General features: G+C 39.4%; 1 protein-coding gene across 2 annotated transcripts; it reads left to right on the top strand.

The window, feature by feature from the left end:
• Positions 1 to 31499: 31499 nt before the first annotated feature.
• Positions 31500 to 71645, top strand: triqk (triple QxxK/R motif containing). Of its 2 annotated transcripts, XM_079828513.1 has the most exons (5): positions 31500 to 31564; positions 34552 to 34608; positions 37672 to 37743; positions 51812 to 51897; positions 69137 to 71645. In XM_079828513.1, the coding sequence occupies exons 3-5, from the start codon at positions 37683 to 37685 to the stop codon at positions 69242 to 69244; spliced, it is 255 nt and encodes an 84-aa protein (XP_079684639.1). In that variant the 5' UTR covers positions 31500 to 31564; positions 34552 to 34608; positions 37672 to 37682; the 3' UTR covers positions 69245 to 71645. The 2 variants fall into 2 exon arrangements, with proteins under 2 accessions (XP_079684639.1, XP_079684638.1); XM_079828512.1 differs by lacking the exon at positions 34552 to 34608.
• The last annotated feature ends 444 nt before the right edge of the window (positions 71646 to 72089 follow it).

The following is a 72089-nucleotide window of genomic DNA, read 5'->3' as shown; positions in this document are numbered from 1 at the left end:
GTGGCGCGCACTGTCATCACCGGTCTCTGGGTGCTCAGAGACAGGAACATGAGTTCTTCCCAAGCGCTGCTAGCCCGGGGGCCAGCAGCGGAAGGATTTTCCCCCGGCCCTCCACCGGGGGAAGGAGAGGCCCTGCTACCATCCCCTGGGAAGAACTGGAACCCATCTCTGAGTTGTCCACCTCCATCCTGGCGTTTAACCAGTCTGGGGAGCGGACTGGGCGACATCCTCAACCACCTCCACGGCGCGGCCCAGGTTAAGGCTGCTGCTGGGGCCGGGCGGGAAGAGGGAGGGCGCCCTCGGCGGCGAGCGGACTGAGGCGACTGGGCCGGCGGCTGGTGCAGCAGCTGGCCGCCGGGGCAGTACGTGTTGCAGCCTCAGTCTGCTCTGGGGCGGCCGAGAACTGTTGGGCGCAGTTCTCAGCCGCGCCGCCGAAGAGGCCAGCCTGGGATATGGGTGAGTTGAGGAGGCGGGCCCGCTCAACGTCCTCCACATCACCAGGTAAGGCCTGGTGTTCTCCCGGACCACAGCTGTGGACATCGCCCGACCCAGGGAGCGTGTGGCCACCTTCACCGCCCGGGGGCGGGGTCAGTTGCGGCACGCAGCTCAATGAAGAGCCCTGGGTCGGCTCCACCCTTGTGCATGTGCAAAGGGGCGGCGGCCTGCCCGTAGCACTGCGGGACCACGCCACCGAAGTAGACGAGCCCACAGGCTTTGGGGGGGGTGCTTAGGACAGCCACACCACGCCACGTCAAAGCCCTCTGTGGACACCGTAGTGCGCAACAGAGAGTTCAACAGTGGGGGGGGGAGGGGGCCCCAGTGTACCCTAGGCCGCGGCCCCATCAAGGGCAGAGAAGGCGGAGGAGGCCACCAAACGGTCGCGAGAAGCACGGGGACTTCCGGGACCGCGTGATCTCCTCATGCACCCCGGGAGCGAAAGGCATTGGGGGCGGGGCCCAACAGCTGTCGGGTGCCGCCCCCAAAAACCAATCGCGCAACCACGAGCACCCGCGACTGGGCGGAGTTCCACACCAGCGCGAGACTCGCGGCTGCCCGAGATAACATGGCTGTCAACTTTAGGTCAGATCAGGCAGTGCTGACACACCCGGAGGCGGAGCACAACCTAATCGTCATCCCCAAAGGACTCCAGCCCACCTTGGGATGCGGCGATCGACATCTCACTGCTATCCGGAGCGTGAACTGAACGAACGGGGCGTCAGAGACGGGCCGTAGATTCAATCCAACACTCGCGGAAGCGATGTATAAGAGGGGGGTGTGGCCCGAGGAATGAACGTCGGGGTTCTTAATACCACAGCACCGCCCTCAGGTCACCCTGGCCACCAGCCAAAGTACCATCTCACTCGGGGACGGTAGATTGGGGTGTGGCAGAGGGGACTCTCTCTCCTCACGGAGATCATTGAGTCTCGACCGTGACATCGCGATGGTCACGCCCCCGTAATGGAAACGTGACACATCCGCAAACACTGCCCGTGCGCGCTGAAGCCCAAACACGCTCGAGCAGTGAATGCGTCCTCAGACAGCAGCGGAAAATCGATCGCACCCGGAAGTGCACGGGCGAGCCGTCTTGAAAAAGACGTGCCACGCGCAAGCTCTTTTTGTGAGAGGAAAACCTTGCAGTCGATGCCGAAGCGCCCAGGGAAACACACACCAGCCGTCAGGCGGACCACTGCACAGATCAGCAGGCAGGAAGTATGCGATCACTGGAACGCGCCGTCACACCAACACCGACTGGAAAGCTGCTCGTCTCGAAGAAGCTGACAGAGTCTCAGAAGGCTGTAGGAGTGAAGAGGTAGGTACTCTTGGCTCCGAAAGCAGAAACATAATGCGATATTGCCTCGTACTTCCTTATATACTCACGCAGTGAGGCGGAGCTACGTATGCAAATTCCGCATGCCCCATGGCATTGGCACGCCATTGGGCGTTTTCTCAAAACTCGAAGTTGATCGGCTTCTAAGCGAAACCCCCATTCGTTAGTCACTAACGTTACGTCGTAGTGACTGAACGAAAGGGAACTAGGCTTTTACAGAGCCTGTTCGAATGGGTGTAGGTAACTTTATGTTTGCTGAAGTAAGAACCACAATTGATTATTTACTATTTAATATAAATTAGTTTTATCACAATTTGTCATTATTACTCACTCTCATGTCGTTCCAAACACATAAGACACAAATGAAGATCTTTTTGATGAAATCTGAGAGCTTTCTGTCCCTCCATTGGCAGCTACACAACTTGCAGTTTGACGCTTAAAAAAGTTCATAAAGAGATCGTAAAACTAATCCAAATGAATTGTGCGGTTTAGTCCAAATTTTATGAAGAGTCTTGGACACTTTATATGATAAAGAGTTTGAATTTAGGCTTTTATTCACATATAAACATTGATCAGCAAACATAAACAGAAGCTCAACCGAAACTGCTTGATGCGCAAGAACAAACTTCTTGCAGAAGTTTGAATGTGCTGCGCAACACGAAAATGAACCTCATTGCTTCTTGTGGAAGCTCAAACGTGCTGCGTAACACACAAGAATGAAAGGGTTAGTTCACCCAAAAATGAAAATTCTGTCATTAATTACTCACCCTTATGTCATTCGAGACCCGTAAGACCTCCGTTCATATTCGGAACACAAATGAAGATATTTTAGTGTAAAGCTGATGGCTGAGAAAGGCTTCAGTTAGGCCTCCATTGGCATTCAGTACACTTATACTCCCAAGACCGATAAAAGGCACTTAAAATGTCATTACAAAGTCCATCTCACCACAGTGACTCTACAATAATCTTACGATGCGACGACAATAGTTTTTGTGCGCAAAAAAAAATCAAAATAACACCTTTATCCAGCTTGTTATTGCCTTCCGCGTGTGCCTCCACGACGCATGCGCGAGAATATGACGTAGCGCCGGGGCTCGGGATTCCATGAAATGCACACTCTAACCCCATTTTGAGCACTACGCTGAGACCTAAAGCACGATCAATGTAGAATCCAACAGCTGAGATACGCGCGTCTTCCTCTGATTGTAAACAAATCACTTCTGGGTCATCTGTCCGAATGCCGGATCTGCGTCATATTCTCGCGCATGCGTCGTGGAGGCACACACGGAAGGCAGTAACAAGTTGGAAAAAGGTGTTATTTTGATTTTTTTTGCGCACAAAAACTATTGTCGTCGCATCGTAAGATTATTGTAGAGTCACTGTGGTGAGATGGACTTTGTAACGATGTTTTGAGTGCCTTTTATCCGTCTTGGGAGTATAAGTGTACTGAATGCCAATGGAGGCCTTTCTCAGCCATCAGCTTTCAACAAAAATATCTTCATTTGTGTTCCGAATATGAACGGAGGTCTTACGGGTCTCGAACGACGTGAGGGTGAGTAATTAATGACAGAATTTTCATTTTTGGGTGAACTAACCCTTTAACCTCATTGGTTCTTGTGGTAGCTCAAACAGGCTGCGTAACACGAGAATGAACCTCATCGGTTCTTGTGGTAGCTCAAACAGGCTGCATAACACGAGAATGAACCTCATCGGTTCTTGTGGTAGCTCAAACAGGCTGCGTAACACGAGAATGAACCTCATCGGTTCTTGTGGAAGCTCAAACGTGCTGAGTAACACGAGAATGAACCTCATTGGTTTTTGTGGTAGCTCAAACGTGCTGCATAAGACGACAATGAACCTCATTGGTTCTTGCGGAATCTCAAATGTGCTGCTTAACAAACGAGAAGGAACCTCATTGGTTATGGAAGCTCAAATGTGCTGCATAACACACAAGAATGAACCTCATTGGTTCTTGTGGTAGCTCAAACGTGTTGCACAACAAGAAAATGAACTTCATTGGTTCTTGTGGAAGCTCAAACGTGTTGCGTAACATGAGAATGAACCTCATTGGTTCCTGCGGAATTTCAAATGTGCTGCTTAACACACGACAAGGAACCTCATTGGTTCTTGCAGAATCTCAAATGTGCTGCTTAACACACAACAAGGAACCTCATTGGTTCTTGCGGAAGCTCAAATGTGCTGCTTAACACACGACAAGGAACCTCATTGGTTGTGGAAGCTCAAATGTGCTGCTTAACACACGAGAAAGAACCTCATTGGTTCTTGTGGTAGCTCAAACGTGCTGCATAAGACGACAATGAACCTCATTGGTTCTTGCAGAATCTCAAATGTGCTGCTTAACAAACGAGAAGGAACCTCATTGGTTGTGGAAGCTCAAATGTGCTGCATAACACACAAGAATGAACCTCATTGGTTCTTGTGGAAGCTCAAACGTGTTGCGTAACATGAGAATGAACCTCATTGGTTCCTGCAGAATTTCAAATGTGCTGCTTAACACACGACAAGGAATCTCATTGGTTCTTGCGGAATCTCAAATGTGCTGCTTAACACACGACAAGGAACCTCATTGGTTCTTGCGGAATCTCAAATGTGCTGCTTAACACACGACAAGGAACCTCATTGGTTCTTGCGGAATCTCAAATGTGCTGCTTAACACACGACAAGGAACCTCATTGGTTCTTGCGGAATCTCAAACATGCTGCTTAACACACGAGAAAGAACCTCATTGGTTCTTGCGGAAGCTCAAACGTGTTGCGTAACACGAGAATGAACCTCATTGGTTCTTACGGGGGTCTTACGGGTCTCGAACGACGTGAGGGTGAGTAATTAATGACAGAATTTTCATTTTTGGGTGAACTAACCCTTTAACCTCATTGGTTCTTGTGGTAGCTCAAACAGGCTGCGTAACACGAGAATGAACCTCATCGGTTCTTGTGGTAGCTCAAACAGGCTGCGTAACACGAGAATGAACCTCATCGGTTCTTGTGGTAGCTCAAACAGGCTGCATAACACGAGAATGAACCTCATCGGTTCTTGTGGTAGCTCAAACAGGCTGCGTAACACGAGAATGAACCTCATCGGTTCTTGTGGAAGCTCAAACGTGCTGAGTAACACGAGAATGAACCTCATTGGTTTTTGTGGTAGCTCAAACGTGCTGCATAAGACGACAATGAACCTCATTGGTTCTTGCGGAATCTCAAATGTGCTGCTTAACAAACGAGAAGGAACCTCATTGGTTATGGAAGCTCAAATGTGCTGCATAACACACAAGAATGAACCTCATTGGTTCTTGCGGAAGCTCAAACGTGTTGCGTAACACGAGAATGAACCTCATTGGTTCTTACGGGGGTCTTACGGGTCTCGAACGACGTGAGGGTGAGTAATTAATGACAGAATTTTCATTTTTGGGTGAACTAACCCTTTAACCTCATTGGTTCTTGTGGTAGCTCAAACAGGCTGCGTAACACGAGAATGAACCTCATCGGTTCTTGTGGTAGCTCAAACAGGCTGCGTAACACGAGAATGAACCTCATCGGTTCTTGTGGTAGCTCAAACAGGCTGCATAACACGAGAATGAACCTCATCGGTTCTTGTGGTAGCTCAAACAGGCTGCGTAACACGAGAATGAACCTCATCGGTTCTTGTGGAAGCTCAAACGTGCTGAGTAACACGAGAATGAACCTCATTGGTTTTTGTGGTAGCTCAAACGTGCTGCATAAGACGACAATGAACCTCATTGGTTCTTGCGGAATCTCAAATGTGCTGCTTAACAAACGAGAAGGAACCTCATTGGTTATGGAAGCTCAAATGTGCTGCATAACACACAAGAATGAACCTCATTGGTTCTTGTGGTAGCTCAAACGTGTTGCACAACAAGAAAATGAACTTCATTGGTTCTTGTGGAAGCTCAAACGTGTTGCGTAACATGAGAATGAACCTCATTGGTTCCTGCGGAATTTCAAATGTGCTGCTTAACACACGACAAGGAACCTCATTGGTTCTTGCAGAATCTCAAATGTGCTGCTTAACACACGACAAGGAACCTCATTGGTTCTTGCAGAATCTCAAACATGCTGCTTAACACACGAGAAAGAACCTCATTGGTTCTTGCGGAAGCTCAAACGTGTTGCGTAAGACGACAATGAACCTCATTGGTTCTTGCAGAATCTCAAATGTGCTGCTTAACAAACGAGAAGGAACCTCATTGGTTGTGGAAGCTCAAATGTGCTGCATAACACACAAGAATGAACCTCATTGGTTCTTGTGGAAGCTCAAACGTGTTGCGTAACATGAGAATGAACCTCATTGGTTCCTGCAGAATTTCAAATGTGCTGCTTAACACACGACAAGGAATCTCATTGGTTCTTGCGGAATCTCAAATGTGCTGCTTAACACACGACAAGGAACCTCATTGGTTCTTGCGGAATCTCAAATGTGCTGCTTAACACACGACAAGGAACCTCATTGGTTCTTGCGGAATCTCAAATGTGCTGCTTAACACACGACAAGGAACCTCATTGGTTCTTGCGGAATCTCAAACATGCTGCTTAACACACGAGAAAGAACCTCATTGGTTCTTGCGGAAGCTCAAACGTGTTGCGTAACACGAGAATGAACCTCATTGGTTCTCGCTCGTCAAGCGAACATGCTTTAGCTTCCATTTACCACAACTGATTTGTGCATTGATTAATGTTTTTATTTGAATAAAAGCTTAAATTCAGCAGGTGTGACAGAACACTAGCCTGACAAGCCAGACCCACATCAAGATGTTGGGTCTGGGAACACACCATTGGTAGGGCTCAATCTGAGAGGCGGGATAAATGGTTGTCTTTCATATTCCCTCTGCACGCAATAGGATAGTGCTACAACCAACCTATCAGTGCGCTATCAGTGGTGACAACAATCACAAGCGGTCCCATGCGTTTTGACGCAGAGGTTCTTACTTCTAGACCAGCAATGTTTTGGTGCTACTTCAGAAGCACTTTTCCTGGTTCGGAGCTGGTGCTTTGGGTGTGGAAAGACAAAGAACCGATTTGAAATTAGGCTCTGGCTCCGAACCAGCACCAGCACTGCCTTGGTGGAAAAGGGGTATGAGTGAATATTTCTTAAAAGACCTAGATCAGTTCTGATTCAACCTGTTTCCTCTATAAAGAACCTTTAGTGCAATTTAAAGTTTCCATAGATGTTCAAGGTTCTTTGTGGAACTAGTGTATATGCCATTAAAGAACCTTTATTTTTATCAGTGCATTGACTTTCGTTATTTAGGAAAAAAAAAACAGTTCTTCAAAGTATCTTCTTTCATGTTCTAATGAAGAAAGAAAGTCACGTAGATTTGAAATGGCATGAGGTCGAGTAAATTATATAACAAAATATTTGTGCGTAATTCGTCTGCACATCACTTAATATTTTAGGTTTACATCTATTATAAATGAGATATATGTATGCTCAAAAATGACATAAATCATATAAATAAATCAGCAGTTAAAAACAAACTGACACTGATACTGCATTGCATAAATCTCTAAAAGCTGAATCACGTTCAGCATGAGGTACTTACTTCTCTTTACTCTTATTGCATTGTTCTGGCAGCCCTGAGCTATTTATAGGCAAAGCAAAAAGGAAAATTCCTGGTTTTATTTCCATGTCTTAATGAAACAGAAAATGTTATTTTAACGTCTTATGAGCAATACCTTTTGGCAATTTAGAAATTTATGGTTGTCAGTTGAACTTTGAAAAGTTTCACATAAGAAACCCATGTATTAATTCCATTCAGCCTTGTATATGTTAATGATAGTCATAAAGTTAAGAATTAATCCCTTTATCTTGGCACACCAATGGCGTATTTCATGATGAAACTTTCAACTTGAGCCTGTGCTGATGTTTGACAGGAACTTAATATGAAAGTGAAATGGTCAAAAGGGCTAATTGTACATTCGCCTGGTCCCCTACTGCTGGAATCAAAGAGCCTTAGTACCTCATCCCCCCACACACATCCTCACTCTCTGCTAAATTGCCTTCAGCCATTTGTGAGAGCAGTGTATTATGACCTTGCCAACACTTTGAAAGGGCTCTGTGCAAGAGGTAAAATGACATTGGAATATCTGATTTGTCACCGTGTGTCTGGCCCACTGAAACTATGTGCTTCTCTCTTCTGTTTTCTCTGTTCGGGAATCGACAGAGACAAATGAGGAACTTTGGGGTAAATTAGCAACTTAAAGCCTATTCACATGACTCGCATCTGGACTTTAACGTTAAAGCATTTAAAGCATTTCAGAAAGTGCCAAATACTGTAAGGGCAGTTTTAAAATGTTGTTAGGTAGCAGAAAGTACATATACAGGGTGCAAAATTAAATTTTCTTTTAATACAGAACCTTGCTGTCTTGAGCATTCCTGTGAATTTAAATTAGTTGTAGTCTCAAGATGGAAACAATAGCATTTTGAGTAATTCAAGATCTCTTCATTTTCTCTTCGTTTTTATGCTAAGAACCCCAAATATGATGATTCCCCTGTGAAATATAAAGGCAAATACTGTATTTTTTCCAGACCCATTAAATATATTCATTGACTCTGTAAACATTAGACTACCTTAAAGGGTTAAAATATTTTAAAAGTTCATTATTTTGATTATTGGGTGTAGAATATATGCTTTAAAGGTGCACTATGTAAATTTTTTTCAGTAAAATATCCAAAAACCACTAGGCCAGTTTTAAATATTTTGTTCAGTTGAGTACTTACAATATCCCAAATGTTTCCAGCTATTTGTAAATTGTGAGAAAATTGCTATTTTAACCAAGGAACCAGGACGTTTGAGGAAGTCGCCTGTCAATTGCGTCATATCTGCGTTACCCTCGTTTTCTGGTTTTATTTTGCAGAAACGCTTTACTCTAACTGCAGTGTGCAACAAGTGTCATAGCAGCCGCCAAGCGAATGCACAGAGTAACGTCATAACATTTTTCAACACACTCAGATGTATCTGATATGGTAAACAGAGCTGCGTTACCTCATACTAATGACCGGAAAAGCGTCAGTGGCGCGGGACAGTCCCACTGCTCGCGAGGCGTGTGTTCCTCTCTTCTTATTAACAGTCGTTCCAGCGGCATTGCTCAGCTCCCACAACACTCGGTCCTGCTCTGCTTCACACTACAGTAACGTTAATAATCGCATCCATTAACATGATTTCTGCCCGAGTCCTATCCCGATTCTTTTCCACCGGCTGTGAGGTGAAGACCACATGTCCCAAGATTCTGCGCTCAAACATGGCGTCATCAAACTACGACCACTAGGCGACCTCTAGTGGACTGAAAAGTTACATTGTGCAGCTTTAATGTTCAAAAAGCACATTATTTTTCACATACTGCATTATTGCAGCTCCTCTATTCCCAGTCTGTCTGAAATGCGCTGATTTACAAAGCCCCTCCTTCTGAAAAGCTCAGAGTGCTCTGATTGGCCTGCTGACCCAGTGCGTTGTGATTGGCTAAACAATTTAACGTCCCATACCATAATCGCAAGCCTCACATTTAGGCTTAAAGCAATTGTAAACAAATATAATAAAGTCGCCTGTTTTACCATATCAGTTCGATCGGAACCAACTTTGCAAGCACAACTTGAGCAGAACGTTTCACAGTGGTAAGCTGTCTTTGTATATAGCTTGCGTTGTACTCTGCCAGGTCTAGGAAGCTGTCCTCAATAAAATGCGCTGTGCACAGGTAAACTTTTGGGTTGTACTGCTCAAGAACAGCTTTATAAATAAATCTTAACCTCTGAAAGCAAAAGCATCTCCGCTTGTACAAAAAATGATTATGTATTCCTCAAAATTAATAAAATCAGGGAAATTCAAAATCAGAATACGCAAACCTCAAATAATGAAATAGGTGAAAGGGTTCGTTCATCCCAAAAAACGAAAATTAGTCCATGATATACTCACCCTCAAGTTGTCCTAGGTGTATATGACTTTCTTCTTTCAGATGAATACAATCGGCGTTAAATAAAAAAATGTCCTGGCTCTCCCATGCTTTATAATGGCAGTGAATGGCTGTTTCTGTTTTAAAGTCCATAAAAGTGCATCTAAAGTGCATCTATCAATCATAAAAGTGCTCCAAACGCCAGTCTCTCGTAAACGCATGTATGACAGTTAGCGAAAGTTAGAGATTACAGTTTGTAAAATTAAATATGGATATTCTTTTTACACAAACGCATCGCTTCACTTTAGAAGGCCTTTATGACCCCCCCGGAGCCATATGGATTACTTTTATGATGGATAGATACACTTCAAAACAGAAACAGCCATTCACCGCCATTATAAAGCTTGGAAGAGCCAGGACATTTTTTAATAACTCCGATTGTATTCGTCTGAAAGAAGAATGTCATATACACCTCGGATGACTTGAGGGTGAGTAAATCATGGGCTAATTAAAATTTTTGGCTGAACTATCCCTTTAAATAAAATTAAAAAATGTTATGCATTTAATCTCACTTTATTGACCAATGTACTTGCTGATGACCATCAATGATTTAGTTAAAAGCATAAGCAAAAATTACATTAGAATTTTTTTTTCTTCTCCTGCATCCAATTCTTCCGTTATCCAGAAATGGCAGCACGGCTGAAAGGTTTCTTTCACGCTACTGTACAGGTGTGAATTTGCATTTTCTTCAGGCTGGGGCTTATTATTTCAGGGCCTTGAAGGGTCTTTACATTTGCCAAAAAAAGACAACTTTTTGTTATATAAAAAAGGCCCAGTCCAGGTGAAAAAGTAACGCAGAAGTAATGTAATACATTATTTTTCTTAAAAAGTAACTAAGTAACATAATTAGTTACTTTTTAAGGGAGTAATGCAATATTGCAGTGCATTACTTTTCAAAGTAACTTTCCACAACACTGATCATATGACCCCTTTAATAAAATCGCTGAATATTTTTAAATTTTTTTAGTTAGTCATGCTAAAATAAATGGCTAATAATCCAAAAGTAAATTTTGTCTAAAATTTACATCTATTATTTTTGTATTGATTTTCAATCAAAATATTTGCATGCCAGTGCAGTGATATTTACTAGTTTAAAACATGCATGCACACTATTGCTAGTAATTATTAGTAAATAGTAATAATGAACTGCAAAATAGGCCTGTGATCATGTTTTTGTGAATTCAAATGAAATAAGTTTGCAATAATAAATATTGGATTCCTCAAATGATTTGAGTTACCGTACAGTGTATTCAATTTTACCTGTCATTGCGCTAAATGTAGGTATTCAGTTATACTTATTTTTATTTATTCATAAGGTATATGTTTCAAGGATTTCACAACTCAATATTCTTCAGTGTAAAAATGTTTCAGAAAAGAAAAGTACTGCATCTGTTTATTTATTTAAAGTGTAGGCTTGATGTTATGTTCTGTCTAAAATCAAAAGATTTGCTCATATTTGTCATACTGAAACCAAAACAAATGATAGAAATAGTATTTAGAAAATATTTGATATGTTTGCATCAACGTAACAGTGCATCTTCTTTTTACCCTTTTTGGGAGAATTGTTTTTACTTAAATTTAGATGTATTTGTTCAGCACTATTCACAATAAATATTGTTCCAAAGTAGCTTTGCATGAAAATAGTGAGACTAGGGTACACTGGAAACGTGTCATAACGTTTCTGGTTAGGACACAGAGCTAGCCAACACTTAAAGGAGGTATTTGTTTGAGACCCTGGCACAATTACAGTAGCATTGAGCTTCTGCCAGAGATGTAGATCTATGCATTGCCCTGCACTCAGAGAGAAGAAGATGAAGGCAGCATCAGAGTATTCCCTTTCCTCTTCTATTCCCTCTGAGTCAGTAATTAAGAACAGTTCAAACAGCTCATGACTGATGGCCGAGACCTGGGACCCGGCTGCAAATCTGAACATTAATATTTCAATTTTTCCCATTAATTTAATCACATTTCATATGCTGATTTGAATTGGCCATGCTCTTCCACTCTGCGTTGACTTTAATCCCAATCTAATTACTAATTATACGGTTGGAGGTTGATTGGACCAATCCTTCCAGCGCAGGGCCAATTTGCTCTTTCTGATGTCGAGCACCTTTTATGTTTGATCTCTGCCAGGTTTCGAGGACAAGGGAATTCAATCAAAGTGTCTCTGCTTTCAATAACAAACATGCTATACTGGCCGTGGACCTGACATACATTACATTATATTGAGAAATACCAAAAACGGAATCTCTAGCCTTGGCGCTAAAGCCAAATGAAAGTCAAATAAATATATAAATCTTCAACCCGATCAGATGGCAACAGCAGCTGAACTTTTGTAGATTTGGTTGCTTTGAATTGATTTTGGATAAGAAAACAGTCAACTGTCCTAACGTAGAAGAAATATTATTAAGTGAAATGTATGTAGGTTGCATCACTTTTTCAGTGTTTCAATGATTGTTTAAATAAAGGTCTGATAGATAATAGTAACAAAAAGATACACTAATTATCCTGCATTCATTACTATATTTTTTAAAGGGGTGATGAATTGAGAAATCAACTTTCCTTAGAGCCTTTGGTATGTAAAAGTTAATCGTAATATAAGAATATCCTGTAAGTTTCAGAGCTAAGAACGTCCTTGTTAGTCAAAGAAAAGCTTTTATAGACACCAGGCCCAGAAAACGAGAGCTCTCACAATATGTCGACCATTGACGTAATAGGACGCAGAAGCACCGCCTCAAGCCCTCCCAGCCACTGGTGGAGCTAAACGATGCCGGTTCCAGCTCACGTGCGTAAGACATTGCGTTTGTTCGCTTCATTTCACTGCAGAATCGGTTGTAAACAAGATAGAGGTTGAGACTGGATTTGCAGACATATTGAAATTAAAACACAATGCTGTGCCTTCTATATTGGATCCGACAGGAATGGTGCAACACACTTATGTGAGTAAAACGTGTTTGTATTGCATTTTTACAGATCGTTTGATATCTATTGATCTTAGCACACGGTCACAGGTTGGAGAAGGTGTTATTGCTTCATTCATGATCAGACTCGGACTTGTAACGCCAGCTCGCAAAGTCCAAAGTACCGGGGCTGTGTGTTTTTCAGACGGGCTATCACCGGCCTGCCGACGGGCTGTAGTGAAATAACATTCCTTTCTGTGTTTGTACGGTTTGCGGTTATATTCACTGATGATCGGGCGAAATGATACAGAAATAACATTCCAATCAATCGCGGGTGGATGAGAGATGAATCATTGTGTTTGTTTGATTAAGAGATTTTGCGAGCCCTTGCTGTGGGCTTGGCGATTCATTCCGGTTGCCGTTTGCCACACGCTGTCACTGACATGAGCAGAAGCCCATTAAATATGCAAATCTTTTCCAATCCTAGCCGTGGGCATTTACTTCCAAGTCTTCAGTACGGCACGCCCATCATAACCGAGCGTTTTTCAGAGAGCCTCAAAATCAAGGCAGAAAATAGCCTATTACTCATTCATTATGATGTTTTTGAATGTAAAAACCACACGGACGTCATAAGTTGACCTCAGACAACAGTATAAAAAATTAAAAAGCCAGTTCATGACCCCTTTAAATGTAAAAAATTTAAAATTCATACATCTGATGAGACTGTGATGTGAATTTGTGTTATGTTATAATGTTAATATAAGGATATTATTGTTTTTTATTGCAAATATAAATTATTACAGAAACATCACATTATGAAAAAGTATAACAGACAAAAAAAGATGCAAGATCCTCCACACCACATGAAAAAAAATGAGACGGAAGATGAGGGAAGATATTTCATACGTTTACCTGGTGTATGTGTTTGTATTCTTGGTTAAATTCACCATGAAATCAAAAGTGTAGTGTTTATTTTAAATGATTTATCCGTGCACATCATTAAAAAAATAAATAATAATATGTCCTCATAATCTTTAATCAAAATAACTTCCCCTCCATCTTGCAGCGACATCTCTTCTTTGATGATGCGTTTACTTGTGTGAGGGCGGGACAACCTGTCAATCACATGACATCACAGCAATAGCAAACCACAATGATCCAACAATACAATCAAGTCCAGATGGACAAAATCAAGTCCCGCCCCCAGCAGTTTATCGCGACTTCCTTTTCATGCCGACTTTAAGGATTTTTATGTGAGATCTGATTAGAGTAACAGACTGAAGGTATATATCTAAGCAGGCAAAATATGTTTCACCACAAGTTTCATGGGCTATAAAGACATGATGACAAAAGCAAATTGAGTGATCCAGACATTTCCATTGTGAGTACATCACTCCTGTGTATTTATGACTAGCTCAGACTTCAGGTCAAGACGAGACCTGATTTGTTCATCAGCGTACCCGCTTTGCGAGTTCTCCAGTTTTTGACAGTAATCTGGTGTAAATTCTGGATAGAGAAACATCAGTTCTTCACATCTCCGTGGGTTGTTCTTGGAACTCACAATTGACTCGAGCGCACATGGGAAGTCCATTTGTTTCTGACATCACTCACCACTGGAATAAGTGATGCCAATGGCGGTGCCTCCCGCTCTGTCTGGGTCATGGAAGGAGAAAATGTGTTTAAAAAGTCAGAGAAATTAGTGTCTGAACTCGAATCATTACGTCTCTGACTTTAGAATAATAAATGGGAGAGGCAAGACCACCTTGGCAAGCACTGAATGCCTCTAAGACCTCCTTTTTCTGCACATCAGCTCATTTTTAAAGTCCATTGATGTGTGGAAGCGTGTTGGCGTGAATGTGATTTTTACAGCATGCGTACAGTAGTGATGGCTTTCTCGATTCAGCACTGCTGCATGTGTTAGTCATTCGCCGGCCAATGTGAAGACCAGCTGTTGGCCCTATGGCTGTGCGCTGACAGCGGTGTGTTTAGGTCATGTCGACCTGGTCGGGAGGGAGCGCTAGGGGATACTACACATCCAGATGATGATTTGAGACGATGTTCCTATGGAAGAGCTCATTTCCAAGGTGAGGCCACAACAAAGATTGAGTAGCTGAGACTGACTGGCCTGTGAGAGCTCAGGCTCTGGTCAATCTCCAAACCCATTATAAGCCCTCAAAACGTTTAACGCTTCATCTACACAGTGTTTGCAAGTCATCTCCCTTTTTTGTTTATGTTGTTATTAATGACCTGCAAAAAATTCTATCACAGTATGCATCTTCTGTGAGGAAAAAAAGGAGCACTGTGCTTCTCTGCAATACATAAAAAGAGACACAAGCCTTGCTTCCTACTTCCTACTTAGGAAGCTCCCTTAAAAGACCATTGATGTAACTCATAAGTGATAATTTGGAATAGTCTTCACAGGCAGCATGTTGTTATGTACGAGTTTGTTGATATGTTAGCATGTTGCTAAGCTAATTGCACAAACACTACAAATATTTCTTAATATGTTGTGATTTATCTATGGTGACCAAACGTCCTGTTTTCAAGTCCTGTCCTGGTCCTAATATAACAATTTTCTATCCATACAGAGGGGGCAACCTTTAAATGTATTGAAATTAATAAGGAATCTTTGAGTGAACTTTGAGTATCACTTGAGTATTTAATTGCCGGGCCGAGTGTCCTGGTTTTCGGTAATCAAAATATGGTCACCCTAGATTTATCATATTTTAGGTACATTTACCTGAGAAGAAAAACACTTTATCTTAGTTCAACCTTAACACTGCAAAAATGCATTTTTTAATTAGTATTTTTTTTACTTAGTATTTTTGTCTTGTATCCAGTCCAAATATCAAAAAATTCTTTAATCAAGATGTATTTACTGGACAAGTCAACTGACAAGATATTTTGTCTTGTTTTCTGAAAAAACAAAAAAATCGAATCTAAATTAAGTGTGTTTTTGCTTAAACAAGCTAAATTATCTGCGAATGGGATAAGAAAAATAATTTTGTTTCCGTTTGAATTAAGATTATTGGCTATGTCACAATATGAGTTAAATCCGGCTTTGCATATTTCAATGCATTCTGGGATCAACATGATGCTTCAAAATGCTACCTCCGAAGGTTATTTAAGTATTTGGGAAAAAAAAAAACATTAGATTTCTACCTCTATATTCCACAGAGAGTGCATCTGTGGAGTAGGTACAAATACACATTTTGAGTCCCAATAATTTTGCAGTTTGGAAATACCGAGAGTGCAGCACAATGGACCGTCTTGACTGTTAACCATGGCAACGCCAGGCAAATACAGCTGATGGCTCATTGTTCATACATTTGCCATTATGCATTGCCCCACAGGCTGGGTTTATATAGCATTTAAATGGCTTTAGAATAATCTCTCCATCTCAAGCAAAGAAAGTACAGCTCCCACTAGCACAGCTCCCACCAAACCAAAGACCTGCTAATGGAGGACTGCATGAAGACAATTAAAGTGCCATCTAATTAAACTGTCTAATATGTATATTACAGCCATTACAGAGGCTGATTTGAAGACAGAATGTGTGCATTAAGTCACATTAAACTGTAATTGGAGTGGTTTCATTAGACAATGACTGGAGAGTAAAGTAAACAAATAAATCAAGGATTTCTGTTCTGCGTTCGTGTCTCTTCTTGCAGAACAGCAGCTAATAGAAAAATAAAAAGTCAACGCTGGTCCATGATGAAGTTGGTATTTGGCTTTTTTGATGCATATTTTCATGCTACCTTTGACGTCTATTGAGTTTAAAAATATTACGTGAGCAATAAATCAATTGTCACTAAAAAGTGCTACTCTTGTTTCAGGATTAAAGCAAGCAGCTTTACAGTATTTACCATGAAAAAACAGTGTCAGTGTCTTTTTCAAGGCGACAACTTCAACTATAAATCAGCTTTCCAGTGTGTTCATGGTTTTACTCGTGTCTGACAATGACGTGAAGAAGATTTCCACATTAAAAAGAAGGCAGAGCCCCAGAGCACACCTACCTATTGAACCAACTTTGGCCTGATTTTGTTCGAAAATTCATCACACCAGTTCGTTCTTCGATTTAGCTTGAAGTATATCTGAGCCTTTATGACGCATGCGCTTGAAGGATAACAATGCACAGCTGAACAGGCAACTGAGCTGAACGAACAGCGCTGAAATAGTCCTTTTGTGACATTTGAATTCTCTGCTGTAATGTGATCTCATGAATAATGTAGAGGAAAGCTAAAAAACTGATGACGTAGATACTCTCCAGCCAGTCACTACTCTGAATGAATGCATATACCTCACTTGCAACCTGATCTCACAGAATTCTGTGAAAGGAACACTGGTCCCTTAACTCAAAATCCGTGGCAGTTTCACGGAATCGCCGAAAATTCCGTGATGGGTCCACGGAAGTTAGTATACAGTATACAGACGCGTTGGGCATGTTGGTTATCGTCATGAAACTATGATTTTGCCATTATGACATGGACTGTGATTCTCGATTTAATCAGCCAGCATAATTTTATTTACAATTATTCTTTTTTATTTTATTTACGGTATTCAGACACGTTTTGAACACGTAACCCAATCCCTTCCCTAAACCTACCCATTTGTGTATTATAAAAAACAGGATATAACAGGCAGATACGACTGCAGGCACAATTTATTCAAAAAGTACAAATATTTCAAGTGTTCCGAGGCCAAACGATTGATTTGTGTGAAGAAAATAACCAAAAGCGATCAGAAGCGTCGAGTCCATCCGCCAAAGATCATAACACATTTCAAATTTTCCCGCCGGAAGAAACGTTACGTCAGCTTTGACAGCATTGGCTGTCGTATGTCTCGTGACCAATTGCATCATGACGTCGGCTTTGATTGTAAAATGCTATTGGCTCTCGTGTGTCTCGTGACAGATTGCGTCATGCAAAAGAGTCGTGTGTATTATTTGAATGAGATATGAATGAGTGTGTTCACGGAGCGGCGGGATCCTCATTTTAGCGATTAAAACATTAAGATCAACTCTGCTCTTGACATGAAGACATCGTGTGACTTCAGAAGACTTGGAATGCAACATAAGTTAATACTTTTATGCTGTTTTTGGTCAGTTTTTGGAATAAATACCTGTGACTGTACTTGTATTTGCCTGTTATGTGTTTTCTATTGTTGAGAGTGGGTAGGTTTAGGGTAGGAGTGGAGTTAGTCGCTCCAAAATATAAAAGTAGCCTATAAATATTCATAAAATCATGTCTACTTTTTACTGTCATTGACTTACATAGGAATCACTTCCGTGGACCCATCACGGAATTTTCGGCGATTCCGTGAAACTGCCACGGATTTTGAGTTAAGGGACCCGTTTTCATTTCACGGAATTCTATGAGATCAGGTTGCTCACATTTTATGTCGTTGGTTCCACTTTTCTTTTAAAACTGTGGATAAAAATATCCACTTCCCCCTTAATAATATACTGAGTGCTATCATTGTTTTCAGTGATGTGCAACCTGCATATCTAACATCTTGAAAAATGTGTTTTAGGGTTTCATGACCCCTTAACAATTATGGAGAGAGACAGAAATATAAAGGAAGACAAACAGTGAAAAAGGGGAAAGAAAGTAAAACACAAAGAAAGTTAATCAGGCCAAGTGTACAGATGACAAAGCAATTGTGCACTAGACCCTTTAGATAATGAAAAGCTTTAATTACTCATTAGAATCTGTGAAAATTAGCTCATTTGTGTGTTCACTCAGTGATTTGTATGATTTGTATTTCACTTTTGTCTTCATCACAAAATCCCTGATGCCAGATCCTGATTGTCAAGTCAGCGTCATGAAATGGCCATGTGAGAGCATCTGAACTCTCAGTGTGACATTGGACTCCTGCAGTCAGTCTCAAGAGAATAATGAGAACTCCACACAATGGCTCTGATTTCAGTCCTCTAATCAAACATATCTAAATGCCCTCCTGATTAAATGGCACACTCAATTAATTATAATGGTGATCTTTGCTGAAGGGGACTTTACATGTACTTGATGCAGATGAAAAAATGCCTACTAACTCACTATTGATGTGAGAGTGGGTTTGATTGAGCTGTCCAGTGGTATTATTTGCAATTCCTTATGTTTAAAAAAACCAGATACATTCTACCTAACTTACATAATTGTCCAGTATACTGTGCAAATATATGTGTACAGACAGGGGACACTGGGCTAGTTGTCTTGTGACAGATTTTCTTTTTCTCTGGAAATCACAAACAATAACGTTCTGGATTCAAAAAAGCTATTGAAATAATTTTTTATGTATGAAATATTATAATTTTCATCACATAAATATACACTGATCAGGCATAACATTATAATATTGTGTTGGTTCCGCTTTTGCTGCTAAAACAGCCCTGCCGCCCTGTCGAGGCATGGACTCCACTAGACCCCTGAAGGTGTGGTGTGGTATCTGGCACCAAGATGTTAGCAGCAGATTCTGTTAGTCCTGTAAGTTGCGAGGTGGGGCCTCCATGGATCAGACTTGTTTGCTCAGCACATCCCACATATGCTCGATTGGATTGAGATCTGGGGAATTTGGAGGCCAAGTCAACACCTCAAACTCGTTGTGCTCCTCAAACCATTCCTCAACCAATTTTGCTTTGTGGCAGGGCGCATTATCCTGCTGAAAGAGTCACAGCCACCAGGGAATACCGTTTCCATGAAAGGGTGTACATGTCTACAACAATGGTTAGGTGGTACGTGTCAAAGTAACATCATGGAGGACCCATGGTTTCCCAGCAGAACATTGCCCAAAACCTCCACCAGCTTGCCTTCTTCCCATAGTGTATCCTGGTGCCATGTGTTCCCCAGGTAAGCCATCCACGTGATGTAAAAGAAAATGTGATTCATCAGACCAGGCTACCTTCTTCCATTGCTCCGTGGTCTAGTTCTGATGCTCACGTGCCCACTGTTGGCGCTTTCGGCGGTGGACAGGGGTCAGCATGGGCACCCTGACTGGTCTGCGGCTATGCACCCTTATATGCAACAAACTGTGATAAACTATGTATTCTGACACCTTACTATCAGAACCAGCATTAACTTCTCAAGGAATTTAAGCTACAGTAATTTTTCTGTTTGATCGGACCACACAGGCCAGCCTTCGCTCCCCACATGCATCAATGAGCCTTGGCCGCCCATGACCCCGTCACCGGTTCACCGCTGTTCCTTCCTTGGTCCACTTTTGATAGATATTGACCAGTGCAGACCGGGAACACCCCACAAGAGCTGCAGTTTTGGAGATGCTTTGACCCAGTCGTCTAGCCATCACAATTTAGCCCTTGTCAAACTCGCTCAGATCCTTACGCTTGCCCAGTTTTCCTACTTCTAACACATCAACTGTGAGGAAAAAAATGTTCACTTGCTGCCTAATATATCCCACCCACAGGAGCAGGAGCAATGATGAAGAGATAATCAGTGTTATTCTCTTCACCTGTCATAATGTTATGCACGATCAGTGTATATACAGTATGTGTGTCAGTTTATTGATTATATGTGCCGCTGTGGGAACATGCTGTTTATTACTTTTAACTGAAATAGGAAATGCCATCCAAAAAAAAAACCATCTCCCACCAATTATAAAACTGTATAATCAAATAAATAAGTTAAGCATGAAATGGCAAAAAGGGACTTTCAGTAAAATCAAACCGTTGTTGTGGACTACAGAAATTAGTATTAAATTAATTATGTAATATTATTTGTATAACAACAAAGAATGAGAAAGATTATGTGTAAATGTATGGAAAATTAATGTGACAACTTGAGTTGACCTGACATAATGAAAAATACTCCTTTCTTAGCAACTTAGTTATATATATATATCCCTTGCCTTAACGTCGCAATGAAATCAAAACTGACATTCTTATTTTTTAAAGGGATAGTTCACCCAAAAAATTAATAAATAACTTATTTTGTGTTCAACAGAAGAAAGAATCATGCAGGTTTGGAACAACTTGTGGTTGAGTAAGTGATGTCAAAATGTTTATTTTTGGGTGAACTATCCGTTTAATGGACTATATCAGTATTTATGTATTATTTATCCTTGTACATCATTCTCTTTTTTAAATTCATGTGCCCTTCAAAATATGCAGCGACATCTCTTCTCCGGCGTGAGGGCGGGACAAACCTGTCACTCATGAGATCACAGCTAGCCACAACCAATGATCCAATCAATTCCCAATAGACAAAATAAAATCCCGCTCTACATTTTCCTTGTTCAAGAAGCCGTTTCACTTGAATATGTCACAATAAAGAACTTCCCTGCCGACTTTAAAGTAGTTGTATTGTGTTCCTTTGTTAACCCAATTGTATGTTTTTTAATCCATTTAATTTTAAAGTCTGAAAATCTGTGTTGAAATGAACATAGAAAAAACAATCATTATGCAACTGAACTTTTGATCCAAAGTCAGTGAAGAAGCCCTTGTGACCACAGTCTCTCTCTATCATATACAAATAGCTTCTATCAGTAAAACTGATGTGAATAAGTAAAGGCGTCACAGAGTGTAATGCCTCCTCTGTAGTTAAGTACAAATGTATGATAACTGTGTTGGCTATAATGAACATTTCCCACTCTCCATGGAACAGTGCAGTATATGATGTGTGCCGTCCAACTCAGTGAGTGTGTCATCCATGGGAATCTGCATGTGCAGATGATGTGTATTACAGTGCCTCTCCAAATGGCTCTCAACAGCCATTGGGTGCTCAGTGGATCGAATTCGCCAAAGTCGTTTTGACATTTCAAATTGCGCTGGGATGAAACAATATCACAGTTTCGGGTTTCAATTTGAGGCCTCGAGGGAATATTGTTTCAAACCATTACTTCTCATCACGGCTGAAATGGCTCTCCCCATCGTGTGCCGTGCCACTGTCAGAGCCCATGCGTCTTGGAGCACTGAGACATACCAGTCCCGAGCTGCAACAAATGTACTGCGCTTTAAGCCGCCGCTAAGTACGGCGGTGCTGCCTTCTGACACTTGAGTAATCCTCCCCGCTGACTTTGTTGAATACTCTCTACAGTAACCTCAGCGCACTGATGAGCCTAGTGCACCAATTTATCTATTCCGAGTCAGACAGTGTGGAACTTTTGGAATTAAAGAACTGGCGGAATCACGCAGCTTTAATCTGCTCTCGCTGCGGCGGCGTGCGCAGGGAGTCGCGCGCGTTGCCGTGGGAGGCGAATGATCTCGCCCGTGTCCCCCGCTAACCTCGGCGCTCTTTCCCTGGGACGGGTGATGATCTATCTGTACTTATTATTCCTCCACCCTCCGGTGGCACGAGATGAATCATACCTGTCAATCGTGTCTCGCGCGGGGGCGACCGTGTTTGTTTATATCGATCAACGGCATATGTGACACAGCTGTTGACGGGGCCCGGAGCCTGCCGCGTTCGCTCCTGCTCGCCTTGGCAACCGTACAGTTGGCAGGAGAGCTGTGAATGCACACACGGCAAATCAATATAAACAAACGCGCAAGCAGATCGAGAGTAATGCTTTTTGCCTATGTTGGGAGAGTAAAACAAAGAAGATATTCATTTCGATAATGTGAGGGCCCCTTTACTAAGAGTGCTCTTGAATGTTCCTGATTTAGACATTTGAAACCGGAGCATAGCCTACATCCAAAAACCAGTTCACTCTGCGGCCATCGTGTTGACATCCCTTAAACAACTATTTTTGTGTGTGTGTAGGTAACAGGCAAGTGCAGATCCTGTTTATTTGAATAAGGAAAGAGCAACAAATCAAAAACTGCTTGTCAAGATTACTTTTCAAAAGCATATTTAAAAGCAGCCATAAAATGTGATATACCATAAATGTAGTTGTATATTTCTAATCGGCCTAATCTTGAAAATGTATGTGGGGTACAATGGGGTTTCACTACTCCCATAGTGTATGATAGCAGAAGAAAATGTTTTTTTTTAATTGGACATTGATGGAACAGATTTTGTGTGAAAATAAATCATACAACTGGTTTATTAAAAAAAAAAAAAATCTTATAAATACAGTATATGAAGGTGGCAAGGTGGGCCTTTTACCCCACACATGGGGCAAAAGGCACACAGTATTTATACAAATACTTTAGCTAAAATAATATGTTTTTAATAATAATTTGATAAGTTCTAAGTTACTTGTTCAAAAATTGCTTTAGCAAAATTTGTACTATTTTCAGTTTATTTTGTTAAATAAAATAATTATTCATTTTTATTCAATAAATATATTGTCATCAAAATATGTTAATATAAAATATATTTTAAAAATGCAGAAACAGTAAAAAGTCAAGATTCTGAAAGCATTGGAGATCCCATAATAATTAAATATAGACTTGCAGAAGTAACAATAAATTATATTTTATTATGTTATGATTAATATATATATTTTTTTTAAATGATGATTTCATTATAAATATGGTGATTATCTCTATAAGGTGGACACACACAACTTAATTTATACTACGGGGCCGTTGAATGCTTGAATCTGATTGGCTGATGAACGTTCTGAGGTGTGCAATTATTTTCTGCGAGATGCACAGCGAACGTAGTTCCAGGCAGCTCTCTTGACCGCATTACAGTTCCATATCACTTCGCATAGTTAACTATAACGGAAATTGCAGGACTAAAAAACAACAATATGACAGACGATTTTCCTAAATTAAATCTTAATATTTACAGTGAATATAAAACGTTCAACAACTGGGCGGCAGCAGTATTAGACAGTCCAGATGAAAAACAACAAAGGCAAGCTTTTCTGTCTCATTACTGAAATCACACATGCTCGCACACGCACTACAGTTTGCACAAAAAGGTGCTGTCAGCGCTGCCCTGACGATTTGATCAGTTAGCCCGAGCAACTTAAAGGCTACACGTGACATTTTTTCACTAGCGAGGTAATAACAGCGCTGTTTAGAGACGCACAGAGGTAGCCTAATTCACACAAGCGCTCTCTCTCTCTCTCTCTCTCTCTCTCTCTCTCTCTCTCTCTCTCTCTCTCTCTCTCTCTCTCTCTCTCTCTCGCTCTCTCTTTCTAATAACTTTATTAATAACTGCAGTAGAATGCTATCAACGGCTCAAGCCTTCGTTAATAGCTTTAAAATGACGTTTCGGAACTAGCAAAAGAGCTGTTGGATGAGACGCGGAAGAAATAGTCCTACTCACAATAGCGATTTAAGTACAAAAACCGGACGAATCCCTTTAAATATATAATCGGATCGATGTCTTGAGGTGTGGTAACCGTAGTATAAGCGGAATAATTGACTCCGGGCCGTTCAATTATTAGAATGATAATGCACACCCGAGGTGGTGATGCGGTCACGACGCGAAGCGTAGATTCACCATCTGAATCTAATCATGTCATGTCAACAAAGTTATTTATTATATTACTGTGCCTTCAGCCCCAACAGCAGTGGCGCTTTTTACCCCGAATACCATACTTTTACATATTCTTCCATTATTGAAAAATTGTTGCTTTATTTAACTTGAACAAAACTGAAAACCATTAACATTTTCGATTCTTCTTTGCTATATAAATCTACAAACTAAAAAATAAAAAAACTTACATTAAATCAAATTATTGTATGAAGGATCAGCCAAATTTCCATGTGCATCTTGAAAATAAATTGGATGTTTTGGCAAGTGCTGGCAAGTTTTTGTGCCATCTAGTGGTTAAGAGGAAAATAAAATCAAATGCGCCTTTTACCCCCGTGCGCCTTTAGCCCCGTTGTACCCTTCATGTATAATCTACGATAAACAAACTTTGATGCTTCTGTCAAAAAGCTGATTGGACTTTTCTCTTTTTAAACAAGCGTGTAGATCCATATTGCCAAAATATCAGACATATGCCGTCATAGACGAAACATGATTTTAAAAATAATTATAGTAATGATTATAAAATGTTTATACATACACTACATTTCAAAAGTTTGTGGTCAGTAAGTTTTTTTTTTTTTAAGATATTTTATTCAGCGAGGACACATACATTGATCAAAAGTGACAATAAAGACTCTAAATCATGACTAAAGTACATACAAAATATATTCAAATAGTAATTTTAAATTGTAATATTATTTCACAATATTACTGTTTTACTGTATTTTTGAACAAATAAATGCAGCCTTGGTGAGCTAAAGAGACTTCTTTCAAAATCATTAAAAAAATATTCTACTTTTGATAAGTCTTCTCAAAAGTACCATACTGCCAAATGACAACATGCTCGACACCTTGGGAGTGGGAATGGTTTGCAAATGAATAAAGAAGAATGAACATGTCAAAATAATAATTGAATGCATTGATAATAAACAAACAAAAAAACTTCAGTTAATTAAAGTCTTCATTCAAGTTATGTTTATAAAAATGATCTATTATAATTAGCACTATTAGTTTAACTTCCGTAACTACATCCGCCACAATTTCTCCCTTTTATTTTGTTCTCCTCCTGCTTATACTGTCTCTGATACAGAAGTGCAGTGAACAGTCTGCTGGTTAAGGCTGAGTACATTCCCCAGCATCTGGCCATGGTTGCTAACCATTTATTGGTGTTAATTTGTGCTACCACTGTTTATAAAGTTCAAGGATAATTACCACAGAGGTCAAGTCACAACAGAAATTAGCGAGTCAAGGGGCTTCTCTGGTCTCACAATGTGTCTGGAGTCTTCCACCCCTACAGAGTTGAGGCTCTCGGGTGATTAGGGTAATGTTTCAACATTACAAATGCAGATGTTGGCTTTGCCCATATGCATCTGGGCCCTAGCGCTTCGCAACGAGTACGGCACATGTGAAGCTATGTGCGCGGCTAATTCGCTGCCTGAAAATGCCTTTGCTTTGGAGCTGGACTTGCCAGTATAAACAGTAAGACTGATGTGTTCAGCGTGTTGATGAGGGAGGCCGGCGGCTGCACCTGTGTAAACAGTACACTCTCTCCCTGAGGAACTGAGCTCCGCAGCTGCAAGACAGCCGCCCATCACTGCCAGAGGAGGCTGTGGAAACGACTCAACTCTGATCGTACATGCAGATACCAAACTAACTACCACCTAATCTAGGTTAAAGTGGCAAACGCTCCCAATGTCAACTGTCTTTTGAAGTCTGGTAGGAAATCTAGTGGAATCATGGGATAATGGAGCACCTGGTGTGAGGCCGGTTTCACAATGGCTCATGAGATTCTGGTGATTAAGTGTTTGCTGAGGAATATTCGACACAGAAACACGTGTTCCTTTAACTCGGTTAATTCCATAACTCAGTTTCTCAGGTCACAGAACGTTCTCGGAAATTCATGCTTAAAACAATAGTTCTCAGTTTCAGATTTCATCCACTAAGGGTCTGGATCTTTCTCAGAGGCTTGAGTTGGTCAAGGTCAGGTTATTGACTAATTCCCAAAACCCCAGATGGGGAAGATAGTCAACCCCCTGGGCCTTTTACGAAACAGGAATTAGCATTATGTTAGATTTACTTCAAAATAGTTCTTCCTCGTGCTCTTAAAATATAGAAATGGCTAAATAAACAAATAAAAAGCAGAGACTTTTGTGATATTTTCTTTCAATTTTTCTCTTTATTAGTTGAGAGGGTTTTTTTCTCCCACAAAATCAAAATCAGATGCATCAAAAGGTTTCAAAAGCTTAAGTGAAACAAAATATTTGCCATTAAACATGTTTACGGATTAGAAAGCAACATAAAAGGGACAGCACAAGAGACAACAACAACAGGACTTCAGGCATCTGGCCAGCAATGCTATTTAGAATTTTTTTTGTTTGTTAAATATTCATTTTTTGGATGCAGTGAGGATATTAATACTAAATTAAAAATCTCACTCCAGTAGCAAAGTATAAATATGGGCCAAGACATATGTGTAAGATTTGTTTGGGGGATGTTGACATCTGTCGCATGTTGGAGATTTGCCATCCAGAATGTTGCTGTGCGTCTGGTCTTCACAGCGGTGGAACGAGATTCCAGCCTCCATCCGATCTGCTGAAACCATCGCAATGCTCAAGGAACATGCTGAAGACGTAACTTAACAGAGCACTTAACTGAACATACGGTAACAACAAACAAAGGCACTTCCAATAAATAAAGTTTCTTGTTTGGAAAATCTCATGTTCTCTGTACTAAATTACTGCGAATACTGTTACTGGGAATACTATTGACCCTTGTTTTTATATAGCGCTTGTTATACAAAAGCTATTTAGCTACAAGAATGAAACAAGGGTCTTTCTGAGAGTAGTAATCCGTTAGACTGAGTAAACAGCCCGATCTGCCGGCGATTTGATTTCGCCCTGCAGCTCAGGCTGGAAACCTGTACACTTTTCTATCCTGCTTCTGTTACAAATTTGCGGGGACCAATCACAAACAGGCTTATTTATCTGGTGCACTATTGTCTGGTTTAACACAATGACGGATAGAGAAGCGATGGATTGTTGGTCTGATTGGTTGAAGCACTATCCAATTGCGTACAGAGTCATTTGAACTATGCCCATTGATCACGCCTCTTGTGTAGTAGAAAATATAGAGCAGACTCTCCAGACCAATGTTCAGTCTTAAAAGATTGAGCTTGGTCTTGTGATAGCCAGACAAGTAATCCGTTCAAATTATGTGAAAATTATTGTCAATATTTTTTAAAAGCAGGGTCGAATCGCAACAGAAGTCTTGAGACCAAGTTTTTAAAATTATGGGATGTTGCTGCATTTATTTATTTAATATTTATTAAAAACAATAGAAGCAATCAAACCAACAACAGGACAAGAATATGTAAGTGCTGACAAATCCCAGTTAGCACAGTACACGCAGCAAGGGTTTTTTATTGTTTTTTTTAATAAAATATATATTTTTTAATAGAAATAGAATAGAATAAAAGTGTTCGTATTAATGGTCAATTGCTGATGAAATATGTTTGTGTGAGAGAGAGGTAAGAGGCATGCTTTACTGAGATTTTGTTCCAAAGATTATTCCAAAGACAATATGGCAAGGCTGATTCATGTTTGGGATGTTCTGGAAGTCATGATTACATGGCTCTACAGTAGCAGGGCGAGTGCATAAAACAGGACAAACTTCAAGGTAAGATATGCAGTTATCAGTGCATGAGACATTTATGAGTCTGTGCATCTCATGAGCCCAAATTCATTTAGTGGCTATCAGTGCTCGCACACTGTTGCCAAGAAGGAGCTTCTGTGTAACAGCGATAAAGCTAAGAAATCCACCATAGACTGCAGGCATGGAATAAGAGGAGAGATAAAAAATATTATATGAATGAATGTGTGTGTGTGTGTGTGTGTGTGTGTGTGTGTGTGTGTGTGTGTGTGTGTGTGTGGACTGGTAATCCCTACGTTATGGGGACAAAATGTCCCCACAAAGATGGTAATATCCGAAATCCTCGTCCTTGTGGGGACATTTTTTGGTCCCCATGAGAAAAACATTTTATAAATCAGACTAAATTATGTTTTTAGAAATGATTACAGACTAAGATTGTGTTATTCATTTGGAATTTTTAGCATTTAAATTATATTGTTTTTATTGTATTCTCATATGCATGCTAGTGTCGTTTTATATAAGTGTGTAGTATTTTAAAAAAAAGATCAAAGGAACAAAGCAAAAATGAAACTATATGTTTTGGTGTGAACAGGCAACAGTTAGTAGATAAACTTCATACATCCTTGCCAGTAGGTGTCAGTACAAAGTCCAAGACCACTGGGACGAAGAAAAGCCAGCTACTTTTACTACTATTGGCTAAAGTCGGGATGAAATGGATATATCTGTTTTTCCATGTTATGATACATCCAAGTTTGCCAGATTATCGAGAAAAGAAAAAAAAGTAGACTTCTATGCATCGTTTGAATCTTGAAGGGCGGGATTTAAAGATATAGTACCCAAAAACATTTTTTTAATTCGGTCATCATTTATTCACCCTCAAGTTGTTCCAAACCTGATTTTCTTGAACACAAAAGAAGATATTTTGAAGAAGCAGTTTATGGGCCCTATTGACTTCCTTACTTTGGACTTCCTTACTTTGGAAGTCAATGGGGTACATCAACGTTTGCTTACCCATATTCTTCCAAATATCTTCTCAGCAGAAGTAAGAAATTCATAAAGGTTTGGAACAAATTGAGGGTGAATAAATGATGACCGAATTTTTATTTTTGGGTGAACTAACCCTTTAAGGAGACTAAATGGCTGGAGAAGTCTTCACCAGAGAAAAGTAATGTCCAGTTATGAAAGTTTGGGTAAAAAATCAGAGTTAAATAACAAAAAAGCATATGCACTGATGAAGGTCAATTACATGCATTTACTGTGAATTTTCAAGTTTATCCATCCCACATAATTTGCAAATGTACAGTTATAATGTTATGTAGCAGACAGTCAAACACACTGGGGACTCTTCCTGTGCTTACACTCTTTTAAATATTGCAATTAAGGACCACTGCCTGGAGAAAGAGCGAGAGAGAGAGATAGTCCTGATGAGTGCTCTAGCGAAACCGTGTGCCTGTCATTAGCAAAGCATTCTCCCAGTGGGTTTTTATCGATTTACCATGACTAATGGATGGTGGGGGGAGAAATCACTTTAAATTATAATTAGGATTGGTAATAGGCCTACATGCAAATTCAAATAATGCTTTGCACCCAGTGAAGATGAAATGTGTGAAATGTGCATGTTTTCCTCATACTTGTTCGACCAATTGTCTCCTGTTTTCTTTCTACAGCCTAAAATCAGCTCAGATACGCAGCCGATCGGTCAGACGGTCCCTCCAGCTGCGATTTTGCTGGAAATTTCCTGACTGTTGAAAGTATAAAAAATCGATTTCACTAAATCTTTGCTCTCTTATCAATCCTAAGGACCGTGCCATTTGTCTGGTTGTTTTCTGAGGCCGGAGCTGTCTGCCGCATCTCAAGCGAGGGTGGGGTTCATTGTGGAGGGGACTGCGGAATCATGTGCTGCTGATGAGATTTCATTTGTCACTTCAGTTAAAGTATGGATTCTTTGACAAGCGTTATTTCTCACGAAGCCATTACAGTCTCGAGGGACATAAATATCTATTTTGAAATGCTATCAATCTGCTGGAGGGAAAAAAAAAAAGGTTTTTACAGCGAAAACATCCAAAGATACAAACAAATCATAATTTTTTACAATCCAAAATATTCGCTGTAGACTAGTGAAGCCTAACCTCTTTGAATTAATCACAAAAGATTGGGTGCAGCATGCAAATGAGAAAATTAATTATGCAAAACACATGGTAAGCAAGTCTCTCCCTCAACGAAGATGGCAGGGCTTATTTAAATATTTGAAAAAAGATTTTTTTTGTGCTATGAGAAAAGCTACATGTTATATGTTGTAGAAGAAAAAACATTTATTTCTTTCTCTGGCTATTGAATCAGTACAAAATGTTTCCATTCTCTTTGCGCCTAAAGGACAGCACAGGTCATCACAGTTTCAACCATATCCACTTGTGTCGCTTTATCAAAGTGGTGCTAAACTGCTATCTGTGTTCTCTGCTGAGTAAATAATATGTTACACAGGCTCATTATAAGCAGATTAGATCTATTAGTTACCGCTGCGCTGCTCTCAAATCAGCTGCCCATAGGAGAGCAGAAAATCATTTTAAACTTCAATAAGTTACAAGCAGTGGCAAGCCTCTCCATAATCCACACTGCCCCAGGCAGCAATAAGACTGGATGCAATTATGCAGACAAAATTCAACACAAACAAAAGAAATGGAAATTAGCCTTAAATAAAACAAAAAAAAAGGGAGAGAGGAAAAGAGAAAACAAGTTGGTCTCTTGCTGTCTCCCTTTCACGTTTTCTTTCATTCTGAAATTTCACATTGTGCGTTTCAAAGCATTGTGTAAAGATCTCGCGGCACAAACATGTGGGATTGTTAAGGTAAATTAGCCTTCTCCCTGAGAAGCTGTACGTGATTTATTAATGTGATGCATGCTGGCAACAAACGTATGACATATTTTAAAATATTGCATCAGCTCTTATGAAAACACATGAACGTCAATCGTGTGAATGTAAACAAAAGAAAAGTTGTGTCACATTATTAAGAAGTCTTTTACCTTAAATACCTTTGGGAATTGGACTAAGATTCTGCTAATTGTTTGCATTTTGTTATGCATACAGCATACTGCTTGTACTGCTTGAGGGTCTAAATGGCAAATTTCTTCTTATAAGTATTCATGTTTGTCTGGAAGTATACTAAAATGCTGATATCACACAGGAGGACACAAGATTTTTTTTTTCTTTTTAGTTCAGATAGGCTGTCAACTGAAATGACCCCATTTTTGATTGTTCTATGACAATTCAAACAGAATGACAAAACCGTACCACCTGAAATAATAATAATTTATAATACTATTAAATTATTATTTTAAATAATTAAATACATTTTGCTTTCTGCTTCTATTGCTAAAAAGAAACAAAGAGAAATTTGTTTAGTGATTAAAAATCAATAATTAATCATTAAACTGTGTTTAAGCTAATGTTTCTCATTGAGGTAGCGATTAAATAAAGGTCATTTGTGTGAACCCAACAGAAAAAAGAAGGCTAATTTACATTTACAAAAAAAAAATGGTGTTCCTCAGCACAAAGGGACGGGTTGCAATTTATGACTTTTTTTTATCTCATGTAAGCCCGTAAAAAGCATCTTTTAAAAAAAGTCTTAAATTAAAAGTAGATTTAAATTCGTTCAGTCTTCTCCTTATGCATTTGACAGCTTGGGTTTGTGGGTCCGCCCACCCAATGACGTATCGACGTTTATTTGAAGGGATTAACTCGTGATTGGCTGAACCACGCATCCATTTGAAGTACACAAAGCTGAACCAGGAACTACAGAGAGGATTCTTCTTGTCTTTTGAGTGGTAAGTCTCTGTACTCAGACATAATTCTCTCGTTTTACACCGCTAGGAAATGTGCCTTGCGTTTAGATATGTTACTGACCAGCGAATCCAATAAGCATATTTTTTTAGCGATCTGTCGCGCTTTACATTTCCCTAAAGAATCCAAACATTCGTGTTTGCTTTAGCGCCCGCCCCCTCACAGTTTGTGATTGGTCGAACCTCTCGGTTTCTGTGTCGTGATTGGATATTTCCGCAGACTGTCTTAGCTTCAGGTCAGAGTGCAGGAGCTATGTTACGCAGGATGAAAACTGGAAACAGTGTAGATCTGATGCAATTGCATTACGTGGCATTCAGATGAATAGGGAGTCCACTATGATTCTCTCCAGATGTTATTATACTGATTGCCAATATGCCTATTGTATGCCACATTGAGATTTGCATCACTCAAATGAATTCACATTCCCTGTAATATATTCTGTTATATTTAAATTTTATATAAGGCGAATTCAGTTCAGGTTATAAGCCAGCTCCTAGCTGCACTCATGGTAACCTTTTGTATTGAACACTTAGTAACTAAAGCGTAATGCTGTCTTTATTTAATTCATTTTTAAAAAGAAATGCCCAAGGTGCTTATTTTAATCTTAAATCTCTTTCAAACCAAAACCTTTGTAGTTTAGCTTCTGAAAAAGGATACTGGTCTCAATTTGAGTCTTCAAAGCGCTGGTACACATAGCCCTTGGCCATCTCTCTATTTGTGGATCGACCACAGCTCACCCAACTTTAGGTCTTTGGAGATTTAATATTAGAGTATATAAGCTTTATGTTATTATTTTTTTCAAAATATTCTGTAAACATGTCGTTATTTATTGTTGCGTGTCTGTTGGCTGGAGCATTTCTGTCTTGTGAGGTTCGCATCAAAGTCTGAATTGTTCAAATTGCACACTGTGTGACCCTACAACTTTCTGATCACTGCATTGAATCATCAAGCCTAAGGCTATATAGGCAGAAATAAGAATTTTCTAGAAGATTGGTATGTTTGCCACTTAACAGCCCATGTCAACTTCCTTTAGTGGTCACACTCATTACAGAGGAAGTGTTTGGTCATTGTAGGATTGTAGGTCATGCCCCTGGGCTTGACTCAAACCATGTTGTGTAAACACAGTAATGGTCCTCTTCCTCTGGCATCTTTGGAAAAGTAATCCATTCCTTTTTCTCCCACTTTGTTGTTGCATGTGGAGCCCTTGTAATTACATCAACTTAAAGTAAAGATGAAAGACATCAAACATAGGATGCTGAGTCCGTGAGTCGACCCTTGAACTCATTTTACAGGTTTCAGCTCACACAGTCAAGCCTCAAGAGAGGATGAAAACCGCTTTATAATTCTCTGCTTTCATGCACCTCTGCACTTCCTCCAGCTCTTCTCTGTTTTCCATGCTAATCAGTCTGGGCTCTTAGCACAGAGCCTGCACACCTTTCCTCAGGAGATCTCCGGTTTATGAGCCAAAATGGATCAGGTCGAAGGTCTGCGGCTCGATTTCTCTGGGAGAGAATAGGTCATAGGGGTTTAAACATCATCAGAAACAAAGACTTGCCCTTTGGCTCATGCACCCTTTTTTCCCAGTCTTTAACAGAAGAAGCGGTATTGATTGCAAATAGGGCTGTGAGAAGCGCAGAATTTTGATAAAGCGTTCCCTGACCACCTCAGATTAAATACAGTTATAAGTGCAAGTATGGCAAATGCTTTAATGCACTTAACCCATTACCAATTTCAAAATTTCTTGCCTTCCGAACTAACCATTATAACATACATCACAAGATAAGGTGCCTTTTTTTCTCCTCCGGTCTTTTTCACTTCAGTTGCTATGGAAATCAATCTGAGATCTCTATCATCGAGAAAGTCAGAGTACTGAAAATGAAATGAAGTGTATGCTCCTTTAATATAAATGGACAATCTTTGCAGTGTTAAACCCACTTTAACACTGCATTGAATGACCAGACACATGCAGATACTAGTACATAATGATTTTGGTCTTTCTTTAAATTGCTGTTTATCATATGTAAATCGGCCAATGACATGACACAATGTTTTTTTTTTAGCCAGATCTTTTAATTTATTCAAAAATACTTAAATTCAATTCAGTTCATACATACATACAGTCATTTAAATGTACCTCTTTTAATTTATGGCGGTTTTAATGGGTTTGATAGGTTTTAATAGGTAATAGTTTTTAATATAGTAACAAATTCATGTTGTTTGACCAGCATGCATAAAACAGGAAATTATATCATGCCATTTTACAGCCTGAACTAAATTTGCCTTGCCATAAAAATATAAAATTAACAAAGGTGCAATTAATCGTGATTAAAATTTGTAATCTATTCACAGCCCTAATATATATACATGCATACATGCATATACACTCACCTAAAGGATTATTAGGAACACTATACTAATACTGTGTTTGACCCCCTTTCACCTTCAGAACTGCCTTAATTCTACGTGCCATTGATTCAACAAGGTGCTGAAAGCATTCTTTAGAAACGTTGGCCCATATTGATAGGATAGCATCTTGCAGTTGATGGAGATTTGTGGGATGCACATCCAGGGCACGAAGCTCCCGTTCCACCACATCCCAAAGATGCTCTATTGGGTTGAGATCTGGTGACTGTGGGGGCCATTTTAGTACAGTGAACTCATTGTCATGTTCAAGAAACCAATTTGAAATGATTCGAGCTTTGTGACATGGAGCATTATCCTGCTGGAAGTAGCCATCAGAGGATGGGTACATGGTGGTCATAAAGGGATGGACATGGTCAGAAACAATTCTCAGGTAGGCTGTGGCATTTAAACGATGCACAATTGACAATCCTAAAGTGTGCCAAGAAAACATCCCCTACACCATTACACCACCACCACCAGCCTGCACATTGGTAACAAGGCATGATGGATCAATGTTCTCATTCTGTTTACGCCAAATTCTGACTCTACCATCTGAATGTCTCAACAGAAATCGAGACTCATCAGACCAGGCAACATTTTTCCAGTCTTCAACTGTCCAATTTTGGTGAGTTTGTGCAAATTGTAGCCTCTTTTTCCTATTTGTAGTGGAGATGAGTGGTACCCGGTGGGGTCTTCTGCTGTTGTAGCCCATCCGCCTCAAGGTTGTGTGTGTTGTGGCTTCACAAATGCTTTGCTGCATACCTCGGTTGTAACGAGTGGTTATTTCAGTTAAAGTTGCTCTTCTATCAGCTTGAATTAGTCGGCCCATTCTCCTTTGACCTCTAGCATCAACAAGTCATTTTCGCCCACAGGACTGCCGCATACTGGATGTTTTTCCCTTTTCACACCATTCTTTGTAAACCCTAGAAATGGTTGTGTGTGAAAATCCCAGTAACTGAGCAGATTGTGAAATACTCAGACCAGCCCGTCTGGCACCAACAACCATGCCACGCTCAAAATTGCTTAAATCACCTTTCTTTCCCATTCTGACATTCAGTTTGGACTTCAGGAGATTGTCTTGACCAGGACCACACCCCTAAATGCATTGCAGCAACTGCCATGTGATTGGTTGATTAGATAATTGCATTAATGAGAAATTAAACAGGTGTTCCTAATAATCCTTTAGGTGAGTGTATACACACACACACACACACACACACATTTGACAAGAATGAAATTATGACACGGCAAGGTATAAATATGGTATATCATATTTATATAACAAAACCTTGAAAAAAATATATAAAAAATTATATTTGAAAATAATGCTAAGGTGTGTACACTCAAATACATTATTACTTTTTACTTGATGGTTGCACCACATGACCACATTATTGAATCATTACAAAAAAATATATATTTTCTTGAAAATTATACAAATATTCTTCAAAACCATATGAAACCAACATGAATACAAGTAATATCTTTCTGAGAATATGGCACATGTGCTTTAAAGTTTAAACTAGATTTCTAAAATATTTAATTGACCCAAAGTTTTGAATAATTTATTATCTATATGTAACACAAATCATTTTCTACCTACAATTGATTAATTCAACATTCATATATTTGACCAGAGGAATTCAGACCAATTCAACACTAGTGTAAGGGTGCCTTGCAGGCATGGAAAGACTTTCAAATAGACTCATGTCTCGGATCGACCTTCGTGTGATTGAATTCCTTGAAGTCCCTTGCCACCTCTGGGGATATGCCTCACATCAAATTCCTCTTTCTTGCTTCAAGATGCTTTCCATCTTACACAATCACCCATGACTTTTGCAGCAATTTAGGATGTGTTGCTGAACTCTGAAAGTGTAGTGCAGGGCTGTGCTTCGCAATTGGTGGGTCACAACCTAAAAAGTGGAGAACAGCAGGGGAAAAATCTGCTGAATGTCAAAGGTTTACTTGCATGTTCTCATCCTCCAAAATCGTTTTCTTAGTCAGCATATGTCATGTGAATATTTTATTATGCACTTCATGTTAATATTAATATCAAGGACATTATTTCTGTACAATGAACGATTTTTATAGTGTTGCATTGCCGTTCAATGTAGACCTTTTTAATGAGAGTGAGATTTTACATTGAAAGGCAACAGTTTTTTCTTTAAAGGACATTAAAGGGTTTTATCAGGCGTATAGAACATTTTAGGGGTTCTCATCATGTGATCATTTTATGGATTTAATTTTTATTAAGTTTGTTTTAATAATTTTTTTATGAGTAAAACAGCTTGTAAACATACTTTAGCACCAGAATTTTTTTAAATAACCTGTTAAACATAAAAGTATTATGCAATCATTTAAGACATTTCTCCTTATATAGAAACTTTTTGGCATTAAAGGTGCACTGTGTAAATTTTAGCGGCATCTAGTGGTGAGGTTGCGAATTGCAACTGCCCACCACTAACCCCTCCCTTATGAAGCACATAGAGAAGCTACGTGGCGAACACATGGCAAAGAAGTCGTCGTCTGAGACTGCAGAGAATAGCTAGCGCTCTGTAGAGCAGTTTGTCCGTTTAGGGCTGCTCTAGAAACATGACAAAATTGTGACTTCACTGTAATGGCGTTTTTCCATTACCAGTACCAGCTCGACTCGTCTCGACTCGGCTCGCTTTTTGCTCCATTTTCCATTGCAGATAGTACCTCCACAATAGTACCTGGTCGTCATAGCAACGCCGCAGGAAACTTTTTCGTTACTCGTTGCCTCATCAAACTCTCGCTGGATCCTCTCTTCGGCAACCAAACAAAGGGAACCTCCTCGTTTGACCATGGCGTATTCTTCCGAGTTGCCATAATAGTAATGGGTATATCCCGCAATCTCTGGCCAAACTATTTAAAAATGGCGGGGTTATTCAGGATACTCCATCTGGTGCGTGCAATGATGACGCAGTGAATAGTGACGATTCTCTCTGACCAATCAGCAGTCTGCCGTGTTTTCACGTCACATTTTAGTATCGCCTCAGCTCGCTCAGAACCTCGCCGGAGGTGATACGAAGAAAAGTATCTGGAAGCAGGTACAGGTACAACTTTTACACAGTGGAAAACCAAACAAAGGTGAGGCGAGTCAAGTCGAGTTGAAGCGAGCTGGTACTGTGTAGTGGAAAAGCGCCATAAGGGGACCCGTGGTGTATGGAGATAGAAATGGTTAATTCTAAGATAATAAAAACATAACGGTTCATTATGTAAGGTCTTTATAGACCTCTGAAAACATAGTTATGTATATTATATTATATTGCATTTCTGTCAATATATCCTCATAAATACTACACACTGCACCTTAAAGGGTTCTTTAAATTTGAGTCAAGAACCCTAGTATTCTATAATGAACCTTTTTTTCCTAAAAGTGCTGGATCTTGAAGCAAAACCATTTGTTATTGCTGATTTATAGTTGAGCAGTGTTTATCCATTAGGTGAGCTTTAGTAGAATGCTCATTCATATCCATGTAAAGCAAAAGTACTGTTCTTTGGAATTTTGAGTCATAACCAAATAGCAAATCTTTACTTGAGGACTGCAGTAGCATTTTATATTTGATTTCTGTAAGCAAAAAGACATAGAGCTCTCACTGTTCAATGTTTTTGCTTATTCTCTCCTCATACTTGGTGTATTTTTTTCATTCTGTTTCTCTCTCAGGTGAACAAAATATGGGGAAAAAGGATGCGAGTTCTGTCAAGTTGCCGGTCGACCAGTACCGTAAACAGATCGGTGAGAACCTCTGGCTCTGTGCTTTCCAGTAGGCTTTATTTTTTAAATATGGATGTTCGCAACCTTCATCAAATATTCATCCAGTGTTTTATTAAAGAGAGTCTGAAATGCTTTTTCTCCTTCATTTCAGCCACTGTGATAATATTGCTTGTGAATGTTATGCATGAACAGACTTGATGATCAGAATGTTCAGCTAGGAATAGGACGGTTTAACTAAGAAAAACACAAAATAAACAACCTCATAGATAAACATGACGACTGTACAGTACAAGTCTCTGAACCTTCTTTTGCTCTGACTTAGGCTTTCTCTTAATTTAGCATTAGCTATAGGAGGAAACAAACATTCATTCTTTCCACTATATGGCCTATCAATCATGGTAGTACCAGTTAGCATGCCAACTGTGATAGTGGAAAGAACATGGGGTTTGTTTAATAACATAGACAATATGGATGCTAGGGGCTGTATGAAGAGAAACAGCACTGAAAACACATAGCAAAGATGAATAAATGACATTTTCACATTATCAAATCCAATTTAGCTGCAAAAATAACACCGTTTAAGGTGTTGTGAGTTTACACATCGGTTGTGCAGGTAAACACACTCACTGATGGAGCAACATCATTGGGTAAAAAGAAAAGGTAGTTTATTCTGATTAAAAATCATGCCTTATTAAACACAGAGCGAGTGTTCATGTTTTGCTACATTTGGACTTTTAGCCTATTTTTACCCAAAATGCTATCTTCCTAGTTTTTGAAAAAACACGAATTTAGCTTAAACAATATTAAAAATCATTAGTGTTTTCATCAAAATACACTGTTTAAAAGTTTGAGGCCAGTATTTAAAAAAATAAATTAATACTTTTGTTTAGCAAGAATGCGTTTACTTGATCAAAAGTGACAGTAATTTATAACGACAGACATTTATAATGTTGCTGTTCTTTTAAAGGAACATGCAGACTTTTTGCAACTTTAGCTTATTCACCATATCCCCCAGAGTTAGATAAGTCCATACATACCATTCTCATCTCTGTGCGTGCCATAACTCTGTCTGACGCACCCACCGCTAGCCTAGCTTAGTTAGCACAAAGACTGGAGGTAAATGGCTCTAGCTAGCCTACTGCTCAATAAGTGACCAAATAATGCCAACATTTTCCTAGGAACATGTTGTGATGTGTATAGTTACATCGTGTAGAAAAGGCCGACTGAAAATGAAAAGTTGCGCTGCGTAATATCATTGCGCCCGCTTCACCCATGGTACGGCAGCAAAGTTCCTTGATTATTATGCAGAAATGAGAGAATAGTTCCTAGCCATATCAGTCAAGAAAATCGCAACTTTTTTCATTTTCCATCGGTCTTACTACATGATGTAACTATAAACATCACAACATGTAAATAGGAAAATGTTGGTGTTATTTTGTCACTTATTGAGCAGTAGGCTAGATGGAGCCGTTTACCTCCAGTCTTTGTGCTAAGCTAGGCTAGCGGTGGGTGCGTCAGACAGAGTTATGGCACGCACAGAGATGAGAATGGTATGTATGGACTTATCTAACTCTGGGGGATACAACATTACATTTTAAAATATTTACATTTACATTTATTCATTTAGCAGAAATGCTTTGAAAAGAAGTCTCTATCAGCCTATTTCAGAGAATCGCTGTTTAACTATTTATTTTTGACTGTATTTTCAATGCAGCTGACTAGAAGCCATTGCGAAATCGGTGTGGGGAATCCTGTGAGAGAACTTTTCAACCCTTAAAATTTCACCGAACAACAGTCGGAGTAGCTTTTAGTCCAGTTGAATCCTCCGTTGTACATGTGGAAGTTCTTCATTTTCATTATAGGGTTGAAATATGGAGACTTAGTTTTGTAATGGCACTAAAATGATGTCTTTTTTCATTGGCACATCACTGATGTAATTTGCAACCCAGTGCACGCCGATATCATCTCCCCGCCGAAAGAACCTGTCTCATACACATGATTTTATGTGAGTTCATATCGCACCCTTTAGTAGGACTATTAAGCTTGCGTTTCTCCGTCACCTTGCCTTATTGTCCCTGTGCTGCATGACTGTGCTGGCAACATAACAAGCTGAACTCCTGCTGGAGCCTGCAAATCTCAGACATATCCCATTTTGTTTTCTTTCTTTTGCATCTCATCAATTCAAAGTCGTAACAGCAGGTTGTGGACAATTGAGCCCCCCCTGTCCTCCCTCTCTTTCCTTCAGTTTGCTTTGAAAAGAAGTCTATATCAGCCTATTTCAGAGAATCGCTGTTTAACAAAAAAAAAAGAAGAAGCCCAAAATAGCGCAAAGCAGCACAAAGGGAGAATACACATCGTAATTTGAGATTGTAATGGGAAGGTAATTTCTATCCTGACAGGTCTTGCTTTCTTTCTTCTTCTTCGTTTTTTTTTAAAGGAAGAAAGCTTTTGTGATGTCAAGTACCTTGTAGGGCTGCTGTAGACACAGTGACTTTAAATACTGTTATTAAGCTGCATAATGGACTCCAGAGAGCTGTCAACCACCAAAAGGGTTCCTCAGGTCTGTGTGGTCATCCCCCCTTGAGTCAAGATCATTCACACCATCCTCTCTGCCTTTGTCCAACAATTATTCGCATGACCAAACACTCAGACACATCCCTGCCTATTAACTCTCTCTGTGATCGTTTTAGTGTTAATGTGCACTCAGCTGATCTGTATATGGTCTTGATATCTCTGATGTGATTTGATGTGAGGACTGAACGGACCTTGCATGATACAGATCTTCTAAGCTTTTAGCTGTTGTTCAACACTTGCCACAGCCTGTGTGCAAAGGTTACGCTCGCTCCCTCTGTGAACAGACAACATCTGTGGTAAAGTGCGTCTCTGTTTTGTGTGGAATGAGTTGTTTTATTTACAAAGACAAAGTTCTTTATTTTTGAACTCTGTGCTCTCAGAGTACATGTGCAATCTGTCAGTGCTGGATTCTAGTTTGGCACATGACAGCCTGTACACACTAGTGTTTGGCATGAAAAAATACAGCATTTGTCTTGTTTTAGAAGTACCCATGGGTCACTGTGCCATTTTGTTTGTCACTTTTAATTAATGAATTATTTAATTATTTTCTTATTATTATTTATATTCGATATTATTTATTTCACACATTTTTCTATTCTTTTTCATTGTAGACATTGAAGGGGACATGTCTCTCCAATGTTCAGATTAGTAGTTAATCAATAGTTAATAAATTGATTATTAAGTTAAATCTTTGGCGGTGCGATATTTTGTGAAATAGGCCTTCATGAAACAAACAAATTTCTGTATAAATCTGCTCATAATTCCACTCAAATTTTGTGCCGATTAATTAAATGCAGAATTTAATTAACACAGGAATACACGCTGAAGAGCCATAACATTGAGGGTTAAGTGAATATTGTTGATCATCTCCAAACAAGGCCAGATATTAAGGTAGATTAGATGGTAATCAAATCCGTTCTCGCTATCAACGTGTTGGATGCAGCAGAAATGGGCAGGAATAAAGCTCTGAGCGACTTTGACATGGGTCAAATTGTTATGGCAAGGCGACTGGGTCAGAGTATCCCTGAAACGTCAAGGCTTGTGGGTTGCTCCCGGTCAGCAGTGGTGAGAATTTACCAACAGACAATCAGAGTACCTATAATGACCCCTGTCCACCGTCGAAAGCACCTACAATAGGCACTCGAGCATCAGAACTGGACCTTGGAGCAGTGGATGAAGGTTGCCGTGTACGTGGAAGTGTGATGCTCTGGGAAACTTTCTGCTGGGAAACCCTTGGTCCAGCCATTTATGTGGACGTAAATTTGACACGTGTCACCTACCTAAACATTGCTGCAGACCAGTTACACCCCTTCATGGCCATGGTGTTCCCTGGTGGAAGTGGCCTCTTTCAGCGGGATAACACTTTGTTCAGGAATGGTTCGAGGAACATTATGAACAGTTCAAGGTCTTGCCCTCGCCTCCAAATTCTTCAGATCTCAATCCAATTGAGCATCTGTGGGATATGCTGGACAAACAAGCTCGATCCATGGTGGCTTCACCTTGCAACTTACAGGACTTGAAGGATCTGTTGCTAACATCTTGGTGCCTGATACCACAGCACGCCTTCAGCAGGGGTCTAGTGGAGTCTATGCCTCGGCGGGTCTGCGCTGCTTTGGTAGCAAAAAGAATATTAGGTCATAATGTTTTGGCTCCTCTGTGTATTCTTCCTGTATTACTGTATTGTTCTGAATATAAGTTGTTTTTTTCTTAGAAATACATCTGGAAAAACAGGTTTGTCTTATATTCAGGGTCTAGACTTTCACATGTCAATAATATACCCGCGCCAAATACGCGTAAAACGAGTGATTGCGAGTCTTAAAAACGCAAACAGTCAAAGAAAAGCGTACTGTCTAAGAGCCACGTGACTGTCATGCTTGCGTGCCTTGCTCACAGGACCAAACTTCCCCCGTACATGACTTTAAAATGTAAGACGGTACCCAGATTTCAACTACAATAAGATTTCACTTCTACTGTTAATGAAATTTTGGTAGGTGGGATTCACTATGAGATAGATTGCCTAATTGTTATAGAATTCAGATGGGCTACTAGCCTGATAAGCCAGACCCAACATCAAGATGTTGGGTCTGGGAACACACCATAGGCAGGGCTCAATCCAAGGGGCGGGATAAACGGTTGTCTTTCAAATTCCCTCTGCACGCAATAGGATAGCGCTACAACCAACCAGAGCAACGGAGGAGGTGAAGCGGAGGTGGCCCCTCCCCCAACACTATCATAACTAGAGCACTTTCACATCAGTTCGCCCCATAGACCGTAAAAAAATATGGACGACGCGACTTCATTGACTTCCGTTGACCATAGTTGAAGCTTTCATAGGCCCGCTCACGGCGCTGACATCTTGGGACCGAGTCTGCGCAGTAGCGATCTCGGGACCGGAGTTGCGCAGTAGAGAACAGGAAGTAGAGGCGCGATTATCAAAAGCCCGCCCACACTCTCGCAGATGCAGAATAATTAATTGTGTTGGTGTGAAATAAACAGTTATGGGAATGTAGAAATTAAAGCTTAAGCTCCAATCTCCTCCCAAAAATCCTGAAAAAAGTCTGTTAGTGCCTCAGTGACAACTTTACTCAGAGAAGCCGTCAATCTCAGCTGTCAATCATGACGTCACACCCCCGTTTTTATAGCATCAAATAACTCACTAAAACTAAACTTATTTAAAAAACGAACACTTGAAATGAAATTATCGTAATAAAAACTGCCTAAAATTACAGAAACCATCTTTAGGAAACAATTATTTGAAGTGTAATTTAATTGTTTATTGTGTCTCACTCTCCATTCAAATACATGGAGAGGCGGGGTTTAGGAGCTATACTGGGACCGGCCACCGGGGGGCGATCGAGGCACGGAAGCTTCAATTTCTGACAGGAGCACTACAGGCTTGGTTCGCCCGCTTGATCTCGAGTTACTGTCAGTACCGTTAGTTACTACAGCCTACAACTTACAAAACAGTTTACAAAACAAAAACGATGATATCAAGAAGTGGTGGATTAATTTTGTGAACAGCTACCTTGATGGAGAGCTGAGGATGCAGTGACTTTACACCGGATAGTTTTACAAACTTTCATCGGAGACAACAGGAATTCACTGATAATCCGCAGTAGAATGGGGCCCAACCGATTATCTCTCGCTCGGGCCTTCATCCTCCCGTCCCGCCGACATCTACGCGAGTGTTGTCTTGTGTGCTCATGGCAGCTTTCCCGCGAGTGGGCGTGGTTTCAGCGCAGACAGTGGACACGCCCCCAGCGCTTGAGAGCAGATAATGCTGCTTGTTTTTGATAAGCTATTTTATTTACTTGGTGGATTTTTTTATGATTCAAATTTGACTGGGTGGTTAATAACACATTTGTCTGTGGTGTGACAAACTCAGAACACATTTAATGTTGACTTTACAGGGACTTTAACTCCAAGTATTCCAGAGTTGTTTGCCAGCTTCTTTGTTTTAAGCACGCAGAACAGCCGCAACTCTGCCGTCATTATATTAAGCCTGCCCACCGACTCTATACACGATGTGATTGGCCTGACTAGAGTTTGGTTTTTCCAGCTCGCAAGCCAACGGAGAGTTGCTAGACGCCCTGGCTGCAAATTATATTTGCTGCCGCTAGGGTGGGTCTAGATTTCTAGGCTAATGGGCATTTTTTTTAAAATGTGATTGTTGGTACATATGACCTAGCCTGGCGTGGCCATACTCAATTCTAGTCAGAATATGAGTCTGGTACCGCTCCATTGAGCTTTGATTATGGGGCATGTTTCAACCGAGCCAGGAAAGACCTCAATTGGATAGACCCACAACCAATCAGAGCAACGGAGCGACGCGTAACGTTAGTTGTCAAATGTCAACAGAACTCAACTGCACTGTGTTGCCAAGTCCGTGTTTTTCTCCATGTCCGCGGGTTGAAGCGACCCCAATTATGTGATTATATAAACCCAGGAATGCCAATTTTAGCAGGCAACCTTGCCAAAATAACATATTTTGCCAACCAAACGCCATTTTTTTCCGGAGAACCCCCCGGAAAGTTATTGTTTTGGGCTATAGTTTTGAGTAGCAATTGTGCGCGACATTGCAAAAACACTTGGAAACCCTGCCTGCACACACGCTGGATTAAGTAACGTTACAAGAAAAAGATGAGTGTAAACGATGTTTGCCAGTAATAAAATAATTTAAGGATACACAGTGTACTTACCAACACGATCATCGTTTCTGAGAGAAATAGTGAAGGTGAATGCATATACGAACAAGTTCTCCGTTTAGGATAAGAGCAAATTCAACCCAAGAGCCTTCGATGACGTGGATGATTACGTTACTGTTTATCATCTGTCCATCATCGTCTAAAGCCCGCCCTGACAATTTCATTGGTCCGAACAGTTTCTGTTCGGGCATAATTACTCCTCTATGGAGCGAGTCCAGACCGAATTGCCCGAGCAAAAAAAATTGTGGGCGGGGCTAAATTCGGCTGGCATCCAGGCTACATTTGACCAGTATTTACCATACTTTCAATACAAAAATTTAAATATGAAAAAATATGCAGTATGAAAATTATTTTCAAATAAAAGCATTTTCTTTATTTAAAAAAAAGCTTTTTTTTCAAAGGCCCATTTTGAAAATGGGGGGGGGGGTTGTCTTATTATCAGAGGCGTCTTATATTCTGAACTATATGTCGGAAATAATGTATTTCTTTGTTTGTTGGCAAAATTGGGATTGCAATCTTATAACAGCAATAATTGCAGAAAGCTTTTCTCCACTCTCAAAAGAGCTTGTTTTTTCCCATAATGAAATGCAATTTGTGAATTAGCTATATCATGTTAGAAAAGCACGGATGGAAAGGGGGGATCTGTTTTGGATGAGTCAGACGCTGTGTCCGAAAATCTCATTCTCTCTTCTGTGTAGGTACTTATTTTGAATAAGTAATTACTTCACAACCGTTAAAGGTATGTTCTATATCTTATGAATGTGAGTAGTATGAATGTAATCTGGACGTACTGCATTTGCCATGTTGTCATTATCATGTGACCAACCAGCATCAGCTTCACTTCCATTCATAAATCCCCTCCTGTGGCCTCATGGTAAGTGTCCATCGTATGCAAGCATACTTCAGAATCTCGCTGGAAGAAGTAGGTCATCTGTGTACTTTTTGCCTACTCTTTTATGAGTACTGTGAATTCTTTTGTCACATACTGTTTTTCGCCTACTATATAGTGGGGAAGTATGTGATTTCAGATGCAGCCATGGATTTTGAAATTAAATCAGCTGCAGCAGTTTTGAAAGGCACTCTTGGCCCTGTGGGTTGATTCTTGTCACTTCCCTGTCAACATCTGACAGCACAGTGTGCATGGAGGGGTCATACCGCTCAATTCCATAGGAAACAGTGGCACATTATATTAGAGAGCCTTCACTCGCTTTTGGATAACAAGTAGGGGGAGGTTACGCTCTGCGGCAATGCAGTTGAATGGTGATTAATGAGCGAAGGTGCATTCAAAGCCCGCCTCTGTATCGCAAGCCAATTTGAGCTCAACAGCGGTGAGACGGCAAAGCCAAGAAGGCCAGCGAGTCGTCATAATCAGCGAGTCCTCACGCAGAGAGAAACGCCTCATTGAACTCGATGGCGCACGATTCAGCGTACTGGCAGGGCCACAAAGTCTTGCTATATAAACAATTTATTTCAAACTCTGATATGATTACAATTAACTATTCATTTGGAACAGATGGCTGAGGCTGTTTGTTGTGGGTATTTACACCACAACAGGAAGTTTCAAGAAAAATAAGACACACACCTAATCTGTCCCAGTTGGCTTGGAACAAAACGAGTTTTGCTTTCCACACCATGTAAAATCTTTGCAGGTGCGAACATAGAATACTGTAGACTCTGAGAGGGAGAGAGACAGAAATACAGTCATATTAGGAGTGTTTTGAAGCTGACATAATTCCTTTTTTTCTGTATAAACAGAGGTGTAAAAAGTACTCAAAAATGTTACTCAAGTGAAAGTACAAGTACTGAATGAAATTTGTACTCAATTAAAAGTAAAAGTATCTGGCGAGAATCATACTTGAGTAAAAGTAAAAAAGTACCACATTAAAATTGTACTTGAGTATTAAAAAAGTAAAAGTAGCGTAAAAGTAGCAGCAAGAATGAAAACTAGAGATTCTTCTTTAAGCTTTTAATCTCTAAAAACATGAAGTGAATGAACCACATACAAGGTTTTACCCTGCTTTAGAACTGTTTGAATTTAATGGTATTTAATTATCAAACTATAAGACTACTACCTAATGCCAGTGTGCAACATGCTACTCAAAGTTTAAAACCCCGGATTTAACTTAAAGGGATAGTTCCCCCAAAAATGGAAATGTGATGTCTATCTGCTTATCTCCAGGGCATCCAAGATGTAGGTGTCTTTGTTTCTTCAATTTGAAGTGCGGTTTGTGCGAGAAACCAAACAGTAAACCGCCCCAGTAGGGGACACTATACTGTCAAGAGCACGTCCTTCAGATGAGACGTTAAACCGAGGTCCTGACTCTCTGTGGTCTTAAAAAAATCCTAGGATGTCCTTCGGAAAAAGAGTAGGGGTGTAACCCCGGCATCTGTCCATTATGGCCTCCTAATCATCCCCATATACCGATTGGCTTCATCACTCCGTCTCCTCTCCACCATAAGCTGGTGTGTGGTGGGCGTTCTGGCACAATATGGCTGCTGTTGCATTAGGGCTGTAACGATTTGACCAAAAATAAAAACCTCGATTAATTGAACATTTGACCTCGATTACGATTAATGAACGATTATTTTGCTTCTTTTTTTTTTTTGCCCTCATAAGGTTTTGAGTAAGTTCACTGATAAGGTTTGTACTGTAAATATTTTCTGCTATTAAAGGTGGAATTTTTTTTTCTAATGAAAAAGTGCATTTCTTTGTGATTTTAAAATACTTGAAGGAAACGGTTCACTTTCATCAGTTATTGTCTATGGGGCAGATTTCTGTTTGTTGTACATCAGATACAGATACATTTAGCACAGTAGGCCTACATTACATTTATCTGAATGCATCAATGAGAAAGTGATTGTGTGTGAATTACTCATACCGTCTCTATTCATTATTAAGCTGTGGTTTGTACTTACTGCAAAGGTATTCAAATGTATGCCTATAACGGTTGAGTTTCTGAGCTCCTTTAGTGACTTTAGTCACAGGACAGACACTGCGTTTCTGTGCTGCTCTCTGCGCGCGATCTTCACGGGATGTGCGAGCTTCTGTCTGAGTGTTCGTTTGTCACAATATATCAGGCATTAGTTCAACATAATACACATCTGATGGTCGAAACTCGCTTTAATGTTCAAACTGGCAGGGCTTAAACCACATACAAATGACAAGCTTTGTGAGGACGGAGGTGAAAGAGGTCCGCCTTCAGGGCGCGCGCTCGCACATTATCAGAGACGCGACACGGCTCTGTGTCAGAAAAAAGCTGAGCACCGAACGGAGAAGTTTTCCGTATTGTTGTTTTTGAATAGTGCACAATCGCTTTAAATGTTGTAACTGGCAATCCTTTAAACGCATACTTGACAAACTTTATGAGCACGAAAGTGAAAGCGGCTTCGGGGCTTGCGCGCGCCGTCTGTGTGTGTGTGTGTGTGTGTGTGTCAGCGCGTAGGCTATAAGAACAGCAACTAACTGACCTGTATAAACTGTGTAAAACATGCAGTTACTATAGTGATTCTGGGCATCTATAAACACAGATAACCACTCTTGCATCTCTGTGTGCCTTCAAACTGCACTTGATGACTGACGGAGCGGAGTCACGGGAAAACCGAAATAACCGACATGGGAAAAATAAGTCGGTTAGAGGTTCTGAATGTTATTTTTCGATTAATTGTACTGCCCTATGTTGCATCATCCAGGTGGTGCTGCACATTGGATTATACGACTGATAGACTGCAACGGTTGGAGTTAAAAATCTTGTGAGTGTCAAGCGTCTTTTGGGGCTGAAAAGCTATCTTGCAGTGCTGAAAAGCCTCTTACTCTAATTTCCAGGGCTGCGTTTCCCAAAACCATCGTAAGCTTAAGTTGATCGTACACAATTGCCACCAATGGTCTCTACGATCAACTTAGGCTTATGATGGTTTTGGGAAACGCAGCCCAGGTGCAGGTGCTGCATTGTGGTTGATGTAATTGATGCGACATGATGTCACTTCCAAAGGACCAATTAACATGTCTGACCAATTTCATGGAATGTGAAAATGAATCTCATTGGCAGAATAAATACATTTAAATTAAACTGGGCATCAGAGCAATTCAATTGGTTTGGTAATAGCATGGGAAAATAGAATGAAGTAATCTCCAAAAAAGAAGTACTTTTTGACTGTAAATAAAATTGTAAGGAGTAAAAAGTACTTTTTTTTCTTAAATTTAATTAAGTAAAAGTATTGATTTTTAATTGTACTCAAGTAAAGTAAAAATCCCCAAAAATAATACTTAAGGACAGTAATCAAGTAAAATTACTCAAGTACTTTACACCTCTGCGTATAAAGCAGGTTGAAATGGAAAATGCTTGAAAACAGATAAGGTAGAACTTCTCTAAGCTGAGAAATGTGTATCTTAACAATTATTCAAAACAAAGATGAAGATTTTTATTATTGTAGTCTAATGAATATTTATTTATGTTAAGAAGTAATAAAATAATTAAAAATAAAGATTCTGCATATTTTTTAAACAAAATAAAATTGATTAATCACAAATTGAGGACTTATTGCACAGGTGGCAACCTATCAGGGTATATATATATATATATACATACATACATACATACACACATACACACATGTACACATATACACATATGGGTTGTGGTTGTTTTTCAGGGGTTGGGCTTGGCCCCTTAGTTCCAGTGAAAGGAACTCTTAATGGTTCAGCATACCAAGACATTTTGGACAATTTCATGCTCCCAACTTTGTGGGAACAGTTTGGGGATGGCGCCTTCCAGTTACAACATAACTGCGCACCAGTGCACAAAGCAAGGTCCATAAAGACATGGATGAGCGAGTTTGGTGTGGAGGAACTTGACTGTCCTGCACAGAGTCCTGACCTCAACCTGATTGAACACCTTAGGGATGAATTAGAGCGGAGACTGCGGGCCAGTCATTCTCATCCAACATCAGTGCCTGACCTCACAAATGCGCTTCTAGAAGAATGATCAGAAATTCCCATAAACACACTCCTAAACCTTGAAGAGAAGAGTTGAAGCTGTTAAAGCTGCAAAGGGTGGGCCAACTCCAAATTAAACCCTACGGATTAAGAATGGGATGCCATTAAAGTTAATGTGCATGTAAAAGCAGGCGTCCCAAAACTTTTGGCAATATAGTGTGTATACACACACACACACACACACACACACACACACACACACACACACACACACACACACACAATTTTTGGATACTACTACTATTTCATTTAAAATTATCCAAACTTAAGATCTTCCATAGACATATATTACAAAAGAAAGCTTGCCTGATAATCTAGCAAATAGCAATCGTTGCTAAGATAGGATTGTTCAGTAATGTTTTTTAATGCAGGACTTCTGCACGAATGATTGGCTTTAATGCCCTGCAGTCCTGTCCCACCGAGGCCGAACTAAGAACTATTCCAGAAGTCTCTGCAAACAAAAACAGTGTTCATTATTTAACAGCTCAGTGTGAACCAAGCTCCATCTCCCATCATTCAGCACTGGAACAAAATAGCAGGATGTTTACCTCTGATATTGGCCTCGTGCAGGCCCGCGTCGCACACAGAAGGTGCACCATAAGGCAGGAGAGACCTGCGAATGTCCCTGGGGAGGGGTCAGTGTCTAGCTTGGGCATCTGAGAGTATCCAGCCCTGCAGTCTGCAGTCTGAAGATGGATAAGGACACTCTCTCTTTTCCCCCACTCCATGTAAATAAGTCTTAATGAGGCAGGAGTTGCACTTGAAACGGCCCCTGTGTGTCAACAGCTCTCACGGAGACCTTGAGTCTGACCCGGGTCTGCCGCAGCCCACAGGACGGCCCCCTCCTTTGCCCACCAAGCTGTTGCCTTCCCACTTTTTTGCTTCTTTTCCTTCGTCTGTTTGTTTCTAATTAGAGACACGACGCTCCTCGCACACCTTGCACACATACGCTCCAGGTGGCCGCTTTGCCTGGCGGGTTCGGTGCAGCGAGATTGCCTGATGATAACTGCCACTGAGGTGAACTAGTGCGCTCATCATTTTCTGTCTGTGTTAACAAAGTGGAATACTAGCACTGCTTCCTGCATACTAGGATCTCTAACTGCCTACTACTTTTTAAAAATAGGCTGTGAAACAGTATTCATTAGTGGGTAAATGACAAATAAGAGCGTCTACAATAAAGAAAAGGAATAATTTTTAATGCACACAAGATCTTTAAAATGTTCATGTTGGTTTCTTAAGTTTAAATTCAAGATAACATATTTTAACTATTTTCCTTACAACAAATACATGTAAGTGTACACATCTTAATCTTTATATTCAAAAATGTTTTAAAATGTATTCTAGTATTTTTTTTTTTTACAAATATCATGAATTATTCATTCATAAATATTCTTCTTATTATTACGTTTTTAATATTAATATCATCAATATCATAAATATTAATAGTTTCTGCATGTTGTTCACACCACATGACCTTGATTGGGCAGACTTTCAAATATTAATAAGAAGATTTTTTTTTGTATTTATTCTTTTTTATTAGTTAATCATTCTAAGGAATTATGCCAGACTACTTTTCGTTTGAATTTCAGGTCTTCATTTCATTCTTTTTAATAATTTTTTTCTTCATTACAATAGCAGTGATTGTTTTTTTGTTTTAATTTCTGAAATAAAAACATGCTCTTAATGTAAGAGGTGTCACTGCAGTTATGAAAAGCATTTTATTGTATTTTTGAAGAAATTAATGATTGATAGGACAAAAAAAATCACTTCATTGACCCTTATACAACAGGAAACACAATATTCTTGTCACATGACCTCTCTATATTGCATCATGTTATGAAGAAAGTTACCATCAGAAAAAATAAGAAAATTTTGGGCCATTTTTATTCAGATTTTTTGTTAAAATGTCTTGACTCTTGCATGTCTGATCCAGTAATTCAACAATTAATGTGGAGTAAAAAAGAGTTTGCGATTAGTCTGTCTTTGTATATTTAAGATAAATCAAGTCTAAAGTATAAATTAAAAACTGATTTATCTTATATAAGGTGGTACAGAAGGTTAACAGCCTCATATTAAGGTATGTTAATAAGGGTTAACACAGGCAACTACATTAAGGCCAACTAAGAATGTTTCAGCAAAATCCATTAGTTTAATGATTCATAATAGAACATTGATGAAGACGATTGCAAATGCATTATATTTGTTTTATTAAAACAAGCTGTTAAGTGAAAAAAGCTTTCAGCCTAACTCAAAATGCAAATGTAACTCCAATTGTCACATGGTAGAAATGACCTGTGCGCCTCATTTTCTCTCTCAGGAAAACAGGATTACAAGAAAACCAAGCCGGCGCTGCGAGCCACTCGGCTGAAGGCGGAGGCGAAGAGGAGTGCTCCGGGAATCCGGGTGAGATGGCTGTCTTTCATTCTCATTACCTCCCCCTCTATCCCAACTGATCCCTCTCTCCCCCATCTGCCAAACCACACACACACACAAGCATTATTCATCACACCTCTCCAACCTGAGAGCAACTCGAGCAGTCTCCATATTGATGAGGCAGAGAAGAGCGGTTTGACTCTCAGAGGACTAGCTCTCTTTCTCCCTTGCCATCTCCATTGCTTTCTCTCTATTTTTCTTTTTTCCTCAGCTGTCACTCCAGAATAATAATTGAGTTTGAGGAAAAGGCTTTTTATTCACAATCTTTGTGTAATTTCCATTTATTAGTGGCAGTGGTTTGGTCAAGCATACGTTACTGTTTCTAAGGCACTGACGTTGTGTTGGTATGCCAGAAACAACAACAACCACAACATGGAGGGGTTTGCAATACAGATGCTGGTTTATTTACAACATGGCAATGTGTAGCCACCGCACTGGACTACTGCGTCTTATGAGACATTGGCAGGAATGTAGGAGGCTGGTATGCATGGCTTTATTCCATGCTGCCGTCTTCGCCAGTTTCAAAACACGTCTACTGCTCGTCCGGCACTTTGCAACAACGCCACCTTGTTTCTGCTGGGACTTTCAGCATGTTTCCTATAACAACGTCTGACGCTTGCATTTTACGTGGCTCGAAAAATTTCACATAAACCACACGAAATCCGATCAGAGCAGTCAGAGGCTACATTTAGACTGTCGGGCCAAATCTGATTTTTGTGCATATCTGATTGAAATCTGATCCGATTTACGTGAACGGCAAAAAAGATCAAGAGCAACATTCATATGTGGTTTAAAGTCCTATTCAAATTTCTGGAAATACGTTTCACTGCCCTGATCGGTTTTTGCGTGGTCAGGGCTCCAGAGTGCTAGCCTGACGTCGTCATACTCAATTCTAGTCAGAATATGAGTCTGAGACCGCTCCGTTGGGCTGTGATTATGGGGCGTGTTTCAACCGAACCAGGAAAGATCTCAATTGGATAGACCTACAACCAATCAGAGCAACGGAGCGACGCACAACGTTAGTTGTCAAATGTCAACAGAACTCAACTGCACTGTGTTGCCATGTCCGTCTAAGGATTTAATATAAAAGATTATATTATAATTATTTTTATTATTATAAAAATCTGTGATATCAATTTCTTAATTTTTGTCTTAAATTTTTGAACGAGTCTGTCTTTATTATCAAATATGAGCCTCTTATGCATTCACTGTGGGGGAAAAACTCCTGTGCACCGGAGAAAAACATATGGATTGTCAAATAAATTTATTTAGACAAGTATTATTTTTCCTATTTTTTACCCATAAATAAATGGAGTGAGCACTGCTGCGCACTAAACACACTCATGTTTCATTCATACTGGAGGCCAGAGGGCGCCCTCGAGCAGAAACGCCACATTGGCCTCAGAGAGAAGTTATATAATGACGTTTTCAGGAAATCCCTGAATAAAAAGTAGATATAAACGCTTTGATTAAACATGAAGACAATAAACACACGACTTCGACAATATATGGTGTATTTGAGTTCTTCAAGCCTTCTCAGGTATTTTCATAATAATAAAGAATATTATAATGCAGTGCTAATCGACATAGAAATCATCACTGTATAGAATACTATAAAATAATTCACTGTCTGCCTCATTCTGTGATAAAAAAGCCACATCAGCTCACAAACACTCGACTGACGAAACATGTTATTAAACGTCGTTTTCAAACACACGTTATAAGCGACTCAAACTCGCAGTGCTTTCAGACGGAGCAGCGTTTACTCCTGATCACAGAGCCGCTCTTCACTGACACGCTGGGCATATATTTATTTCATTAAAATCGCAGCCTTTACGCTTTCATAATCGCACATAAGCCAAATCGCGATTGCGGTTCGATTCCAATTAAGCGTGCATGGGCCACACAAATGGGATCTGAAAAGTAGCGATACACAATGTGGACAGTCAATAATCTTAGATCAGATTTCAATCGTATTCACACGGACAGTTGCTACGTTTACATGCAACCAAATAATCCATTAGTCATCGCATTGACAGCTCAATCGGACTGTAAAGCCTTCATGTAAACGCCTTAATCAATCCGAGCTCGATCTGAATTAAATTTCAATCGGTTTGAAAGGAGGGGTTTATTCCTTTTCTAATGCGATCAAGAGAACATGTAAACACTTGATCGGATTGTAAACCGAAACTGAAAGGACTGTGCATTTGCAGTAATGTAGAGATAGCGTAAAAATGTACGACACGAGGAACAAGCTGTTCTTCCTGTTGAATAAAGTGTCATAAATGAGTGTCCCGTCATTATAAAATGATCCTTTCACTCAACGTTTGTGAAGTGGAGCAGGACAACATCCCACCATTCCTTGTTTTGGATTCTCATCCACAGATGACTGGTTTTGGGCGCGGGATGGGCCATTTTTACCGGCGTGATTAAATATAAGCAGCATAGCAAAATGGTTCATATGCTCATTGTCTCCAAATAATAACCAGAAATGGATAAATATTAAATCTGGTTCTTCGTTTGTTTTAAACAGCAATGTAGGAGAATAGTTATTATGTGCAAACAGCAGGAAACTTGGCATATTAGTGCAGTGTGCACATTCAAAAATTCCAATTTGACGCTTGTGACATATAAACATATCACTTTGTTTAGTGTTCATGTAAACACTACATTCCAGATTCATCATTCGGACTGAATTCAGTCTGATTGATAGAAAAGTTGTGCATGTAAATATAGCCAGTGTGAACATTGCCAGGCTGAAATGGGTTTCCAGAAATGTGGATTTGCATGTTTCAATAGGACTGACACTCTGAATGTAGCCAAAGAGACCTAACTTGGGCCATTAAAGGGACATTACACCCAAAAATGAAAGTTGCAGTTCCAAACCTGTATTGATGAAAACTATTTATATTTTGAAGAATGTTGTGAACCAATCCATTCAAGAAGAAGAAGAAAAAAAAACACTTCTCATTTTTTCTAAATATCTTCTTTTTTGGAAACAAAAAATATGTTTTGTTTTTTTTCTTCAATGGTTTGGTAACCAACATCTTCTCTTGAGTTTCACAGAATAAATAAAGTCTTCCATGTTTGGAATGTCATGAGAGTGAGTAAATTATTACAGAATTTACATTTTCATCTTAGAAGCCACATAGCAATGCTGAGCAAAAGCCACTTTGTGGTATTTTCTCCAGTAAATACATTTTAAATGTATTAAAAATGTATTAATGCCAGTATTTATGATGTAGATTTTATTGTTAACAGAATTCATCAAATGCTTTTAGAATTTTCTTCATCCCTTTTAAGTTTGCCAGTGTGCTTATTTTTGGCAAGATAATTTGTGGTGCAATATGTTTTAGTGTCTCTCAAAATCCAGAGCTCCATATTGGGCACTGTAGCCAAAACAGCTAGTATCCGTGCTAAGACCCCCTCACTGACAACAATGATCTGAAACTAATTCATAATTCATAAGCTGCAATATTTTCACAGTGGACTGGACAATGTAGAAACACTGGGGCATGGCTGCACATAGCTCAATGCAACTTAAAACGTGGCATTTGCTTGTATTGGGTTTAGTTTGGTATGAAGAAATCAAATGTGAAGGCTGAAGATTAACTGGTCTTAGCAACTCAATTGTTATTGTAAAAAAGCCAAGCCCTCATTACAATTCTTCTAAGTCTCATTAGTCTTTCATCCAATTACTGAGGCTTAAGGCCTTGTCCACAAAAATGTTTTCATTTGAATATGCATATTTTCCTCTCTGTTTTGACCATCCGTCCACTCTGAGATGGTGCTTTTTGAAAACACTCTCCCAAGTGGATAAATTTGAAAGCTGCATTTTCACATTGTAGTGTGGACTCTGAAGATATTCAAAAATGATGACACATGTTTAGTCATGTGATCATATTGTACCCATAGATATCTATGGATATACTGGCATTGTTGCACCTGCTATGTACTTTCGTAGTGTTGCTAAAGAGAAATGTTCCTTTGTTCAGTCTTCATATTGCATTCAAAGATGCTGTCCTTCGGCAAAACATGCTGACGATTAAGTTTTAGACCATACAATTTTGAGTGCAACCAGGATGCAACACTGAGTGGTGGAATATTTTGATAATAAAACAATCATTCCAGAAGAATAGCGTGAGCACTTTATTATGTCTACTCTCTCGTATCCTCTTGTGAGCTTTGGTTATGTTTTACGCATGCGCAGTAAGGTGATTAGGAAAATGCTTGAAAATGCCATGTGGACAGGGAGCTCCATTTTCAAATGTATCCAAATTATATTTGTATTTACTGAATACTGAATTGTATTCAATGTCACAATATTACTGTTGTTTTAGCATGAGCATTTAAAAAAAACATTAAAAATAGTAGTAAAATCTTTTGATAATTAATATAATAAGCCTTGGTAATGTGCCTTTGTTAACTATATTCTAAATAAACTAAAACAAAATATATTTATTTTGTCTTGTTCCTTAGCTCCCTGTCACATACCTGACTCAAAGGCTCATTTATGCAGGTCATTATGTGGCTCATTATGGGTTCCTTTGTCACCTCCTCAGGTGTAAATCACAGCATTATTCATGATCATTCACACCCCTTCGCATATGTCCTTTGTAAAGAAAAAGTGTCTTACAAAATTTAAATCAATATATTGTTTTATGTGAATGAGTTGGCACAATGATTCTCACATCAGTTTGAAGCAAAAACTCTAGGCAACAACACACATTAGTCAAAAGTCTTGTGGACACATATCTACTGTGTGTTTTGTGGCCTTAAATCAGTGACTTACATTTTTTAGTTTTTTCATGCATCAATGTTTTCTCTCAAAAATACAAGCATGTACATACATGTTGCTCACATATTATGGTAGCCCAGTTTGTGCTGAATACAGTGTAATGACACTTTTGCCATTAATGTGTTTATGAGCAACTGAAAAAAGCACAAATGTCAGAGTTTGTCAACTTCTAATGGGTCCCAAAACAGCTCAGACTTCAGAGGGTTAATGTTCACAAGACTAGGGTTGGGTATCGTTTGAATTTTAACAATTCTGATTCCGATTCTGCTTCTGCTTATCGATTTCCGATTCTTATCGATTCCTAATTTAGGGTAAAAAAAAACAACCTTAGATATATTTCACATGTATTATTAGGCTATTATTGCAAAACATTTCATTGTAGCTGAATACCTTGAACAAACATCAACAGGCTTGCAACTTTTGCCTATAGTTTAAAAATACCATACCATACCATAGCGAGGGAAAAAAAAGCCTAATGTAAATTGCAAGCATTATTAAAGACAAGTAAACACTCAGTAATTAAAAAAAGCAATTGCACAAATAAATACAATTGAACAAAGATAGGATAAACATTTTCAGAATGTGAAATAACACTGCACTTTATCAATAAAATATGGGCTATACATTACAAATATAGTTAAAAGTTATTCTGTCTGGAACAGCAAGTGAATTTTCTCGTCTTTTGTTGTTTGATTAACGTTATCATAGAGACGGCATCAAGAAAATCTGCCATCAACGACATAACCGACTGTGTTTACGAGAGTATTTTGACATTTTTGTGTGTATTTGTCCATTCGCGTGCTGTGCAAAAAGACGAGGAAGAGAACTCAGTTCATTATCGCGCACTATTCATTCACTATGTGAAGCTGTTCTGTGCGCACGTGTGTGTGTGTGCAGCATGTGTGTGTGTGTGTGTGCAGCACAGAAAACAGTGCACACGTTTGTGTTTGTGTGCAGCGGTTAAAAATCACAATAAAATGCACACACAGTAACCAATAAGCGGAATCGAAATGCAAGTTTCTTATTGAATCACCGGTTCTGGGTAATTTGGAACCGGCTCTAAAATGGAACCGGTTCTCGATACCCATCCCAAGACAAGATCTAAGGAAATTATGAATTCCATGTGCATATTTTTTTATTTATTTTTTTAACCTTCTTGTCCATAAGGACTGTAAATGTTCATTTGGGACCTACTAAAAGTCTTTCCACAGGTATGTGTGAAGCCTATGAGCTCAGTCGTTAAAATATTTGTTTACTGCTGAAAGCAATGTCCCCACATTCTGTCAGAAATGGAGTTTATTGCATACAGATTTGGTCATTGGCTTGGCACGTTTCTGAGGAACATGGACGGCGATTTGTTTGTTCTGGTTCGTATTGTGACTAATGGACCCCTGAGCTCCACACTTGAGTTTTGTTCTGGTGTGCGCTTCTCTGTGGTATGCCTCCTCGGCTTTGTTTTTTTTCTGAGGAGTTGACTCATACTTTTACCACTTGTTTTTCCACAGGCCATTTTCTCTGGTTGTGTATGCTTGGCAGGTGGCTTTCCATCTATGACCATACCTCACTCAACCCGCCGAAAGCTCATACATTCGTCTTTTTCACCTTCCATCGTTCTTTAGCGCCGGTCCCATTTGTGAGTGCTGTATGAGGCTCTGGAGAGCAGGTTGAGGCTGAGGTTCGGGCTGTCTTGGGGTCTGTGTTGGCAGCACGCGCTATCTGCTGTTCTCCACGCGGTGGCCAGTTGGTTTGCTGGGATGTTGCCTGCCAACTTGGGGAGGCAGCGGGCGCTCGACCACCTGCTGTGGGCACTGCTTGGCTCCCTGGTGCCTGGCTGAGCGGATGGCATCACCTGGCACAGAGTAGAGGTGCTGGCGGCCACAGCTGTGTGGGGCGCCTGGCCTGAAATAATCAGTGCCAACTCACTAGCCCTGGAGCTGAATATTGTGAGCCTGCTGGCCAACTTTAACTGTTTCACTCTTCACTACATTCCATTGCATGCATAAATAAGTCAGTGATTTTTATCTAAGGTTCTGAAATATCCAAAAGTGCCATAGTAGTACCATGTTTTTTGGGCATGTTGGAACACCAGGCCTACAAATTAAGTATAATTTTAGTGGAACAATACATAGAATAATTTAGAATTCAAATTCACTTGTTCATGTTAAATTGTCAATTCAAGGTCCTTCTGAAAAGGAGTCAAGAAAATAGTCCAGTTAAATAAAATTTGGGATGCACAGATATGCTGATATTGAAATTCTATACTGTTCTGTCAAAATAAATTAAAAGTAAAACACTAAATTAATCATAATAATTCTAAATTAAATTTGAGTTACATAGATATTACAATTCAGGGCAATACCGTTAAGCTGGTATTTATTTTTGTGTTTTTTTAGCGATAAATTGCAGATATTGAAATTTTATACTATTTTGTCTAAATAAATGAACAAATAAAACGCTAAAAACTAAAAGTTAAAACTTATCTTTTTAAATACAAAAAATAAAATTAGAATGGACAGTGTGAAAAAATATATATTTATTTTGAGATTTGATAAAAGTGATATTAAATGGATTAACTTTCAGTGAGCGTTAAATGATGGCAAAGGTAATCTAAATGTAAAAATAAAGGAAATGAGCATGCACAATTTATATACAATATCAACTTATAATAAATATCTATTATCAGCCAATAATTGAAATGGCACTAATAATACTGTGCATCCCTAAACTAAATTGAATAGTCCCTGTGCTGTTTTATAAAAGAGTATTTTACATTTATATGTGTGTATGTGGTCTCAGATCTGTTTGCAAACTGTGTTTATGAGTCCCATTCACACCTCTGCGTTTTTTCCAGTCTGTCAACACTCATATGAGTGAAACTCTCATTTTTATGCCTCTCAGTCTCAGAAACACACCGCAGCACAGCAGCCAGCGGTCGGAAGAGGGTGAGGTATTACTGCACACCTGGGTCGGGCTGAGATAACTACACAACCACTTAACACAGGGAGGGGGGAGGGGGGGGGGGGATATCCCACTTCAGCTGTTTCTGTTGGACGCTGATGCTGGTTTGCCGTACCGCACCTGGCCGTAAGGGCTGATGTTATGAATACAGGGCTATATGAGAAAATACCACAGAATTTTGTGAAACTAGAAGACCGTGAGAATTCATACAAGGACACATGAGGAGACGTGAATGTGTGTGTGTGTAAGAGACAGTGGCCTGTCGCCAGATGAATGGGAACTCACTCCCGGCATGCCACAGCTGCTGCTGAGAGCCACATGATGCTGTTGGGAATATTCCAGCGTTTTCCATCAGAATGTGGGAGACTGAAGCGTAGGCCGCTGAATTATTAGCTTCCTCAAGACAACAAGGTCCCCTCTCTTCACTCGCATACTCTCATCTGACAATTTCATTTTCACACAGCCTCCTGTGGACTTACTCTATGTCTTTTTCTCATAAACGAGTATGAGACCACATCTGTATTCATGGCTTTTGTACTTGCCTTTTTAAGAAAGGATTTTTGGGTCAATGACATGATTCTCCTTTTTTTGCTGTTTTGTGTCCAAAACTATTAAAATCGTTTTAGTAATTGTAATAAATCTAATAGAAAAAAAATTTATACAGATGAGCCAAAACATTATGCAAAACTTAAGCGGAAATTAGAAATGTTGTCTTGGAAACTAACTGAAATAAAATAAGTTGAAATTAAAGTAATAAAAACTGGGAAAAAATATAAAAAAATAAATTTAAAAAATGTAAAGGCTAATGCAAAATATTAATAAATAAATGCAAGATGTGACCCTGGACCACAAAACCAGTCATAAGTCGCACGGATATATTTGTGGCAATAGCCAACAATAGATTTTATAAATTGTATGGGTCAAAATTATCGATTTTTCTATTATGCCAAAAAGCATTAGGATATAAGTAAAGATCATGTTCCATGAAGATATTTTGTCAATTTCCTACCGTAAATACATTAAAAAAGTATTATTATTAGTAATATGCGTTGCCAAGGACTTCATTTGGACAACTTTAATTTTTGCACCCTCAGATTCCAGATTTTTCCAGATTCCAAATATTGCCCTATCCTAAACCATGCATCAATGGAAAGCTTATTTATTCAGCTTTCAGATTATGTATAAATCTCCATTTTTTTTTTACAAGATGGACCCTTATGACTGGTTTTGTGGTCCAGGGTCACCTAGGGACTAACTAAGAAAACTTTATGATCTTCATATTTCAAAAATGTGTGATTTAAAGATACGTGTGTACACTTAATCAACATGTATGGAAAAACAAAAGCTAAAAGGTTGTGGGTTTTTTCCCCATAAATGTTCAATTTGTCATTTTATCATCTTGGACAGTCTTATTAGTCATTGACCTTTATTGTAAACAGGACATTTGAACTACTTTGTCCCTCTGTTGTTACTTAAGCCTGTATTTAAAAATTAAAAATGGAAACAATTGCCACACAAGAGACAAACGCAAAACAATTCCCTTGTGGATGTGATGACACTTAGGCTCCGACACAAAGCGGTTAAATAAAGAACGTGAATCAGCGTGAGCCTCTGGTAATGTATGAAACTGAAGTGCATGAAATTTAAAAGTTTTCCAATTAAGAGAGGCTTAAGCTGTTTGGAGTCTGGCTGGAACAAGATAAATGCAGCGGGCAGCGAGTGCTAATGAGGACATACACACTGATGACTGCTGCCGCAGCTTGTACACAGATAGTCATGGCTGTCGTGGAGGCTTTTAATAGCCCCTTACAATTTATCTGCTAGAATTATTATTAGCCTCCTGTTTGCTGGGTGGCTTATCTCTGCCTGCTCGGGGTGGATTTGCTTGCTGCTCTGTGTTTGATGTGTGTGTGTGCGTGTGTTTATGTGTGTGAATGAACGCAGGAGGGGAGTAGATGAATGTGTGTGATATTATTTAACTTTCTCTGTCTTTCTGTGTAGCTTTGTTTCTTTGTCTCTGTGCTCCTGTCTTTGAAGAACATACTTTAATAAGACTACAAGAGGATGCATGATGCCATGGATTACTGATCAAGCAGGCCATAGGCAAAATTATTTGCATTCATCACATTCATTTAGCTTATTAACAAATTGAGGTCTTGTTTGAAATCACAGATTATGCATTCTATCACTCCCTTTTATTCATGTTGTGCTCCTGTTTACATACCCCACACAGAATCTGTTAGATCTTCAGCAAAATAAATGTATTTAGGCATAACAGATATTCAAGCATAGTACACAAAGCAAAATAAATGAAATTACACAAATGGTCCTGATCAAAAGTTTACATCCCCTTTGTTCGTAATATCATGTGTTGCCTCCTTGAGCATTTTCCACAGAGCAACACAAAACAACTTTTATTCCGGTTGTATAATTGTGTTTTGTTTTTGTAAGTGTCTCTATTATGCTATTCCTAATTCTGTTTTGGACTATCTCCTACAAACAGTTTACATGCATCCAAGGTCAAAAAACACTTACATTTTCTTATAATATACATTGCACATCACCTCATTTCTCAAAAAGTCTGAAAAGGGTTTATTTGAAGATCCAGTCTCTCTAAACCCCTCCTTTCTGAGAGCTTACTGTGCTCTGATTGATTAGTAAGACCATGATTAGATGGTTCAGGTGTGTTTAATTGGGGTTGGAGCTAAATTTTGCAAGACAGTGTCCCTCCAGGAGCAGGGTTGGACACCCCTGGTCTACAGCTTACAACGCATGTCGGAAACAAAACCCCTGTTATCATATCTGAATTTCAGCTCCGGAGGCTTCCTCAGCGCTTGATACAAGTGATGCGAAATGATGGCGTCGGATTTTACATATCAATTTGAGCCCAAGTCCTCGTCCTTTAGGAAGCACATGCAAATTAGCAGCCCTGAAAACGGCGTCTTCTCGTCATTTCGACAACACGAACCTAGTCTCAGCCTCAGACGTCACACCTACTGAATGGCTATGTTGGCTGAATGTCTGATGCGTATGGTGCACTTATCTGAAAAAAAAAACACTTCAGGAGTTTCAAAGTCGTCACCTGGTTGAATTCTACAGGATGTCTGTGAGACGAGTGTGTTGCGTTCTTTAACGGTCTGCCTGGAAACAAATGCTGTGACGCCAAACTGGAAGAAGACGCTGTCGTGTTTACAGCTGTGACAATTACCCCTTTTCCACCAGCATGAACCGGGTGCTAGTTCAGAGCCAGTGCTAGTGCCGGTTCGGACGGAGTTGGTTAGACTGATGAGCCTTCTAAGAACCGGTTTCCACATGCTAGAGAGCCACCACAGAGCCAGGTCTTACCTCACTGTATGCGTCTCATCTTTCTCAGCAACGCTAGCAAGGCAGCTAGAAACACAAACACACCAGGCTTGTTCGAGATGCAACAGACCGATCAGCGCTTGATATCAAAGTACCGCAAGAGTGATTCAAAAGTACTCGTACTTTAATGTAATATACGATGATCGGTATGCACCACGCCGATGCATCTCGAACAAGCCTTCCATCAACAATGGCGAACGTTGCGTTACTATTGATGCACATGGCTTTGCGATCCTACATCGGCATCAAAACACTGCGAATCCAACACATTCGTGCAGCTCGCTGTAATTTGTATAGACGGAGATTACAATCGAGTAGCTATTAGCTCAATTAGCTGCTATTTCAAAAATGGCGGTCACAAGTTTGTGTTTGTCTTGTTGGTCACAGTAACTCCGCCCCCAGCCCCTGATGCAAGCGGCTCTTACTTCTAGACCAGCTATGTTTTGGTGCTACTTAAGAACCACTTTTCATGGTTCAGAGCTGGTGCTTTGGGTGTTGAAAGACAAAGAACCGATTTGAGACTAGGCTCTGGCTCCGAACCAGCACTCAAACTGCCTTGGTGGAAAAGGGGTATATGAGCGCTTACCAGGATTAACTAAACGCTGAATTTTCAAAAGTATGTAAAGTTTGCGGCTCCATTGTTGCAGTAAACTTGCACAATGTTCTTGAAAGGGTAACTAAAACAACTTTTTTTTAGTTAATGATATGCAAGACTGGGGCTTTATTAGTGCTGTTCATTGATTCAAGTAAATGTTTTGACATTTGGGTATAAAGTGTTTTAATTCTACAATATATGGTGTAAAACCATCTGAGTGCTGGCCTCTTAAGGTTGAACGGTGGCTACTGTGGTTGAATTTTCCTATTGGACGTTGTTTGCCATCGTGACATATGCAGGCTCTTCAAACGGCTCACTGCCAGGCTCAGCCCTTGGTATAAAAACATCTTGTTCCGTCAAAACCACTGTAGCGAGTCAGGAGTTCTCATATAGCAAGCACAGTTGGGCCGATTCTGCCTGAAATGCGCCACTGTTGGCTCACTGTCGGCATTGGTGAAAATATAATGGGCCAGATCCATGCCGACTGTGCATAACACATCTGGCTGACTGATGTCTTTTTCTGTATGGGCCAGCATCGGCTGATCACACTGGTTGTACTGGTGTAAGGTCCATTCTCGGTGTAGTGGTGTGTATTTACCATCGGCCCGAGTTCGTTTCGTCACAGGCGGGCCACTGCCAGAATTAAGGAACTCAGCCGTGGGAAAAAGAGATTTGGTGGTTAAATCCTGAGGAGGATCCTGCAGACGCAGACCATTTTGTTTTCGAGAGGTCAGCTGTCAATCAATTCGTCACTGCGGGTCCCAGGTGCATGCCCCCCCGCTCAGCCCCGCCCTCAGTTCGTCCCCTCTGTCTCCACTGGGCTCTGCCCACTTTTCATGCAGCATTTTTTTAAATATTGCAAGTGGGTGGAGTTAGGCTCTGACCAGGTGTTTAGTTACCCTTTAAATTAATAATTTATAGTCGCACGCCGGTCTATTATTGCAGGGACATCGACTTTACGTTTTCACCCCATAAACATAATGCAGAACAAAATGAACTGTGATTGGTTGCGTTACATGTCAGTCAAACGTCCTCTTGGGCAGTCCTTGACCATTGAAAGCTGCGATAGAATCCCGGTCTGGCTACGCGAGACTAACACAAACCAAACTCTTCCAGGCCTCAGCTACAACTACAGTGTTTGAGGGTGGGTCAAAGTAGACGCTGTTAGCGGGCAATTAGCATTATGCAAATGTGTTACACATTGTTACTTAGATTTGTAACAGGAAGTGAGACTGGAATTGCTGACAACTTGTTTAAGAAGTTTAGAATCGCTTCTTTTACGAGGCAATAACTTTATTTAACGTGCACTTTGATCTTTGCAGACATTTTACATTCGCAAACAGCTATATTACACACCATATGAAAGGTAATATAAAAAAAAGCATAATAGGGGCAGTTAAAAATATATAAATAAATATATAAAATAAAAAATAAACTTCTACAGGGGGTGTATAAACTTATGAGCAGAACTTTGCCATAAAAAAGTTTAATTTAGCTTTTAATTTATCCGTGCAATTTTCTCTAATTGTTATTCATGTCTAGGAAAACATCACCTTCTAGTACACTGAGGCAAAAATAAGTCTCTCAAGCACAAAAGTTTTGATTAGAAAGTTTGATAACGAGTTATCAAGATAAAGAACAATTGCTTAGTTAAATACTTGAGTGCTCCTAATGAAACAGGTTGATGAGGATTGTAATTTAACACAAAGGGTAATAAATGACTGCTTTAAATCTAATTCATGCTTGAATACCACTCCTTCAGCCATCATCAATTTAGCTCGGGCATTAAGCTCCCAACAACTCTTAATTAGAACAAAGACATTTCTGGGAGATTAACTTTCTCTGAGCCTGCTGGGTCTGCCAAACCTTATTTGTGTCACAGAGAGAGATAAAGAGCTCCAGATATACTGATACTTTTGCTGAACATTTGTGGTAGAATTACATATCAGTGTTTGGTTATGATCAGTCTTGAGTCTGTGATCATGCAAAAAAAAAGGAGAGCGTTTCATTCTTTCTTAAGCTTCTAGGGAATGGCATTGCAATTTTTAGGACATTTTAAAGCAGAAGTAATTATGTATTTTAATAATACAGCATGAACATTCTAACATTCTTTTTTTTCTATGTAGGCTTCCTTATTAGTAGATTAAAAAGGTTCATGTTAGATTATCGATTAATGGGCAGGTTCTTCATTACAGTTGGTTTCTGGGGGTCATAAAGCATTGATTTTTCTGAAGAACTATTGAATAAAAGGTTCTTGGTTGAACTTTAAAATGTTCTTCTATGGCGTCTTTTTGTTTCAGATCTGTGTTTGTAAGAATGAACCAACTTTAGAATTTCAAAACACATTAGAGTCATTTTAATATTTCCACACTGAAGTCATGGTTTAAAACAATCTGTTTAAATACACCACCATCACAGTGTTTAACATTTAAGGGCTTTCGCCCCGATGGAACGTGTTCATAGTTCCTATAACTATTGGTGGAAGTACTCGTTTTTTGGCGTGTTCGCATCGCAGGAACTGGGAAGGTTAGTTAGGGGATCGCCTTTTTTGGGGGACTAAAGTAGCTCCAACTTCAGAGTAGAGTCTAACCCAGCACAATAGGAACTACCAGTGACGTAAGTGTACATTGATTGGCCGAACACATGCGATACGAAAAAACGACATCCCTCATTTTTATGAAGCCATGTAAACACACAGTTTACATATACTTACTACCAACCCGCCAAATGCGGGTGGATTTCAGCGGCGTTTAACACAGTCACTCCTACTAGCCAATTTAGCGGGTTGAATTTTATATATAATATATACATAAAAAAAAAAAAAAAAGTCCCCCTTTTTTTGAAAATAGGCTCATTTTACATCTCCCCTAGAGTTAAACAGTTGAGTTTTACCATTTTTGAATCCATTCAGCCAATCTCCGGGTCTGGCGGTAGCACTTTTAGCATAGCTTAGCATAGATAATTGAATCTGATTAGACAGTTAGCATCTCGCTCAAATATGATAATAATAATCAAGGAACTTTGCTGCCGTACGCTTGGGTGCAGCGGCGCAATGATATTACGCAGCGCCTGAAAATAGTCCCCAGCACGCTCCCTGTGCAAGCCGGTTGTCATGTTGGTTATGTTTACGGAAGTTAGCCTATTTTCAGGCGCTGCGTAATATATCATTGCGCCTGCTTCACCCATGGTACGGCAGCAAAGTTCCATGATCATTACGCAGGAATGAGAGAATAGTTCCCATATCAGCCTAGAAAATAACAACTTTTCATTTTCTGTCGGTCTTAGTACACGATGTAACTACAGAAGAGTCAAGTTTTAAATAGGAAAAATATCGAAACTCTTTGGTCATTTTTGAGCGAGATGCTAACGGTCTAATCAGATTCAATTATCTATGCTAAGCTATGCTAAAAGTGCTACCGCCAGACCCGGAGATCGGCTTAATGGATTCGAAAACGGTAAAACTCAAATGTTTAACTCTAGGGGAGTTGGGAAATGAGCCTTTTTTTTTTTTTAAGTGGAGTGTGCCTTTAAAAAGGCAACTGAAATAATAAACTAAGTGCAATGTAGTGTTGTCAAAAATATATTTTTTGGATACATATCGATATTAAAGGGGCTATATGCGTTTTTCTGAAATTTAAACTCGCGACTGACACCTGTGGCCAAAAAATAGAACTGCTCTTATTTTCTGCTCGCTCTCGCAGCGGTGGTGACGTCACATCCGCAGACAGCGGATGTAGGAAAAAACCTACCCGCCAGAAAATAGGAAAAATAGGATACAGGCTTATAGGTGCACCCACTGTGAGCGGACAAGGTGTCAGTATGCTCATCAGGAGATGTTTGAGTCATAAATGGTCAAATAAAAAGGCTATTGTTGTTATCGTTTATTTTGGGGAAAAAGTTGCATATAGCCCCTTTAAAATACAGTGGCATGAAAAAGTATGTGAACCGCTTGCAGAATCTGTGAAAATGGGAATAATTTTAACTAAATAAGAGGGAACATACAAAATACATGTTATTTTTTATTCAGTACTGTCCTGAATAAGATATTTTACATAAAAATTTTTACATACAGTCCACAAGACAAAAAAAATAGCTGAATTTATTAAAATAACCCTGATTAAAAAGTTTATGAACCATTGATTCTCAGTTCTGTGTGTCGTTCCACAATGCATTAAGAGCCGGGGGGTGAAAACCTATTGAATTTGAAAATCAAGGTAAATTGTACTTAATTTGTCTTCCGGGAAACATGCAAGTATCTTCTGCTTCTTAAGGGCAGTACTAAATGAAAAAATATATATATTTAAACAAAATAAGAAAAATTTGGACATCTTCATCCTGTTCAAAAGTTTTCACCCCCCTGCTCTTAATGCATTGTGTTTCCATTCTAAAGCATCAGTGAATGTTTGAACCTTTTTTAGTAGTTGTGTTTGAGTCCCTTAATTGTCCTCAGTGTGAAAAGATGGATCTTAAAATCATACAGTCATTGCTGGAGAGGGTTCAAATATGAAAAAGAGGCTGGAAACCTGAAGAATGTGCAGGACCTGGAGGATTTTTCTGAAGAACATTGGGCAGTTTAACTGCTCAGGACAAACAATGGACTCATGAACAACCATCACAAAACAAAAAAAACAGCCGTGGATCATCAGGGAATGACACACAGTATTGAGAATTAATGGTTCATAAACAAGTCTTGTGGACTATATGTAAAAAAAATTTATGTAAAATATCTTATTCAGGACAGTACTAAATAAAAAATAACATGCATTTTGTATGATCCCTCTTATTTAGTTAAAATTATACCCATTTTCACAGATTCTGCAAGCGGTTCACATACTTTTTCATGCCACTGTATCTAAAACTCTTCCAATTCTCATTTTCTGCAGAATAGATAAACGATACTGCGCTTTCTCGCTCTCTTTTGCGTGATCTCTCTGACAGCGTGTTGATGGATGAATATTTTTGGTGTTATAGAGCTTGAATTTCAGCTCACACCCAAAGTGCGTGAACATAAAGTCACCTCTAAGTACTAATTTGAGTTAGTTTTTCGCTGCTTATTGTGCTTAAACTGTACACAAATACACACAAAATAATGTAAAAATGCCTGTCGTGGCGAGTTTTCACGTAAACACAGTCAGTTATGTTTTAAATGAACGTAAACAGTTGAGAAAGAAAATGCATGTGTAACAGTATAATGGATCCGCGCGCCAGGTCTTAAAGTGACAGCAGATACCTGCTGCCAAATTATGAGATGATATAAAAAATATCTATATAGCAGTTTTTCCCCATAGTATCGATGTCAAAATTGGGGCCAGTGAAAATGCTTAGTGGCTTGTAACTTTGAAGAACCACTAGCCACAATGGCTAATGAGCAAAAAAGTTAATATCAATCCCTGCTTTTACACTAACTAACACCCTGAACAATTCTAATTGACAGTTATATTTAGCAACGTCTAAATCAGAAAGAGTAACCCGTTTTTCTTTTTCTCTGATTGCAGGACATCTTATTGGTGATTGTGGCTGTTCTGGTCTTCCTGCTTGGTGTCTATGCATTCTTCTACCTCAACCTGAGCACCGAGCTGGATCTGGACCTGGACATGGACTGAAGGACTTTCTCAGATATGCCACCTCAGAGGATTCTGGGTGGCTGGACCCATGAGCCATTCATGAAGTGCCAGCAGTTTCATAGTATTACACATTCCCTATCATTGTCCCCTTCTATGCCTTTTAAACCAGAAGAAATTGAGTGAAAGGAACAAAGATCAGTCTTAAAGTGCGTTGAAGCATCTCAAGAGATGTTTCCCCCCCAGTGTTTATCCTTTATAATCTTTTTGATTATTAATAAAGCTCCACATGCTCCTCATCTTTTAGTTTTAAAGGAAAAGTTCACCCAGAAATCACGTCTGTCGTCGTTAACTCTCTCTCATGTCTTTTGAAATGCCTTTGGCTTTCTGCATGAAACACAAAAGTTATTTATAGCAGTTTCCAGGATGTTGTTTTTTATACAATCAAAAGCAAGATTTGCACTGTTTAACAGCTTAAATTTCAGTGATTTTTACACAAAGCTATGGCTTCAGGAGACTTGAAATATACTTGTATGATACTTATGTATGGTGCTTTGTGGAGTTTGACAGCTCCTGGCTCTCCTTTGTTTTGATTATTTATATATATATATATATATATAATCTTTTTTGGGGGGGTGAACTATCCCTTCAACCCTCTGGTGTTCTTTGTGTGGCAGTCTAAAACATTTTTGTTTTTCTTTCAATAAAATTAATGTACTATATTTTAGTTCGATCATGTTTTTGTCTAATATTTAGTATTTTTAGGGGATTTTATTTTTACAAAATAATTTTTACGCAGTAGTTATAATCCATTTATTCACTTTATGAGCACAGATCTGAAAATGAAATTTCCAACTTAAACTGTCATAAATCTTAAATGCTTTTGAGCATAGACTTAAGTTTGGTCTCTTTTTAAAGAAGACACTTGGCAGATTATTGTTTAAATATTTTTTTTTTAAATCATAGAAGTTTAATTTATTGTTATGAAAACTGCACAACAAAATATTAGTTTCAAATTGTATGTGAAATATATAGATTCCAAAACACGTTTTACTCAAACTGATAGAAAATCAAAGCCATAAATCTAAACAATTTGTGTTCCAAATTTGAGGTTGATATCTTAAAAAATGAGCTTTCAGTAATATTTTGTATGAGCGCAGAAACAAACGTTCCCACTAGATGAAATTAAATTCCCATTCATTCCCAATGCGGTCATTTTTGACCACAAGCAGTACAAGTGTGACTGTTTTTGCAGGACCATTTAACCTTTTCGCATCATGTCCATGATTATTTATTTTCACAAAGCAAGTGCCAAAACCTTTACCAAGTTTTGTACCATTCCGATGAAGTAAAAAATAAAAAAGTGAAATTTCTAAATGAACGAAGAGCACCAAAGGGTAAAATTGATCACACTAATGTGTAATAGCACATATGGTTTAATTTTGTAATCAGATTAGTTGGATTTACCTGCACGTGTAAATTTATTACGTAATGTCTTACTTTTCTCCTATACTGTGGATAATTTGTTTTATAATATTTCAGGGTTTTCCCCATTAAAAATCAGGTAGACAAAAAGGTATGTTGCATTCCATACCACAAACACCTTATTACAAATCTAGACATCTTAATGCTGGAGATCAGAGGCAATCTATGATCTTGTTTGTGTGTGTAATGCTGGCATTCTCTGTCTCATCGCACAGCTTGTTAGCATATCAAACATCAGAAACTTTGGTTATTGAAAGCCGAAAGAGCATCAGTGAAGACACCAAACATTACCATGTAGACCTTGATGTGCTCTCTGCTTTTGTATGCATGTGTGTGTGACCTCTAGAGACCGGTATAGTACAGAACTTGAAGCATTATCAATCAGCGAGGTGCTTTTACTTTTAGCTAGTGTGCGTCTTTTGATGTATCTCCGAGGATAAAACGCATGGCCTTGGTCTCTGACATCCAGTGCTTCCTTTACACACTGCTGGGCCTGTGTGTGTGCATTCGTGGGAGAAAAGAGAGAGTCGTAGGGTGGAAAATGAAAGGCTGAAGCTGATGACATTCAAAGTTCATTTACATTCTCTTTGTATAGCGCATTGGATCTCGTACAAACGCACAGCAACGACTTATTTCGTTCCAGGCCGTGAGAGTTGTTTTATCTTTCCCTGCATGAGGTGTATGTCTCTAACTCAGGACAACTGCTTTTCTGCTCAACCCTTATTTTCCTGGGACGTCTGACTGTTATCATTAATTCAGGGATTGATACCCTATTGAACAAAACATTTTTGTAGTCTGTCTTTGATTTAGACTCGAGAGCTTTCCAAATTCTTTCATAGTGAGATTGAACTAAACCAAAACAAAGAGTCTCGTGTTCCTTGTTGACTGTTTTGCTTGTTTTTCTTCTCTTGTTTCTATCATACTGGAGATAAAATAATAAACATTGTCAAACCACGTTGATGCTGATAAAAGCTTATTGTGTTCATTTTTGAAATCGTATAACAATGTTGAGCTTATAAATAGTATCTGTTTCAGTGCCTTGTGGCGTTCGACTTGTACATGCCAAATAAACACACACTACAAGACTGAAGCACATCGCCCGGTGCACATTTACAGACTCAAGCTGCGTTCAGATTCATCAGGGAGAGATATCTAAATTTAGGGGTTTTGGTTAGTTTAAAGGGATAGTTCACCCAAAAATGAAAATTCTGTCAATAATTACTCACCCTCATGTCGTTCCAAACCCGTAAGGCTTTTGTTCATCTTCAGAACACAAATAAAGCTCTTTTTTTATGAAATCTGAGAGCTTTCTGTCCCTCCATAGACAGCTACGCAACTGCCACTTCAAGAAGTGCATAAAGAGATCGTAAAACTAATCCATATGAATTGAGGGGTTTAGTTA

This window comes from Gobio gobio (genome assembly GCF_949357685.1).
Source record: "Gobio gobio genome assembly, chromosome: 11".
Classification (NCBI taxonomy): Eukaryota; Metazoa; Chordata; class Actinopteri; order Cypriniformes; family Gobionidae; genus Gobio; species Gobio gobio.
Note: the sequence above shows the minus strand (reverse complement) of the source record. Positions and strands in the feature narration are given on the sequence as shown.

What these genes read in the sequence shown, in the direction of transcription:
- triqk (XM_079828512.1), top strand. Translation starts at nt 37,683, where the DNA reads ATGGGGAAAAAGGATGCGAGTTCTGTCAAGTTGCCGGTCGACCAGTAC. An exon ending in CCAGTACCGTAAACAGATCG is followed by an intron (nt 37,744 to 51,811) that starts GTGAGAACCTCT and finishes TTTCTCTCTCAG; the next exon opens with GAAAACAGGATTACAAGAAA. An exon ending in GGAGTGCTCCGGGAATCCGG is followed by an intron (nt 51,898 to 69,136) that starts GTGAGATGGCTG and finishes CTCTGATTGCAG; the next exon opens with GACATCTTATTGGTGATTGT.